At 31.5% G+C, this 72,089-nt stretch overlaps 2 protein-coding genes and 1 pseudogene across 4 annotated transcripts in view; 1 reads left to right on the top strand and 2 right to left on the bottom strand.

Annotated features, from left to right (window-relative positions):
* The window catches only part of BDCG_07484 (SPX domain-containing protein), a 4,957-nt gene extending 3,137 nt beyond the window's left edge, over nt 1-1,820 (top strand). Inside the window, exons 3-5 of the mRNA XM_045423274.1 lie at nt 1-344; nt 429-1,206; nt 1,294-1,820. The exon at nt 1-344 is cut by the window's left edge and continues 1 nt beyond it. Of these exons, the coding sequence (XP_045278702.1) occupies nt 1-344; nt 429-1,206; nt 1,294-1,439 (1,268 nt within the window). The 3' untranslated portion in view covers nt 1,440-1,820. The remainder of the gene's footprint in view (nt 345-428; nt 1,207-1,293) is intronic.
* Nucleotides 1,821-57,701: 55,881 nt separating this feature from the next.
* Nucleotides 57,702-57,790, bottom strand: BDCG_17555 (annotated as a pseudogene). The gene has a single exon. The product of its transcript is annotated as a tRNA-OTHER (tRNA).
* Nucleotides 57,791-62,424: 4,634 nt separating this feature from the next.
* Nucleotides 62,425-64,175, bottom strand: BDCG_07482. 2 transcript variants are annotated; one of them, XM_045423273.1, is made up of 4 exons: nt 63,625-64,147; nt 63,417-63,530; nt 63,216-63,309; nt 62,479-62,921 (listed from the first exon to the last, which is right to left on the bottom strand). In XM_045423273.1, the coding sequence occupies exons 2-4, from the start codon at nt 63,516-63,518 to the stop codon at nt 62,656-62,658; spliced, it is 462 nt and encodes a 153-aa protein (XP_045278701.1). In that variant the 5' UTR covers nt 63,519-63,530; nt 63,625-64,147; the 3' UTR covers nt 62,479-62,655. The 2 variants fall into 2 exon arrangements, with proteins under 2 accessions (XP_045282168.1, XP_045278701.1); XM_045423272.1 differs by having other exon boundaries at nt 62,425-62,921; nt 63,417-64,175.
* Between the last annotated feature and the right edge of the window lie 7,914 nt (nt 64,176-72,089).

Raw genomic sequence — 72,089 nt, 5'->3', positions numbered from 1 at the left:
CGATTCCCCTTTTCGTCACATCATTGCTTGTCCCCTTCCTTGTGGTCACTCTTCGCATTATGCGAACCGAAGAGCAGCCTTATAGGCGCTTGAACACCAAAGAAGCAGCCGGAGCTGCTTTCGCGGCAATGTGGACGCCTGTTATCATGCTCTTGCTTGGTGGCTTTACCATTGCTGCCGCGTTGTCAAAATATGACATTGCCCGCAGGATGGCAACGTTTGTCTTGAGCAAAGCGGGAACGAAACCACGAATTGTTTTGGTCACGAACATGTTTGTCAGTATGATCTTGAGTATGTTCATTAGCAATGTAGCAGCTCCGGTTTTGTGCTTCTCCATCATCCAGGTTAGTTATTTCCCAAGACTTTCTCCTCCAACAAACAATGCTCAATATATCTGATTGACTGATGGCGACTAATAAAACAAACAGCCAATGCTCCGAAACCTCCCCACCGACTCACGTTTCACCAAAGCCCTTATCCTCGGCATCGCCCTAGCTTCCAACATCGGCGGTGCGGCGTCCCCAATTGCTTCCCCACAGAACATCATCGCCCTCCAAAATATGACCCCTGCGATAAGCTGGGGTACCTGGTTCTTCATCGCCCTTCCCGTCTGCATCATCTGCATCATCCTAACCTGGCTTCTCCTCCTCATCACTTTCCGCCCAGGCCGTGGCACGACCATTGTCCCCATCCGGCCCGTCAAGGACAAATTCTCCGGTGTGCAATGGTTCATCACTCTCGTGACTCTCTTCACCATCGTCCTCTGGTGCGTCAGCCACGAGCTCGAAGAGACCTTCGGCGACATGGGCGTCATCGCCATCATCCCCCTGGTGTTATTTTTTGGCACTGGCATCCTCACCAAGGAAGACTTCAATAATTTCCTCTGGACCATCATTATCCTCGCCTCGGGTGGTCTTTGTCTAGGACGCGCCGTCACCTCGTCAGGTCTCTTGCACACCATCGCCAAAGCCATCACGGAACGCGTGGCTAATTTCAGCTTGTATGGTGTCCTCTTGACATTTACAGGCCTCATATTAGTCGTGGCGACATTCATCTCGCATACCGTCGCCGCCCTCATTATGCTCCCACTCGTCAAACAGGTGGGCGCGAGCATGGATCAGCCCCATCCCAATCTGCTTGTTATGGGAAGTGCGCTCATTTGCTCTGTCGCCATGGGCCTGCCGACGAGCGGGTTTCCGAATATGAGTGAGTACCTAGCTACATTTTGAGCCTTGTTTGTGCATATTTGCGTCTTTTATCATCCGCTAACCTCATTTCCTTCCTTACTTATAGCTGCTATTATGATGGAAGTCCCCGAAACCGGCCAAAGATACCTCCGTGTCCGTCACTTTATCACGCGTGGTGTCCCGGCGAGTATCTTCTCATGGGGTGTCGTGGTGACCGTTGGCTATGGGTTGATGGTTGTTGCTGATTTGTAAATTCTGCATGCTCTGATCGCGGACTCTTTTTACTTTTCTTTTTTGTCTCCACCTTCAATTTTCTCTACTACCATTAGATTTTGACTACGTTTCTCACTTGCGTAGTTCAGTTTGTATCTTTATTTTTATTTATTTATTTATTTTTTTTGTCCTCGCATTAAGGGATGGACACGCTGGGTTTAGCAAGCATTCTACTTCCCTCTGTTACTTTTATTTCTTTATTATTTCTAGACGTGCGTTGTGTAAATTGAATGAATTAATGGAGGGAATGTACCCGGCGTTCTTGTGCACTGTTCTGCTGTTCTGTTTGTCGCCTAATATATATATATATATATATATATTCTTCATTTTCATTTTTTCATTTTTTTCATTTTTTTTTTTCATACTTCTCTTAAAGTTTTTTTATGTCCTTTGTTATAAATTGTAACTACCTTGACAAGTGCAGATCAGCATTTCTGCTATTCTTTTATTCCTCTTTCTCTATATAAATATAACTATATAAAATATGAATTTTTAATCTGAAATATCAACTATAATGTAATTCACATGTGAGTTAGTGTAGACTAGCCAGTGAGACTATGAATTTCACATTTAGTCTCATTTAATCTGATCTTATATATTTCTTAGAATGAGTGTCATCAGAACTGAGTATCTAAAAATTCTGAAAATGAATCATTTTTTTCAGAAATGATGTGAAAAATTGTAAGAATAAGTGCTTATAGATAGACTGATCATGTGATCATGTCTGAGATCAGAATCAGAATATTTGATGATTTCATTATTAATTTGATTATTATTTGCAGAGCGAAGCGAAGCAAATATATGATGAAAACTCTGATTATTAAAAGTGAAAAATTTCCTTTTTGAGGTTCTTGATGTGAATACAGCTCACTGATTAATGTATAATTAAGTGAAGTGCAATTCTGTAATATTGCACGATTATATTATATACTCTGTACAGATTCTTGAATAATAGATTATACATCTCATCAATTATATTATCTACTCTGTACAGATTCTTGAATAATAGATTATGTATCTAATTAACTATCTACTCTATACAGATTTTTAAATAATAGATTATATATCTTATTAACTATCTACTTTATACAGATTCTTGAATAGATAATACATCTGATTAATTATCTCTCATAGATTCTCAAGAATGAATAATGTATTAAAAGCCTGTGTTCACTGCTTATAAAATCAGTCTCTTGATCAATTCATTTCTTTACAGTATTTGCAGCATATATCACCTGTAGTGTATGCTGATCACGTATCATACATGTAAAAAGGTAAATCTTGTCTTATTCTTCAAGATGGAGATGGGCGGACGCCCCTATATATATATATATATACATGCTTGTTTGTTTATTGTGATTGACTTTTACAGAAGAAAGAAGTGAAAGTCTTAGAAAGAAGAAGCAGAAGCCTCAGAAAGAAAAAGACAGAAGTCTCAGAAAGAAAGAGATGAAAGTCTCAGAAAGAGATGAAAGTCTCAGAAAGAAAGAGACAGAAGTCTTAGAAAGTAGTAAGAGTGAATGTCATAGAGAAGAAAGAGATAAAAGTCTCAGAAAGAAGTGAAAGTCTCAGAAAGAAAGAGACAGAAGCCTTAGAAAGAAAGAGACAGAAGTCTTAGAAAGTAGTAAAAGTGAATGTCACAGTCTCTCTGTCTGAAAAGAGGCAGACATCTGAAAATGAGATGATAGAAAAAAAGTTAAACCTAATAAGAAATGAGTTAGGCATTTTTCAGATGCAGGTTAATACCCTTCTTGTATAAGAGATGAGTAAAGAAAGAGATTGAAATAATGAGATGATAATGACACAGTGATAAAGAGTGTGAGATAACAAGATGATAGATATTATAGAGAATCTTTATCTGTTATGAATATTATACAGATACAATGAGATGATAATAAAATAATGACTATGAATAAGATAAAGAATCTGAAATAACAAGGTGATAGAAGTCATAAGAATGAATAAATAGATGAAAGATGAAGAACTATAAAATACAGAGTGAATACAGATGAAAGAGAATAAGAGAATTGAGAATAATAAAGAGACAGATCTTCTGTTAAAAGACTGAGAATAATGTAAGTGAATAATCTGTAAGTATATAATATAATCAGTTATCTCTTTCTTCTTATTTTTCTTTTCTCTTTCTTATTATTTTTTCATCATCATTCTCATTATTATAAAAAATTTTTATTGAAATCTAGAGAACTTATGATAATGAGTTCAAGAAAGATATTCAGAATATCAGATGTGAGAGAAGTGATTGATCAGATTAATCACCTTGACAGAGATAACATAAGAAGAGTGTTGAAAAGGTTATTTCAGTTATTGAGTCAGAAAGAGTGTAATGCTCTTCTTGAGACTGTAGAGAAGATAAATGAAATTGAAGAGTTGAGATCTCATTCTTCAATGTCTAAGATAGTTTCAAGAAGTGATGAGAAAAAGACAGTTATATCTTGTTATCAGTTGACTAGATTATATGATCAGAAAGCTGCAGATAAGTCAGTGAAGAAATCTGAGAGTGAAAGCTTAAAAGATTCAGATATAACTATAGAGAGATTTAAATAAAAGTTTATTATATTATTCACTAAGCTGAAGAAGTCATAATCTTCAAATATATGTAAGTTCTCTGATGAAGATACAGATGCAGAGACAGTGACTGAAGATAAGATGAAGTCAGTAGCTCAGATAGAAGTGAAAGTGAAGTCAGTGATAGAAGATATTTATGAGAAGAAAGATGAAGAGAAACTGAAGCTGACTGAAGCAGATAAACAGTAATGAAGAAATAGTTGAAAGCAATATAGCACATTAGAGAATAATATGCTGAGAAGAACAGAGTGAAAGAGAGTTATTAAAGATGATCAGATATCTTGACTGTGAGATATGACTTGTATACACTATCTGTATCATGATGACAAAACTGATCTATACTTTCAGAAGAATGAAAAGCCAGCTCAGCTGAGTGTATTAATAATGTAGAATCTGACTGTAGAAGAACTTGTAAATGTTATATCAATTATTAAAAGACTCATAAGACACAGTGAGAAAATGCTGTTTATAAATTATAAATTTTTTATTCTGCTCAGTCAGCAGTTAATCAAGCAGCTGAGATGAATATCTGTATAATGAAAGTTACAGTGATAGATAATGAATAATGACTTAATTACTCTGAGAATAGTTGATCTCAAAGATTCAGCTAATCAGAATATTATCATTCTTCAAACTCATGAGAAAATAGCTTTCATATCTTATCAGTCTTGTACAGTGAGTCATGAGTGATTCAAAGAGTGTATAATTACTTCTTCAGATGACAACTGAACTTAGCAGAAGTATGATGCTTATATTAACTGTCAGTGAGATAATAAGAATATCTGCTGTTCTTTAAATTATTGTAGCTGATACAGGTTTGAAAAAAATACTGATAATCTGCTGTTTAAGAGAAGTATGCTGAGATTTAAGAAGACTGTGAGTGCAGACAGAGATGATACTATTAAAGATAGTAATACAGATAAAAATGATTTGATCTTTATCTCTGCTGAGAAGATACTCACTCTCTTGAAATGAAAGACCTTGAATCTGATCACTCTGAAACCTATCAAGCATGTCTGAATTAGTGAGAGAGATGCTAGTTCAACTTCTATCAGAGTGATTGAGAATATCAAGATAAGTAGCAGATGATAATCATCAATTTTATCTTTTAAGAGTCAGACTATTGACTGTATGACACAGAATCTGAAGATGTTGAGACAGTTATCTAATCTTGATAAACATAATCTGAACACTGTGCAGACTGCTTGAAAGAAGTTAGATAAGATTGAGAAATTTACTAATATAATCTCAGCTGTAGATGATATCATCAATGATAATTGTCTAGTAAGACATACTTCAGTGATTTCATGAATAACAGTCTATCAGTGAATATTGCATTCTGAGATACATATCTTACTAAACAGGAGATGAAGCTGTAACATGAGCTTGAAAATGATTGATAAGAGACTTGAAATAAATGTAATGAGTGAAAGATCTCTGATTTTACTTTTCTTTATTCTATTTTCTTCTTTTTTTCTTTTCCTTAGCAGTCAGTAGTTAAAAATAGTAATAATGAATTTTCTTCTCTTTTCTTTTTTCTCTCTTTTTTCTTATTACTTCTACTCATGACATCCTCTTTCTTATCTGTTTCTCTTAGGCTTGACATGATCACTCATGAGATCTCTTAGCTATAAAGACTTTGACAAGATCTGAAGTATTCTCTGTGATCATGTTAAGAGATTCTCAGATCAGATCTTCATATTCTCTTCACTTAATCTGAAGATATGTTTTTTCTCTCTCTGTGCATTTGCTGATGATCTTTTTGATTTCAAATTAAGACTGATTAGTTATAATGACTGACTCTGAGAGTGAATATTTGAGATCTGCAGAATGTAGAAGTGTTTTTTCTAAATAAATGACAGAAATAACAGAGTATATGTGTCACTTGAAGAGAAGTAGTAGATGAAAGATAATATTGAAGACTTTTACAATAATCTCAAACAGGTCAGTTCATAGAGATAAGATCTTTGAAGATTCTTAAACAGTATATTCTTTTTCATTCTTACAGATCAGATTAAGAAAGACAAAGTCACTCATCTTAATAACTGATTGAGTGTGAGAGTGATTGAAGAATTCTGTCATTTTAATCTTTGTGAGAGTGTATAAATCTAGAGCATTCTGCTATACAGTGTTACAGATCATGATGAATTCAGCTGTATCTACTAAGACTTCTTCATTTCTCAGCAGCAGTCACCTCAGCTTGACTCTTATAAGTAATTCAAATGAGAAGACTACTGCTGAGTGAGTGACTACTGAGTTCAGAGCTCTTTTCATCTGATTGAGTAGAATTCTTCAAGATGATTTATACTTGTCTATGAGAAGTGCTTACAAGGTGATTTTAATAGTGAGATTGATTCACTTACTCTGATCATTTGAATAAGAATTATAGATGATTGTCATTCAGCTCTTGATTCTTATCTGTTAAAGAATGCTCTTTCAAAATTGCAATGTGAATTTGAAATCTCTATCTGAGATAATGATCATTAAGAGCTGTCAGTAGTAGACTACTTCTCTATAGAACTCTTTCACTCATTGCAGAGTGTCTTATTTCTCTTACTCAGTGATCAGAATAACAGCTTTTAAGAATTTATCTGTAACTGTTAGTATTGTATCACAGCTGTTGCTTATCAGCAATTCTGTAATAAAACTGATTGACAGAATCTCAAATAATTCTTTCAAGAATAAGATAAGATGTGATTTCCTTCACTGAGAGTGATTTGACAGCTTAGATAGTTGATAATTGAGACAATGTGAGATGCAATCAAGAATTCATTTATAAGTGTGAGATAAGAAGAAGAATCAGTGTATAATGTCTTCTATTTAATGAAGACCTGAGTGTCTGACAGTGTTGTGACACATGCAGATGAGATCTCCTGCTAAGGTCTGTGTAATACAGAGACAGTCATTGACAAAGACCAGAAGACTGTCTTGAAGTATGAATAAATGATATTTTCTCTCTCACATCACTTTATAATAGATCTTTTTCAAGATTGAATCAGCTGATAGGTTCTTACACAATTGATCTTTGATAGAATTTAAGAGAGTGATGTCTACATTGAATACTACAGTAATGAACTCATTCTTGATTTCATTGACTTACTGAGTGAGTGCTTGATGTATCTTTTCTTAATTATCTTGAGAAATCTCTTCAGAATTGTCTGTGAGAGTGTGTAATCAGAAGAGAGTATTAATATTGTAATGTAAAGTGTCTTTGCAATAGTGAATTTTCATGTGTGAGATATACATGCTAAGAGTCAGAGCTTAATTCATCAATCAATTGCTCTGATGATCTGTGACAGATGACTGAAGAGTGAATATAAGTGTAATGTAATCAGTCACAATAATGAATTTATCATCAAGATATTGAGAAAGCTTTTTCAGAGCTCATATCAATCTCAAGCACTCTAATTCAGTCATCTAATACTGTCTCTCTGTCAGGTTCAATTATTATGATAGAAATAGAATGAGTCTTTCAATCTCATCAGTGCTTATCTGATGCAGTGTGATTTCTATTCTGCACTGTTTGCTAGAATTCACATACACAATGAATGATTGCTTAAAGTCAGAGTATGCTCTTGTGAGAGTGTTCATTAAGACCTGTTTATTATTATTATTATTATTATTCTTCAATTATAGATGTATGCAGTCAGAGACTATGATATCTACCTGAGAACTTTTAGTTCTCAGGGTTTTTCCTATGTCTGTAAAGTTAACTATTATACATTCATCAATTTCAGATATGTAAAATCAGAAAATTCCAGCTCAGAATACAAAAACTGTTTACAAATTGCAGTGTTTTAACATCTTTTGATACTTTGAAATCATTTGATAATATCATGACAAAGGAAAAGAGAAAAAGAACACAGTCTCAAAGATAGACACATTAAATAGATAGATAGAAAGAAATTGAAAGAAAAAGATAAAGAAAAAGATAAAGTAAAGAGAGACTATAATAAAACAAATTATTAAAAGAGAGTGTATGACTGTTTTAACAGACTATATCTGATTGATTTCCTCCTCTTCATATTCAGATAATTCTGAATTTAGTCATTTTCTTATAGCTGCTTGAGTTTCTGATAGAAAGTCTCTTAAGTATTTAATTCCTGTCTCAGTTGAGAATAAGAATCTCATATTTAATTGATTTAGATCATACTTCTCTTTCAATCTGACTCTGAGACTATTGTATAATGCACAGTGCATTACAATATACTCAGAATTCTCATTTATATTGCAGAATGAGCATTCTACTGAGTCAAATCTATCATCAAATCTTTATATATAAGATTTGAAATAGCCATGTCCTAGTGTCAGCTGTATTATAGATGAGAATATTTTCTTTTTACATTTAATTGAACAAGATTTTCACTTAGGTTTTATTTCAAATCTTGAATAATGTATACTCTTCTTTTGTTTCTGCCAGCTTTCATTTCACTTATCTAAATAAGATTCTTTTATTTTTCTCTTTATAAAAGATCAGAATATAATTTTTTGAATAGATCTGCTTAATTCTGCACTCTTTTTTACAGCTGAATCAGCCAATTCATTGTCATGAATATTCATATGAGCAGGAACTCAGTGCAGATGAATTATCAGCTTTGATATTCTTCTCTTTTGAATTTTCAAAATAGAGTTTAAGATCAGTTCAAGATTCATTTGATTATTATGAATCTAACTATTTCTAAGTCTTTTTAAAGCAGCTTGACTATCAGAGAATATTCATATCTCTTTCAAACAATTTTCTCTTTTATAAGATTTTATTTCAATGAGTTTGAAAGCTTTCACTATTGTAAATAGTTCAGTATCAAAGACTTCACATTCAGAGTCTAGATTTCAGAAATCTAAGATAAAATTGATATTATCTTCAGTATAAGCAATTCCTGTGTCTAATCTATTCAAGTTCTCATTTTTTAAGTCATCTGAATAAATCAAAATAGAGTCTTTTATATTGATTGTAGAAATTCTCTTTGAATGCTGTTCATATTCTTTCTCTTTTGATAGTTCACTTATTTGTAAGTCTATAAGAGATTCAAGCTTTTCTCTTCAGAGAGATAACTTCTCATGATTAACTTTTTCAATATTTAAAGAAGAAAATTGATTTTTAATCAGAGAGCATAGTCTGTACAGTTGAGAAGACATTTTTTTTGAAGAATTATTTTCATTTCAATCAAGAAATCTATTTCAATTCAGTTCATTATCAGAGTTAATTGATGAAAATGAAGAAGAGACTCTTTCTCTGATTATATGATTTGAGCTCATCTTTACAACTCTCAGAGTATAGTTCATACAGGCCTTTTTAAATCTAATAGCAGAAGAAGGAATTAAAGCTTCAATTTTCATTGCTTTAATAGAAGATGATTTGAATGCTCTCAGAATTCTTCTCAAGACTCTGTTTTACAGACTTTGAAAGAGTTCAGTGAAATTCTCTTGATTATTTCATCAAACTTGAACTTCATAATCAGCTACTGATGTAATACAGGCTATATATAACTGTCTCATAGCCTGGAAGAATAGACCTCTCTCTGTATTTGATAGTCTGATTATGTTATTCAATAGTCTTTCTGCCTTGACAGTTCTTTGTTGAATGTGATATTTAAAATTCAACTTGAAGTTTAATTATACTTCTAATCATTTGATATTTACACTGGGTTTAATCTCTCTATTTAAAAGAGTTAGAGATAGTTCTTTCTCATTGAATCTCAGAAAGAAGTGAATTAACTCAGTTTTATTCATATTAAATTGAATTTGATTAATATCTGCTCTAATAAAGATTTTCTTTACAGCTTCTTCAATTACTTTCAAATTCTCTTTGATAGTTTTTGAGCTGTAGACTAGATCAATATCATTCATATAACTCAGAGATCACACTATTCTCATATTTCTATTTTTAAATAGATATACAGTGTATATTGTAAATAAAATGAGTGAGATTAAAGATCTCTGTGATACTTCTATTTTTATCTCAGTCTTGTCTTATTTCATTTCATCAAAGAAGAGTTGTATACTTCTTTTAGATATAAAACAGTTAACTCATTTTATTAGAGAAAGTGACAGTTTTAATATCTTCAATATCTGAATTAACTTTGACTTTGAAACATGATCAAATGCTTTTTTTATATCAATGAAAACTGCAGTTGAGACCAGACTCTCATACTTTGCTATTTAAATATCATGAACAACTGAGAGAACAGTGTCAATTGCAGAACACTGTTTTCTATCTCTTATTTATTCACTGAATAAAAGAGAATCATCTATAGAGCTTATAAAAGATAGTTAAGTAGCTATTATCTTTTCTAAAACCTTTTCTAGACAGTTCAATAGAGATATTACTCTATATGACTTAGAAATTAAAGTTTTTCTATTAGATTTTGCAAGAATCACTTCAGTGACTTCTCTTCAGCATTCAGAATAATATTCATTTTTCAAGAGATTGAAAAAGAGCTCAAAATATTCATTCTTTAAGTAGAAATATGTATTCTGAATAAATAAGTGATTAATTGAATCAGAATCTGCAGCAGTTTTAATAGAACTTGAGAAGATAGCTGACTCTAATTCATCTTATGAAAGATCAGGTCATTCTCAGTCATTTTCATTAATATAGTTGAGAAGTGATATATTCTCTTTCTCTAAATCTGAATCTGAATCTGGTGAGTTCTGAAAGAGAATTCTCATAAAAGCTTGATATTTTTTCTCAAAAGAGTTTGCTGTATATGATTCATTCTGAAACTTATATTCTAAGACTGAAAGTTTTGCTACACTTCTTGTTTTAGTATAGTTAAAAGCTTTAAAAACTTTCTTCTCTTATGTTTCTTTAAGAAATTTATTTCAGCAGTCTGTTTTAGCTCTTTTAATATTTGAAAAATATTTATTTCTGACAGCTTTGAACTCTTTATCAGATATTATATCATTCTTTCAATCTCTTCTAGCAGTAGCTAATTCTTTTCTTTTAGATGAGATATTCTCATTTCATCAAGATTTTGAATACTTAGAAGATTTTCTCTTTGAAATATTATCTCTAACACTTGTTAGAATAATAGATGTAATAAGCTTCACTCTATTCTTAAGCATTTCATTTGAGATATCTTGATCAGAATTTCAATATAGCTCATTCTATCTTTCAGATTTTAACAGTTTTATGCTTTCTTCAACTGCTTTTCAATCAGCTTTTTCAAAGTTATACTGATTAGAGAGAAGAGGATTTTCACTCATTTGTTTTTCACTCAGTTCAATATCAAATTGAATAATCTCATGATCTGATTCTGATGTCTTATTTAAATTAATAAATCAGTTTACAAGTCTTCTTTTCATTAGATTTTGTGATATGAAGATTAGATCTATAATAGACTTCTGTTTCATATCTTTTCTAAAGAATATTTATTGATCAGACTTATTAATCAAATCTATTGAATACTCAAAGATTCATTCAATCAGATTATCAGCTCTCACTGCTCTCTTGCATTCTGAATTTTATCAGAGATAATATGCATTGAAGTCTTCTGCAATTATAGAGTTTCTTGATGAAGTTATATTCAGAAATTCTCTATCAATTATTCAGATATTGTTATATTTCTTCAATGACTTTTCATTATAGATATTTATAAGCTGTATAGTATTAAACTCATTTTCTTTATCTATAATGTCACTCACCAGAATATGAGGATCAGACATGATATCAAATCTTAGATTAAATTAATATCTTAATCTCTTTCTTTCATAGATCACTACTCTTGACTTTATCTCAGACTTTTGAGATAAAAAGCAGTAGTAGCTTGAATAAGAAATAACATATTTTTGCTCAGCATCAAAATTCAGCTTCTGAAGCAGTATAAAATCAACTTTTTATTCAAATATAATTTGAAGATAAGAATAAATACAATTTGAGTTTCTATTCACATTATTTTGAATAAATGTGATTTTTGAAGAGTTTTTAAACTTTTTTTATTGTTTTTATTGTATATTCATACTAAGAGAGAGTAGAGTAGAATCTAATCACTATTATCAGATAGAAGATTATAACTGTTCTGAAAAGTAGAAATCTTAACTGCTTACATTATATCTAGTTTATCATCAGAGTCATTTCTCAATTCTTTAATCTTAATAGAAGTTTGAGAATTCAAATTCTATTTACATTTAGCTGAAGAATTGAAGTTTAAAGATTTAGATAGTTAAGAGTTTCTTCTTTTTAAGCTTACAGTTGTGAGTTTACTGACTTGACTATTCTCTTCAGTTCTAGATTTACTCTGAGCTTCATCTTTTCTTCAGTTCTTCTGAGTTCTTGAAGTAAACATACATTCTTTTGAGCTAGATGCATGTTTGTCTTTACAATTAGAGTATTTAAGCAGAGTATGTTGATATATTTCATCTCTTTTTGAGCATGTTTTATATTTATGCTCACTAGTTTTATAATCTCTGACACAGAATGCACATTTTGAGTCTCTGAAATAGAAGATTGCAAAGTATTCATATCTTTGACAGTTTGAACACTGTATTTAAGCTTTGAGATTCATTCTTGAGTCTTTGTATTCATGAACTCTCATTTTCAAATCTGCTACTCTTACTTCAGAGATCTTTGACTGTTTCATTATCTTTGTATATACTAGAACAGAGACATTTCTTCTGCTTTGTCTGAACTCAATTGACTTTAGTCATACAGGCTTCTTTCTCAGTTGAATAGAGTTGTATTCTTCTAATTCATTTTTGAGAAGTAGCATTCCTTCTTCACAGTTAAAAATTTCAACTGAAATATCATAAAGAATGAATTTGTCTCACTTTTCATCTCTCTCAGATAGAATTGTTGTGTTTAACAAAGATTCTACTGCTGATTTTCAGAGATTCTCATTCTGAATAAGGAATTCAGCACTGAATTCAGACTTATTATTATTATTATTCTTTCATTATACTTATATGCAAGCGGAGCTTATGATGAGTCCTTGCGTGATGTTAAATACAGGCCAAGTGTTGGTTATACAGGAGGAAATACAGATGTTGAGACCACACCAAGATAACAAGAACATAGAAAATACAAAGAAGTGACAATTAGATACATGCAATAATAACTTCCCAGCCCAGGAACATAGAGCGATTTTATTGAAGCGATTTGTACACCTCTGTATTTATTAGAAACCTGAGGTGCTTGAGTTCTGGATTTAATTTATTCTCTGCGGGTTTCGAACCCACACGCCTTGGTTTCCCACGCCAAGGCGCTACTGAGTGGCCGTATTAACCATTCGGCCACCGGGGCACTGAATTCAGACATTGTAGTCAGAATGATGGAGTTTTCAAAGAAGAATGACTCAATTGAAGCTATAACTGATTTTTGAACTTTAATATCAGTCATTAACTGAGAAAAGAACTGCTGATTGATTTCATTTCTAATTCTGAAAATGAGGTTTGAGTTTAGCTTATTTCTCTGCAATATGTTCTGATTTGAGACTTTGAGAATAAGTCTTCTATTTCTGAAGATTTGAAGATTTTTCTCTTTTTACATTTTTTCTTCACTCTTCTATCACTAGAAGTATGAGCAGTATTCTTCTCAGTTTTCTCAGAATTTTGAGCAGGTTTTGAGATAGCAGATTTAGAGACAGCAGGTTTAGAGACAGCAGATTCAGCTGCTTGAGCATATGTTTTCTTCTAATTTAAAGAAGAAGAAGAAGAAGAAGTAGAAAAGAAAGAAGAGTAAACTGAAGAGTCAGTGATTATATTAGAAATTTTCAAAGTTTTTTGAACTGTGTTTGAAATTCTAAGTTTAAACTTGATCACTTTCTGTAGTTATCTAGTCTGAGTATGAAGAATTAACAGAACTTCTTCATTCATCTCACTCAGACACTGCTTTTCAAGAATTTTACTTACTTTTTCAAGTTTCTGTATTTCAAGAACTTGTTGTTTCTCTATTTCTTCTTTCTTTCTTCTCTTCAGAATTTCAATCTCAGGAATAGTATTTGAGAAAGCATCTTTTTCCACATCAACTGAGTGTACTTTTGAACTCATTGTTCTTACTCAATGAAAAGTTAATCAGACTAATTCAATTGAGATATTTATTAAACTCTTTTGAATTGAAAAGTTGATCAGACTGTTTCAATTAAGAGGTTTCTAAGTCTGTTTTCAATTGAAAAGTTGGTCAGACTATTTCAAAAGAAGAATAGCAGACTTTTGTGTATAAAACACCTGATTTTTTTCACTCTAGTTCAGTAACTAGGTTAGATTTTTGAAGAGAATCTAATAAACTAAAATTGATTTTTAAGATAAATCAATAAAATCTTTACAATCTCTGTTTAAGGCCTGTTTAACAGTATTGAAGAAAAGTTAAGTCTCTGTGAGTAGAGCTTGAAATTGTGAGAATGCTTTAAACTTAATCAATTTGATTCTTACTGTATACAATACTCTTTTCTGACCTGTTCAGAGGCTGTTGTACAGTATTCTGATTTTAAGTGTTTTCAGTGCTTCTATCTTATCTGTGTAGAAGTTCATGAAGTCATGATAGTAGTTGAAGAGATCAATGACTCTCTTCAGCTCTCTGAGAGTTATAGAGAAGATCAGGTTTATAATAGTGACTATTTTCTTCTTCTGAGTGAATATTTTCAGTTGATCAACATGATGACTCAGTAAATACATAGAGAAGTAGATAAAATGACATTTAAATAAGAACATTGTCACTCTGAATATCTTGAGAACAGTGAATACTGTCTGCATGTGATAGAGATAATTATTTAGTGAACATGAGAAGATGATGATATTATTGACATAGATCAAGATGAATTATCACAAGAATTATATCAGTATCTCTTTCATATATTACTGAAAGAATTCAGATAAGATTATCAATTTCATTGTAGTAACTGTAAAGTATTCAAGCTCTTAGTACAGTGTAATAAAGGTGATTTTAAAGTGATCAGAATCTTCTATAAGCTGTTAAAAGAAGTCTTGATAGATATTCATTGATAAGAATACTATAAAATCACTTAATAACTGCAGAATATTCTGCTGTATTGATAAAGAATATACATTTAAAAACAATTATAGATTGATCTTCTACAAGTTCATAATTACACACAGTTTCTCAGTAAGAAAATGTCAGGAAAAAGAGGTTATACACTACTGAACGCCATCAACATCGTATTACTACAATATTTCTCATCATTATCAGCTTACTACAACACTTGTCTAATACTCACTTATGCTAGCTCTCTTGGCTCATACATATATTTTACTATAAATAGCTCTATCTTTTGTATGAAATAGATAGATTAGATAGTGCACAGATAATATAACAAGCAGATCTTAATACAGATAAGATTTATATGTCTTCAACATATTTATCTGTGACACTCAATCTGACAGTTATGAGCTCAGTAAGCAGCATCTGAAGAGAAGCGTGATACATCACAATTCCAATTCTCATTCAAATTTGACAACAATCATTCAAACTGAGACAATTGATTCTCATTTGTATACAGTTCAATCTACTCAACCGTTATACCTGATTCTCAGTAAGCAGCATCTGAAGAGAAGCGTGATACACCGATCTCAATCCTCATTTAAACTGATAACTATTATTTGAACTGAGACAATTATACACTGATTCCAATCCTCATTTGAACTGATAACTATTATTTGAACTGAGATGATAGATTCTCACATGTATATGTTCCGAAATTCTTGACTGTTATACACTCTGAATTCTGATCATATCTATCTGAAATACTTGACTGATATGACAGACAAGACAATGTCTAGTGCAACAGTACACCTTAGTGTTTCTGAAGATTGAAAACTTTGATACAAGCATATGCTAGAATATGCAAAGAACAAGAAGATATCAGACTTCATTAATCTTGATAAACTTGATATCTTCTCTGAACTAGAAGAACCTCTGAAACCTGAGTGTTCAGAAGAAGCCACCGCGGAGGCTAAGATAGTATATGATATCAAGGTCACTGCATGAAAAATCAAATATATGAAATATGAGAAATTGAATGAAGGTATGATAAAGATATGAGATGTTATATAAAGAACAGTGAATGTCACAGAGCTATGACATGTATACAGTGAGAATGATGATGTAAAGAACATTATTCATTCATTAAGAGATTGTCTCTCACTCACAACTGCAGACTATCAAGATAATGTGAGAATCTGATATCATAATCTCTACAAAGCACTGAAAAACAGAGGTATAGAAAAGTGATTAAATGACTGATCACTCATTGAAGATGATATCAAAGAGACAGATATAGCTGAACAGTTCAACTTGAAGAAAGACTTCTTAAATGTGAACCTAGCTATTGATGCAGAATATGTACAAGCATGAGTAAAGAATGTCTGATATGATAAAGATATTATATCTTTGATAGAGTTAGTTAAGAACTTTAAGAAATGATATAGAGAAATGAGTATTCTTAAAGAAGATAAATCTATGAACTTCACTATTCTTAATGAAAGATCAGTGACATTCAGAAACTGCATCTACAGAGTCTGTCACTGATACACTCAGTACTACTATCTCAATTCATTAAGAAAGTCATCTGAATAGAAGGAAAATGAGAAGAAGAGAACTCAGATTGATCAAGCTCTTAAAAATCAAGAATTGAAGAGATGTGTTGATTGTGTGATATCTAGAGATTCATTTACAAATACAGATATAATAGATGTCAATGAAGCAGTTCTAGAAGAAATGATTTTGAAGCAATCAGATCATCAATCTATTGATCAACAGATCTGAAAAATATCGATGAACTCATCACATTCTCACTTCTATCTCTGAAACTCCTGAATCTTTGATACTGGTGTGGAACAGCATATATGCAATAATTGAACACATTTCCTATTCTTTACACCTGTGAATGAGAATGTGAAAGTCTATATAGGTGATTTCAGTACTAAAGTTGAAGATTATGAAACTGTTAGAACTATTATGATAAATGAAGCAGAAAAGTAGTTCAATGTCAATCTCATCAATACAGCTTACATTCTGAATTTTCATACAAATATCATTGCATGAAAACCATGTTTCCATATAGAAGGCATCTATTATGATGGAAAAGACTTCAGATTGTGAAAATACACAGATAATACAATCTTTGCACATGTTGAAGTATTTGAAGAGTTGCTAGTTACAGAATATAATAGTGAAACAGCTGTTTTCTCAACTATCTCAGAAAAATCCACTACCGAAGCTGATGCAGCTACCACACCACACACATCTAACATCATTATATCTGAAAAAATGATATCTTCAAATTCTTCAACTTCTTCAAATTCATTCAACCTGCCAATACGCATAAAACCTTCTCAAAAACCTAAGATCTCTATAGCTACTCAGTCTACATGGCATAAGAGATTAGAACATCCATCGAAAATCGCCATTCAAAAGCTTGCAAATGATGCAACTGGTGTTCAAATCACTTATCAAGAAGATGCTGTGAATGAGCTTATCACCGAGCTTTGCAAACCCTGCCATCTATCTAATGTGGAAAATCAAATATCTAGACGTCCTCATGTTAGATCTCATACACTGAAACCAACACCTGGACCTACGCCAGGGCCAGCGGGCCCTAATGTTGATACAGGTTCTAATGTTGATACAGGTTCTAATGTTGATACAGGTTCTAATGTTGATACAGGTCTCAATATTGATATTAATACTCAATCAGCTGCAATAGATGATTGTACATGAAACATTGCACCTAGAGCTCACAATATCAGTGCTAACTTTGATGAAGATAATATCATTGAAGGCTGCAGAACCCGAAATCACAGAGCTGCTCATCTTATGACAGTTTCAAATGTTAAAAACAATCTGTTTCAAATGATCAATGAGGCATTCTCTCAATCACACTCAGACTTCTACAAGTCTCAAAATTTATTTCCTAATACAGTTTTGACTGTTATCAACAATACAGCTACATCAACAGCATTCATACTGACTTCAAGAATTCATAGATCTCAACTATCAGATTCACTGAATCACTGAGCAGATGTTGAAAAACACTCACATTGCGAAGAATCTGAGAACACTAGGCTTCACCTCTATGTCAGAGGATTGCTGCCTCTTCTCAAATGATTGATTAATTATCTTCTTCTATGTGAATGATATTGTCATCCTATCTGAAAGATATCAATCCGAGAATGTGTTCAATCTGGTGATATTACAGTTGATTGAGTGCCTACGGCCCAGATGCCAGCGGATGGCCTCACTAAGGCTTTGCCACGCCAGAAACATACAGAATTCGTCAAGATGCTAGGCCTAGTTGATATATCAGATATCATCAAGATGTAAGCAGAATAATGATATAAATGATCTATCTTGATGTAATCTCTACAGATTCATCTACACTCTTTTAGTTGCAGCTTCATTTACACTTTCATTTACATGTTACATTCGCTGAAGGGGGTGTGTCAGGAAAAAGAGGTTATTGTAGGCTACTGAGGCAAAAGAGCTCAATCACCACCAGCGCACTGCTGGTAGAAGGGCCGACCAACCACGGGACTCTCAACACCCCCCCTCAGACCAGCTATCACAGAGTACAGTACTTCCCCTCAGTGGCTCTCTTCAGTGGCCTCCCCACAATGGCTCCTTTAATAATGGACTGGATCACTCAGTTCTAGAACTCACAGGACTTCTAGGACACACTTCTGAGATGTCTCTTAGCACTGTTAAAATGTCCAGGGTATTTGTTAGGAATTTTTAAGTCCATTCTGGGATTGAACCCATGCATGTTGACCACAGCAGGGCTCACACTTAATGGTCTCATAATCTGTAGACTACTGGGACAAAAGAGCTCAATCACCACCAGCGCACTGCTGGTAGAAGGGCCGATCAACCGCGGGACCCTCAACAGTTATACACTACTGAACGCCACCAACATTGTATTACTACAATATTTCTCATCATCATCAGCTTACTACAACACTCATCTAATACTCGCTTATGCTAGCTCTCTTGGCTCGCACATATATTTTACTATAAATAGCTCTATCTTTTGTATGAAATAGATAGATTAGATAGTGCATGGATAATATAACAAGCAGATCTTGATACAGATAAGATTCATATGTCTTCAACATATTCATCCGTGACACTCAATCCGACAGAAAAGCACACAAGATTTCAACCACTCCACCACGAACTCGCTCGATTTTTCGAATAAGAACCCGCCGATAGATCCATTGAAAAGCCCTCGATCATATGAGCATTTTGACCCCATCGCTGACCGCATACCCCGTGTGGTGGTGGAGTTATCCAGCCAAATGTGAACCAGACATCGTTCAGAACTCCTGCGTGGGATTATCCCCCATTCTCCCCTATCACACCACAACCCCGGGCCAAATTGCCATACAAATTGTAAGGTGAAGAGACCTAGCTGTATGCACCAATCTTCTCGATTTTGGAAGATCTCTGATCTGTAGTTGTGGAGATATCTGAGGAGTGACCTCTGCAAAAACCCTGTCCATCTTTGATGTTTCAAAACACCAACACCAAGTCCCACCCTTGTACTGCCCTTCCCAATCTGGCCCATCCCCGGCAGAAAAATACAAAAAGATATCTCAGTGATAATATCAAGCACATAATCAACAGACAATGAGTTAACAGCACATTAACAACTATAAAATCAGTATATCTCAAGATCTGACTGAGCCTTTGATCTCTGCACAGTGAGATATATTAAATCTAGTTTTAATATCTCAATATTCAATAGATTCTGTAAGAAATTAAGAACAGTAACACTAGATTTCTATTAAAGTTAAGAATTAACTCTATATTGATATAATTATTAACAAAGTCTTCTATTTTGAGATATAAATAACCAGTTTCTCTACATTCTGCTGACAATATTTACATTATTATATAGAAACAGACTTATATTCTCTATAATATTAAGACTCTGAAGAGAGAAAGTCTTGATAGAGAGTATATAGTAGTGTATATCTTAGCAGTTTCTATCTCATTCTTCTGCAGTAGTTAATGCAAAAAAAAAAGATCTTAGAAATAGTTTTTTACTTCTCTTGAAAAAGTAAGATGTTTTTCTCTGAGTTTTATACAATATTCTTACAAAGAATTAAAAACAGAGTTGTTTTCTGTCATAATTTCATATTCTTTTAAGTAAGAATTACTTTTTCAGTGACTGAAGAGCTTTTATTAATACTTAATTCTTTTTTACACTCTTTATTAACTGATTTGAGTTGTATACTTGTTGTGTGAGAAGAATTGAATAATTTAGAATAAAATTGAATTTCTCTGCAAAAAATTGATTTATTTTTTGTCAGTTTTTCTCTCAAAAACTGTCATATTATCTGATTTACTATCAATTGATATCATACTTTTTCTCACTGTATTCTAAGAAAGAGATTGTAAAGATTTTATTGATTTATCTTAAAAATTAATTTTAGTTTATTAGATTCTCTTCAAAAATCTAACCTAGTTACTGAACTAGAGTGAAAAAAATCAGGTGTTTTATACACAAAAGTCTGCTATTCTTCTTTTGAAATAGTCTGATCAACTTTTCAATTGAAAACAGACTTAGAAATCTTTTAATTGAAACAGTCTGATCAACTTTTCAATTCAAAAGAGTTTAATAAATATCTCAATTGAATTAGTCTGATCAACTTTTCATTGAGTAAGAACAATGAGTTCAAAAGTACACTCAGTTAATGTGAAAAAATATACTTTCTCAAGTGCTATTTCTGAGATTGAAATTCTGAAGAGAAGAAAGAAAGAAGAAATAGAGAAATAACAAGTTCTTGAAATACAGAAACTTGAAAAAGTAAGTAAAATTCTTGAAAAGCAGTGTCTGAGTGAGATGAATGAAGAAGTTCTGTTAATTCTTCATACTCAGACTAGACAACTTGTGGTTCAGAAGAACATACGACTGTCAGATAATAACGCGGCCGCTTCCGAACTACTAGTGTACGCGTATGAGTGTAAAAGAGGGCCATAGCGGCCGCTAATTAAATTAGTGTATGATATTACAATATATAAGAAGCCGGCATACACCTGTAATTATACACTGGCTTAAGCAACCTTTGAATCACATCTGATAGCATGTCTAAAAACTGGTGAGAAGTGCAGACTTCTTCAGAGTGTGATAATTCTGTCTACAAAGTGATTTGTAGTTATCATACCAGTGTGGTTCTAGAACATTTCAAAAGATAGTATATAAAGAGTAGTGAGTGAAAGAGCATCTGATTGATACTGCTTCACTTGTTAAGGAAAAACTCCATGCTCAGATAAATGCCATGTATAAGATGCAAATGAATGAGATGTGAGAAAGAGATAAGAGCAGTGAATCAGATTCAAAGAAGATCACTCTTCACTTAAAGAGATAAAAGAGAAGATGATCATCACTGAAGTTGTACAATGATAACAGAAATCATATAATGATACAGTGATATAATAATAGACATTATACAATTAATAAGAAAATCACTGAAATGAATACCTTCTCTAGCTGATATAAACAACACTCTTCTCTGCTATCTGAACTGAACAATATGCAGAACCTCTCAGAGAGTTTACTTAAAGTAGTAAGAAAAGTGACTGAAACTGCTGAACTGAAATCAAAGCTCTGTATATATATGAGAATTCTAAACAAGATTAAGACCTTGTGTATACAGTGATAGACTGAGACAGAAGTTAAATAACAATTAGTATTCACTGCAGATTAAGTATTTACTATGAAGAGCTTCACTGACACAATCATTATCATCAATAAAAATAGAGAAAACCAGATCTTAGACCTGCAGTAGAAGATTGAATATTTACATAGATAGATAACTATACTGAATCTGAAGATCTTATCATGATTATTCACAATCTCTTCAGAAGTATATATATTATTAGAGATCACTGTGCAGAATGAGAATCTGAGTATAAAATATATCAAGTCAGAAGATCTGCTGAAGCTATTAAGCTTTAATAACAATTAAAAAAATAATGCTGTAATCAGCTGACTAAGTCAGATATGATTATATTATTGAATTAAATGTGAACTCACAGACAGACAGTCAATGAAATTTTAATAAGTCTTAAGATCTGTCATATTACTATATAAAAAAGTGAAATCATTATAAATGACTGATGAAAAGATGAATCTTGCAGACTCAGAGTAATATTTATTTTTATAAACATGAAATGAGTTTTTCAAATGAATCTTGTACAACTTTGAGAAAGTGAATATATAAGATAAGTATTATGAACACTTCACTGAGTGTAGACAAGTAAGTGATCTTATATTATACTTCACACACTTCAGCTTACACTATCTTGCATTGAATGAAGAGCTTTTAACATTATTCTGTTTACAGATCTTCATTCATGATCTTACATCTGAGTTAAGAGTGGAATGAAAATGCTTAATCTTATAATCAGACACAGTGAAAGAAGTATATAATATTCTTATTATATAGAAACAAGTGAGTCAATTGTAACAGAAAATACTGCAATCAAGTATATCTCAGTGAAGAATGAGTAATCAGACTTCTATAATACAAGTTACACACTCAGACACAATGAATCTAGATCTGAATATCATCACTAAAGTACTGAATTCTCTGAAAAAGAGATTCTCTGAATGAAAATCTTGATGTTGTAAGCATCAAGCTTGCTTCAACTGTGAATATTAAAATCACAGTGTAAAAGATTACACTCAGCATACATAGTCAAGAGAAGCAAGAGAGTTAAAAAACTAGTAGAATTAGTGAGCTCAGAGACACTCACTAATATTCTATAAAAAGCCTTCAAAGTGAAAGAGATGTCTGTGTTAGATAATTCTCTGAATTCTATGAATGTAAAGAAGAAGCAGACTTCTGAATAAGATATAGATAAGAATGATGAAGTGAACACTCATCTCAATGTCTTAAGACCTGAAATGTTAATGTATAGAGAATACTTGAGTAAGAATTGAGAGATAGCTGTAAAAGTGTTAATAAACATAGAAGCTTCTATATAATATATTAGTGATTATATAATCTGAAGATTGAAAGAGGTCTGTCAAGTGAAGAATCTTTAATGTATAAGATTATCTGATAACTGATATTTGATATTATCTGCAAGAGTAAGAGTTCTCTTGCACTTCAGAGAATGATCTTATTATATTTGAGTGTGAGAGCTGCAGAATGTGAAATACAATCTTATTCTTGAACTTGATTAGTTTCAAAGATTCAATTCACAGATTCAATGATGTACATATTATATGTAATTGACTGATAGAAAGAAAATGATTCATACAATTCTATCAACTGATATGAGAAGAACATTTCATGTCTCTGATATAGAAGAGTTAAATCTGCTTATATATTAACAAGTAAAGAGAATAATTTGCAAGACCTTATTCAAAAGTATTCTGTATATCAAATAGAATCTGAAAGTGAAGAAAATCAAGATAAAGAATATATAGAAGAATAAGCATATGAAGAAGCTTCTGAAGAAGCATGAGAAGATCTTTTAAACAGATCTTTCACTGAAATTGCCACTGAAATGAGAATTCATACATGAGATTGACACAGAGAATGCAAAACCAGTCAATCAGAATGCATACTCTCTGTCACAAACATATCTTGAAGAACAGAAGTATCAGATCACAGACCTTCTAGAACATGATTTCATATAATTCTCATCAAGTGTGTGAGGCTTTCCAGTTCTATTCATGAAAAAGGTGAATGAGAAGTGACAGATATATATCAATTATCAAGCACTTAACAAGCTTATAATCAAGAATGAATATTCACTGCTATGAATTCAACAACAGTTGAATACAGTCAGAAATACCTGATATCTATCAAAGATCAATCTTCTCTCAGAATACTGATAGATCTGTATAGATGAACTGTCAGTTCTGCAAACTGTATTTAATACACAATGAGAGAAGTTCAAATTCCTGACAATGTCATTCAGTCTGATAAATGCATCTGTCATCTTCTAAATAATGATGAATACAATTCTTCATAAACAGAATGAAATCTCATGCCTTGTATATCTTGATAACATTCTAGTCTTTTCAAACTTATACAATAAACATCTGAAGTATCTTGATAAAATGCTTATAACTCTGACAGAGTATAAGCTCTATATCAAATCAATCAAGTGTGTGTTTGAAACAGAAGAGTTGAAGTTTATAGAATATGTAGTAAGTGATGACTGTATACATCTCATCTCAGAGAAATTGAATGTTATAGTAAATTGACTGCAGCTGAGAAATGTACATTATATATAACAGTTTCTTGAGTTGATCTCATACTACTGCAGGTTTATCAAGAATTTTGTATAAATATCTGCATCACTCTCAGATCTCTTAAGAGAAATACATACAAATCTGTGAAAGAAGAAGTTTTATTCAATCATCTGAAATACTGTATGTGAAGAGGCTTTTCTCACACTGAGAGAATGTATAATAACATTCTCAGTGCTTATTCAATCAGATTATGATAAATCTTTCTACATTAAGACAGATGCATTTAAATGAGCTATCAAAGACATTCTTCTACAGATAAGTAAGAACAGCAAGCTGCACTCAATGATGTATAATGATAGAAAACTATCAGACACTGAGCTTAATTACTCAGTGTATGAAAAGAAATTGCTAGTAATTAAACATACACTGATATTATGAGATAGATATATTAACAACAAGTATATAATAACAGTGATCACAGATTATAAAAGTCTTATCTATCTACAATTAATAATAAAATCTTTCAAATGCTTAGTATGTTAAATCTCAGAGTTTCAAGCATACAATCTTCATATCAAATATTAAAAGAAATTAAACACTGTGATGTCTGATACAATCAGTCACAGATTCAATTTCATAAGTGAGAGTTCTGTAAATCAGATATAAGAAATATTTACATTAAACACACTGAGAGAATGCAAGAAATCAGAATGAGTGAATATTATAATCTCTCACTTGAAGAATGACAAGATGTCAGATAATAAGTGTCTTATGAAAGTAGTAGAAGAGATACTTTCAAACTTCAAGCTGAGAAAATTAAAAAATGACATTGTGCTTTACTGCAATCTAGAATATACAGAAGCTCTCTATCTAGAATCTTCATTTCAACATGACTTAGTAGCTCAGATGCACAAGGAATTCAGTCACTTAGAAAGTCTTGAACTCATAAGTATACTCAAATCAAGAGTATACTGATCAAGCATGACTAAGAATATTCAGATATACACTCACAAGTGTCTGAATTGTCAGATTGTGAAAGAATCTAAGAAAGGATTAGAACATGAGAAAGCATAATATCAGATGAAGTGTATGATACAATCATTTAAATGATGAGAGATGAACCTCATAGACATATTACTGTGAACATTAAATGAAAATTGATGAATAATCACTGCTATTAATTACACTACTGGCTGGTCAGTCATGAAAGCAGTTTCAGAGATGACAGAGAAGATGATGATGAAGTTTCTATATAATGAGATCTATATCAACTATGAAATGCCACATGAGATTCTAACTGATAACAGTGTGAATCTCATAGAAGAAGCAGTGAGACATTTCATGAGCCAGTTACAGACAAGATATCATAGAACAACATCATATCATCCGCGGATAAACAGAAAGATGAAACACTTGAATGAAATCTTGAGTAACATACTGATGAAATATCTAGTGAGCAAGCCTACAAGACTATGAGATGAATATCTCAGACAGGCACTATTGATCATATGAATTCAACAGTATACAGTCTTCAAGCATTTACTATTCTATCTGTTGTATGGATTGCATCCATGCATTCTGAAGAATGCTTCAGAAAAGGTGAGAAAGAAAGCAGTTGCAGACACAGCAGAAACAGCAGTTGCAGACATAGCAGGAACAGCAGTTACAGACACAGCAGTAGCAGTTGCAGACACAACAGTTGTGAATACAGAATCAAGATTGAAAGAGATCAGCCATGCACATATAAAAGCTAATGAGTTACTTCTGAACTGAGCAATTCAATTGAAAAGAATATGAGACTCACTTGTTAAGAAATTAAGTCTCAAGATGAGAATGTGAATTCTTATATACAATGAGAGTTCTGAGAAGTTTCAATCTAGATGATTTGAGTCATATAAGATACTTAAATCACATTCTCTGAAAATATACACATTGAAAGAATCAGAGAGACAGGTCTTACACAACTTAATTAATAGTTCACAACTTATGAAAGTAAAGATGTAAGACTTAAGCAGATTATAATTATTCACAGCACTATCATCAGCATTGAAAAAGAAGAGACTTATAATTGAAAAGTCTCACAAAGTAAGAGAAATCATAGACACTTATAAATCAGATAATCTCACTTATTTCAACCTTTTCATGATTATAAGGAAAGAATGAAAAGAAATGAAGAAATCAGATAAATATCACACTTTAATAAGTGATGAAACTGTAGCTAGTTGTATAATAACACACTGTAGACAGTGAGTGTAACATAGTAAAGAGCAGTCTCAAAGCAGCAGACTTGTACATGAGTCAGATTACAGAAGAAAAAGAAATTCAGAGTTGAATTTAACTGTTTACATCAGTTCAATCACAGAGATCACAGAGAATGAACTATCTGAAACATTTACAGATATATGAGATCAAGTCATCTCAATCTCTGAAGACACTCAGAGATCAGATGAGATTAGTTTCAATGAGCTGTTCACTGTAGTAATCTAAGCAGATGAAGAGAGATAGTATAATATATAAGACAGAATTATAAAAGATGAAAGCTGTCAAACCTAGTCACTGAATACTGTATTATATAGAGATCATATAAGAGTAGTGACTAGCAGATAAAGAAAAAGTGTAAGAAAAGAAATAATGAATTGATCACTAACTGTAAGAGTTAATTATAAAAGACAAATATTATCATACACATCTCATTCATTTTCATACATCACATATTTAATCTATTTCCAACATCATGTCATCTGAAAAACATCAAAAATAAAGAAAATCTCAAAACTTGAGATCTACAAGGAATTTGAGAGCTGCAAGCTGCTCTTACAACAATATTATACATGTCTCTGATTTCTCTATCACTCTGCATACAACATTAATGTCATTTATCACAAGATTGACTGAAATACTAATATAGAAATGTATACATGTACATGTAGAGAAATTGAAGAAGAGCATGAAACTCACAGAATCAGAAGCCAGAGCAGAAGAAGCAGAGGTGAAAGAGACAGAAGAAGAAGAAGACACAGAACTGAATGAATAACAGTGAGAGTCACTCAGTGCTGAATACTTACAACTCAGTGTGTACACAATCTTCTCTGCAGAGAAGAGAGAGAAAGCAATGAAAGAAGCTTGTGAACAGAAGAAGATAGTCTTAACAGTGTGATTATCTTTGATTAAAATGACCTCTGGCATCAGAGCAACTAAGAACTATTGTTAGCATATAAAATCATAAAAGCAGAGATAATAATTACTGAATGAATACTCACTGATCTTAGAATTGTACATATAATTACAACACACACAAGGCTTCTCAGAAAGAGAAAGAGAGACACAGAGAAATGTAGAAAGCAGAACACAGTATATGAACAGCTCATTCTCACAATGACATTTCAGACAAGACATATAAGTCTCACATCTGCAGATATAAAAGAGTACAATATCTGTGTTTCTATTTCTGAAAACACAGATATCTTTCATCTGTATCATGAAGTTGAATGATAGATATCAGAGAATAGACTGATACAGATCTATTATTCTGAAGAAATTCATTAGAGTAGATATTCTCATAATATTAAACTTTACAGTTGTGAAAAGCTTCTTGATATCTGTGAATATCATAACTTTATACACAGTAAAACTCATAACAATTTCTTCTAAGAACAGAAAAATCAGTGTTAGAAAGAAAAGATGAAAAAGAAAAAGACTTATAATCTCAACACTGTTGAAGAAAGAGATGATTCTCTGATATGAATGAATAATTATCTCATCATAAATATTTAAAATGAACATAATAATCAGTGTCTGTGACTGAGCTTCAGATAGTTATATTATACACAGTCTTTATATAATAAATCATTCTGAGAGTCAGTAAGAAGAGCAGAAGTATATATACTGAAAGAGATAATTCATTAAGTCTATGCAACATCTTCTTGAAATGAGAAGAGCTGATAATAAAAGCAGAGACAGTAAAACCAGAAGTAGCAGAAGTGAGAGTCACAGGAACAGAAGTAGCAGGAGAGGAATCAGACACAGAGACAGATGTAGAAGATTGAGAGAGAGTGACAGAGAAAGAAACAGAGAGAGCAGAGAGAGACACAAGAGACTCAGTCATGCATGATATAAGCAATTCCTTCATTATCACATTCTCTAAGTTCTTAATCAATGATTCAACACTGAGTTCACTATCATCAGTGAACACAGATCTGTCAACACATGAAGATTCTATATAAATAAAAACAAACATATCAACATCTGTATTCATATAAAATTATGCTAGAAAACACAATCAGAAACCCGCTGAGAAGAAAATGATCAGAGATGTATAAGAAGATAAAGAAGATATGTTCTCATTTATAATAATACATTGTTCTGATAATCATTAGAAGATAAACAAGTTCTGATCACATTTCATAACATATTACACTTACTGCTAATGAACTGTCTGATATAAGCACTATAATGATGCTTATTATGAGAACAGAAGATCATTGCCAGAAACACATACAATGTAATAGATGAACAGATAGAAAGAGTTGAATAGAAGAAGAAGTAGAAATCTTGAATAATAATGACATTTAATAATGATGAAATGAAGAAGATGATTAAAGAATGAGAAAAGTTAGTGAATGAGTAATATAATATAGTGAAAGTTTCTTTATAAGAGTGTATACAGAATACTAGCTGAATCAGAAATAGGTCATATAATCATGAAACACTAGTGATGAGCTAATTCACATGAAGCTAGAATATACAACATGGTCATGTGAGCATGACTGAATCTGGTGAGAGAGAATGTGATTCAGAAGAACATACAACTGTCAGATAATAACACAGCCACTTCCAAACTACTAGCGTACACATACAAGTGTAAAAGGGGGTCATAGCGGCCGCTAATTAAATTAGCGTACGATATTACAATATATAAGAAGCCGGCATACGCCTGTAATCGTACGCTGGCTTAAGCAACCTTTGAATCACAAACTACAGAAAGTGATTAAGTTCAAACTTGGAATTTCAAACACAGTTCAAAAAACTTTGAAAATTTCTAATATAATCACTGACTCTTCAGTTTACTCTTCTTTCTTTTCTACTTCTTCTTCTTCTTCTTCTTCTTTAAATCAGAAGAAAATATATGCTTAAGCAGCTGAATCTACTGTCTTTAAATCTACTATCTCTAAACCTGCTATCTCAAAACATGCTCAAAATTCTGAGAAAACTGAGAAGAATACTGCTCATACTTCTAGTAATAGAAGAGTGAAGAAAAAAATGTAAAAAGAGAAAAATCTTCAAATCTTCAGAAATAGAAGACTTATTCTCAAAGTCTTAAATCAGAACATATTGCAGAGAAATAAGCTAAACTCAAACCTCATTTTCAGAATTAGAAATGAAATCAATCAGCAGTTTTTTTCTCAGTTAATGACTGATATTGAAGTTCAAAAACCAGTTATAGCTTTAATTGAGTCATTCTTCTTTGAAAACTTCATCATTCTGACTACAATGCCTGAATTCAGTGCTGAATTTCTTATTCAGAATGAGAATCTCTGAAAATCAGCAGTAGAATCCTTGTTAAACACAATAATTCTATCTGAGAGAGATGAAAAGTGAGACAAATTCATTCTTCATAATATTTCAGTTGAAATTTTTGACTGTGAAGAAGAAATGCTACTTCTCAAAAATGAATTAGAAGAATACAACTCTATTCAACTGAGAAAGAAGCCTGTATGACTAAATTCAATTGAGTTCAGATAAAGCAGAAGAAATGCCTCTATTCTAGTATATATAAAGACAATGAAATAGTCAAAGATCTCTGAAGTAAGAGTAGCAGGTTTGAAAATGAGAGTTTATGAATACAAAGACTTAAGAATGAATCTCAAAGCTCAAACACAGTGTTCAAACTGTCAAAGATATGAATACTTTGTAATCTTCTGTTTCAGAGACTCAAAATGTGTATTCTGTATCAGAGATCATAAAACTAGTGAGTATAAATATGAAACATGCTCAAAAAGAGATGAAATATATTAATACACTCTGCTTAAATGCTCTAATTGCAAAGAAAAACATGCATCTAGCTTAAAAGAATGTATGTTTACTTCAAGAACTCAAAAGAACTGAAGAAAAGATAAAGCTCAGAGTAAATCTAGAACTGAAGAGAATAGTCAAGTCAGTAAACTTACAACTGTAAACTTAAAAAGAAGAAACTCTTAACTGTCTAAGTCTTCAAACTCTAATTCTTCAGTTAAATGTAAACAGAATTTGAATTCTCAAACTTCTGTTAAGATTAGAGAATTGAGAAATAACTCTGATGATAAACTAGATATAATATAAGCAGTTGAGATTTCTACTTTTCAGAATAGTTATAATCTACTATCTGATAATAGTGATTAGATTCTACTCTACTCTCTTTTAGTATGAATATACAATAAAAATAATAAAAAAAGTTTAAAAACTCTTTAAAAATCACATTTATTTAAAATAAGGTGAATAGAAACTTAAATTGTATTTATTCTTGTCTTTAAATTGCATTTGAATAAAAAGTTGATTTTATACTGCTTCAGAAGCGGAATTTTGATACTGAGCAAAAATATGTTATTTCTCATTCAAGCTACTACTGCTTTTTATCTCAAAAGTCTGAGATAAAGTTAAGAGTAGTAATCTATGAAAGAAAGAGATCAAGATATCAATTTAATCTAAGATTTGATATTATGTCTGACCCTGATATTCTGGTGAGTGATATTATAGATAAAGAAAATGAGTTTGATACTATACAGCTCATAAATATCTATAATGAAAAGTCATTGAAGAAATATAATAATATCTGAATAATTAATAGAGAATTTCTGAACATAACTTTATTAAGAAACTCTATAATTGCAGAAGACTTCAATACACATCATCTCTGATAAAATTCAGAATGTAAGAGAGTAGTGAGAGCTGATAATCTGATGAAATGAATCTTTGAGTATTTAATAGATTTGATTAATAAGTCTGATCAACAAACATTCTTTAGAAAAGATATAAAACAGAAGTCTATTATAGATCTAATCTTCATATTATAAAATCTAATGAAAAGAAGACTTATAAACTGATTTATTAATTCAAATAAGACATCAGAATCAGATTATGAGATTATTCAATTTGATATTGAACTGAGTGAAAAATAAATGAGTGAAAATTCTCTTCTCTCTAATCAGTATAACTTTGAAAAAGCTGATTGAAAAGCAGTTTAAGAAAGTATAAAACTGTTAAAATCTGAAAGATAGAATGAGCTATATTGAAATTCTGATCAAGATATCTCAAATGAAATGCTTGAGAATAGAGTGAAGCTTATTACATCTATTATTCTAACAAGTGTTAGAGATAATATTTCAAAGAGAAAATCTTCTGAGTATTTAAAATCTTGATGAAATGAGAATATCTCATCTAAAAGAAAAGAATTAGCTACTGCTAGAAGAGATTGAAAGAATGATGTAATATCTCATGAAGAGTTTAAAGCTGTCAGAAATGAATATTTTTCAGATATTAAAAGAGCTAAAACAGACTGCTGAAATAAATTTTTTAAAGAAGCATAAGAGAAGAAAGTTTTTAAAGCTTTTAACTATACTAAAATAAGAAGTGTAGCAAAACTTTCAGTCTTAGAATATGAGTTTCAGAATGAATCATATACAGTAAACTCTTTTAAGAAAAAATGTCAAGCTTTCATGAGAATTCTCTTTCAGAACTCACCAGATTCAGATTCAGATTCAGAGAAAGAGAATATATTACTTCTCAACTACATTGATGAAAATGACTGAGAATGATCTGATCTTACACAAGATGAATTAGAGTCAGCTATCTTCTCAAGTTCTGTTAAAACTGCTGCAGATTCTGATTCAATTAATCACTTGTTTATTCAGAATACATATTTCTACTTAAAGAATGAATATTTTGAGCTCTTTTTCAATCTCTTGAAAAATGAATATTATTCTGAATGCTGAAGAGAAGTCACTGAAGTGATTCTTGCAAAATCTAATAGAAAAACTTCAATTTCTAAGTCATATAGAGTAATATCTCTATTGAACTGTCTAGAAAAGGTTTTAGAAAAGATAATAGCTACTTAACTATCTTTTATAAGCTCTATAGATGATTCTCTTTTATTCAGTGAATAAATAAGAGATAGAAAACAGTGTTCTGCAATTGACACTGTTCTCTCAGTTGTTCATGATATTTAAATAGCAAAGTATGAGAGTCTGGTCTCAACTGTAGTTTTCATTGATATAAAAGAAGCATTTGATCATGTTTCAAAGTCAAAGTTAATTCAGATATTGAAGATATTAAAACTGTCACTTTCTCTAATAAAATGAGTTAACTGTTTTATATCTAAAAGAAGTATACAACTCTTCTTTGATGAAATGAAATAAGACAAGACTGAGATAAAAATAGAAGTATCACAGAGATCTTTAATCTCACTCATTTTATTTACAATATACACTGTATATCTATTTAAAAATAGAAATATAAGAATAGTGTGATCTCTGAGTTATATAAATGATATTGATCTAGTCTACAGCTCAAAAACTATCAAAGAGAATTTGAAAGTAATTGAAGAAGCTGTAAAGAAAATCTTTATTAGAGCAGATATTAATCAAATTCAATTTGATATGAATAAAACTGAGTTAATTCACTTCTTTCTGAGATTCAATGAGAAAGGACTATCTCTAACTCTTTTAAATAGAGAGATTAAACCCAGTGTAAATATCAAATGATTAGAAGTATAATTAAACTTCAAGTTGAATTTTAAATATCACATTCAACAAAGAACTGTCAAGGCAGAAAGACTATTGAACAACATAATCAGACTATCAAATACAGAGAGAGGTCTATTCTTCCAGGCTATGAGACAGTTATATATAGCCTGTATTACATCAGTAGCTGATTATGAAGTTCAAGTTTGATGAAATAATCAAGGGAATTTCACTGAACTCTTTTGAAGTCTGTAAAACAGAGTCTTGAGAAGAATTCTGAGAGCATTCAAATCATCTTCTATTAAAGCAATGAAAATTGAAGCTTTAATTCCTTCTTCTGCTATTAGATTTGAAAAGGCCTGTATAAACTTGTAAGAATAAGTGCTTGCAGACGATTATTCGGGTGTTTGCAGCTTGGCGTGATATGTACTGTTAACTACTAGAAGTATTCACAGTAGAAAGATAAAATGTAGAGATCAAATGTATAATAGCATTCAAGCTGAGTTATGAATAGTATTCACAAACTCCAGTCTATATAGTTGTATGTAGCCAAGGGCCGCTAGCCCTATTGATTACATGAGAGATAGAAATAGAGATAAAGAATTCACAAGAAGTAGAATTTCTTACATATCTCTCTCTCTCTAAGGCTTTGTCTGTGAAGCCTTTCACTGAGTGACTTCATAGTCAGCTCAGCACTGCAGTGATACTCACTAAAAATTCTTTATATCTATAAAAAACCTCAGTGAGGAAAAATCCCTTGTCATTACAAAGAAAAAAGAGTCTGTTACTCAGTTTCTTATTCTGTGAGATTCTTTGTAATCTACAGATTCTTCTCTGACTATCATGCAGATTCATCTCACATCTTTCATATAGAAGAGTTTCAGTTGACTCTCAATCATTTTCATGAGATTCTTGTGTGATTATCACACAGATTCATCTCACAGATAAATCACTCTTTATGAGATCACTCTTATTAAAGAGAAACATTTATGAGTTGATCTTTCACTCATTCTTACAAATCATTGTTCTTTAACACTGTAGAATTGTGAGGAATTTTTCATTCTTTTATTAACTCTGTAGAATTATAGAATCAAGATGTTCACAGTCTGCAATCACTCTTTATAGCTATATAGAAAGATTCAGATCTGTGATTCATAATCACTTTTATTTACTAGAGTGATCTGACTGTTCTGCAGAATTACTCACAGTGTAAATAAACCTCTCTAGAGTAGTATAAATATCTCAGATCTGTCTGTGAAATCTTATCTTCTTTTCTCTTTTTTTATAACAGCTCTTATTTTCATAAACTGTGAGTATTCTCATTCATTCATGAAGTATTTCTACTCAGATAACAGAGAGAGAGTGTTTCTGATAATATCTATATATTGATTCAAGAACTTCTCAAGAATAAAAATTTTCAATTTTAATATCTTTATAAATGATGTCTGACTGCTGCTGAGCTTCTTGTAAATGTTCTTATAACTTCTCTGATCACTTTTTATCAGCTGATGAAGTAGAGACACTGTCACTCATGACTGCATCTTCACTTCTCTCAGTCTCATCACTGCATCTGATCTTCAGGCCAGCAGCTCATCTCATTTCTTTCTCAGATCAGTCTCTGACTTTAAGCAGTGTAGTCTCTCTCTTTGCTGTAAGTCTTCTCATAAGTAATTTCTTACAGACTCTAGCTGATAGTTCTTATAAAGCTCTCAGTGTTATCAGTGTCTTCTGCAGCTCTGCAGATCTATAATCATTCCTCTTCTACTCACATAATCTCTGATCAGGCATATGCAAATATGTCTAGATTCTCTATCAATGATCCTCACACTGCAGTGCATTTCTGCAATCTTATTATCAATGAGAGATGAGTCTCTGAGTACCTGTAAAATCCAGATAATCAAGGCAATGCAAATATTATGAATTTGTAATAAGAGTTAATCTGAGCAGATGAGTCTTCTCTTCATATCTTAATTATTTCTGAGCTGAATACTTCAGTACAACTGAGAGAGTGAACTCAGCTTTGTAAGAGATATCTAGTCATATATGTAGATAGTCAGCTCTCAAGATTCTGCTGTAACTGTACACACTCTGATGTCTGATTTCTCTGAAGTCTGTGCATTTCTGATGATCTTCATATCAAATGTAACAATTATCTATATTATAAGTATGATACTCTCTACTTCTTTGAAGAAGAAAATTGATAGTTATGAGAGATTTAAGTGTCACAGATATTGATAATATGAATATGAGTTTTCTTTATTTTTTCTTTGTTAATCTCTAAATTGTATTCACAGCCCTGTTTATTTTCTTGTTTTTTAGTTTTAATAAGAATATGATTTCTTCTTTTCTTGTATACACTGCAGACTGTTCATCTCAGTAGAAACTTATTATCTTATAGACTAGAGTTTACAAATAACAGTGTTAATATCTTTATCTCAATCAGATTCTTAGTGAAGACTGCATTATTCTGACTTATCAGAATTTATAGTATGAAAGTCATGTCTCAGCTTCTGCAGATGTCTTATCTACTCAGATAATTCTCAAGTGAATTTATTCATCTTATTAGAATACTCTTGTCACTGAATCTTGAATCAGAGCTCATGATCTCACTTCTCTGAGTTAATAATCTCTTTGATCTGATATTCTCTTTCACTCTCTAATACTTTGTAAACAGAGTGATGAGTCACAGGATTCTCTTCTGAGAATTTCTTATATTTATAGAGTAAAGAGATATGAAAAATATTATATATCTACAACTCAGATAACAGTTTCAATCTGTAGAATTGTAAGCTAACTTTCTTTATAATCTTACAAGACTCTGTCTGTAAGAGATCTAGCTTCTTACTAGATCTTTATATAATAATGTTTTCTAGACTCAGTCAGACTCTATTATCTTTCTTGAAACTCTTCATAATATGCTTGAAGTCATAGTATCTCTTCTGATACTCTTAAGTCTTTCTTAAGAATTCACAGACTTTCTCTCAGATCTTCTGAATTCTCTCAGCTTATTCACAGGCATCATCACACTCTATAGTATACTCTTGCAGGTTTATCAAGATCATCTGTGAATGAGTCTCAGTGAGCATCTCAAAGAAGGTTTTATCTGTGCTGATATGCTTTGAGTTGTTATATATAAACTCTGTAAGTAATAATCAATGCACTCAGTCATTCTGATTGTAATTGACAAAGTATCATAGATACTGTTTTAATATACTTATCAGATATTCTGTCTGATCATCTGTCTGTTGATGAAAAGCTGTGCTTAGATCTTATGAGATCTTCAGTATAGTTATCAGATCAGATCAGAACTCTTCTACAAAGATTAATTCTCTGTCTGAGATAATATTCACAGATAACTCATGTAATCAGATCACATTATGAACAAAGATATGAGTCAAATCCTTTGACTTTAAGTTCTTATAGATGAATATAAAGTGTGTTATCTTGATAAAGCAATTCACTATCATCAGCACACTGTCAAAGCAGGCATTATATATGTCCTTGCTTTCAGAGAGGCTTATAAAAGTATTCATTTCTAGCTGTTCTCAAGATTTCTGTGAGATGAATAGAGAAGTAAGTTCTTCATATAATCTGAACTGTACTATCTGTGAACTCTGATAAACAGCACAAGAATTCACTATCTTCTTCATAAGTTCTTACATCTTCAGTCAGAAGTATTTTCTTATGAGCAACTCATGAGTTCTAGTATCTGTAAAATGACCTGCTAGAGAAGAGTCATAATATCTTTTAATAAGTTCTACACATAGAAACTCATTCACAGGCACATAAATCCAGCTCTCTCTTTACAAGAGATCATTTAAGTCTCTTCAATTCTTTATTTCTGCAGAGTTGATCTCTGCTGTGAGCAGTTTTTAAATATACTGAGTATATTCATTCTTTAGTTGCAGTTCAGACAATCTGAATAGAAGATCTTATGAAGACTTATACTCTGTTTCTTCTTACATCAGATCTTCTATGATGCTTCTCAAAGCCTGTAAACTCTTCAGATTATAGATACTCTCTTCAAGAATTCTTATAAAGATTCTCAGAGTGTTAACTCTCAGTGTTATAGAGAGTAGTTATACAGACTTCTTCCCTCTCTTCTCTCTCTTCTCTTACAGAGAATTGAGAGACTCTTCAGTCAATCTCTTTACAACACTCAGTCTGAGCATCTTATAAAGCTTTTCTGTCTTCTCTAGTCTCTCTGTGTCTGTCACTCTGATCTTCTTAATATAGTCTGATCTGTGAGAGAATTCATTCACTAAGTTCTTAGTTCTCTTGATATATTCTATCTTGAATCAGAACTTACTCAGTCTCTGAGCTCAGTGAATCTGCTGCTGTAAGAGTTTCTTAATTGAAGTAAACTATTGTAAGCTGTTATGATCAGTTTTAATAGTAATTACTGTCATAAGACTCTTGAAGTAGTGATATCAGTGATGAAAGAATTTCACTATTATAAGAAGCTTCTGATTATAAATGTTATAGTTGATCTCTGTGAGTTGCATCTTTCATGAGAAAAAGATCACTGAAACTCAGTTCTTATTTGACTGTAGTTATAAGACTATTTCTGAAATTGTAAAGAAGAAGATATCTGTCTTCAATCTGATTAAGAGTAAGAGATTAAAGTGAAACAGTATCACTGTATTCATGAATATCTGTTTCAATCTTGTAAAGGCTCTGTAAGCTTCTAAGATAAGAAAGTTCTTACAGTTCTCTCTTCTTAACAATCTTTTCATCCTCTATTTATAAGATGACTTCTTCTTATTTTCATTCTTCAGCATGTCTGTAAGAGTCAAGAAGATTCTCATAAATACAAAGATAAATCATCTATAGAAATTCACAAAGCTCAGAAAGATCTGAATCTTATAAATACTAGTTAACTTCAGTCATGATAGAATAGTCTCAATTCATGAAGATTTCATCTAAATATCATTCACAGTGATTATATATTCTAGAAAATTAATTCAGTGAGTACTGAAGTTGCACTTTATAAGCTTAATATACAGTTCTGCCTCATTTAAGGCCTTCAACACACTTCATACATGCTCAGTGTGTTCTTTCTTCTTTGTGAAGTACATTATTACATTATTCAGATATATTATTATAAAGATATTCAGATATGCATGAAGTGTTTTATTAATGAAAGACTGAAATATCACAGGGATATTAGTCAGATCAAAAGACATCACTAGATATTCAAACAATCTCAGTGCAGTTCTAAAGACAGTCTTTTATTCATTCTCAGACTGTATTCACAGCTGTGTATATATATTGATCACATTCAGTTATATGAATATGACAGCTTCTATGAGATGATTGATCACATTCTCAATCAGAGATAGAAAATAGTGACTCTTTATTATCTTAAAGTTCAGATCATAGTAATCTACACATAATCTGAGATCTTTATTCTTCTTCTTTATAAATATCACAGAGGCTTCTGTGAAGATCTGTGAAGATCAGATGAAGTCATTCTTCAGATTCTTCTTTACATAGATCTGCAAGATCTCTGTCTTATAATGAAAGAGCTTATAGATTGATTCTCAGAAGGATTTCTGCTCTTCTATTAAATCTATTATTAGATTCTTCTCACAGTGAGAAGAAAGCTCAGCTGCCTTAGCTGAGCTGAATATCTCTGTAAGATCTCAGTATTTCTCTAATATCTGAAGCTCAGTTTTCATGACTGCAAGATTCTCAGACACTTACAAAGTCATTATATAGATAAGCTTATCTTCTCTAATCAACTCTGCAGTATTAACTGCTTCTATCTCTGTAAGTGAGTCTGTCAACACTGATCAGAAGTATAAACCTGACTCACAGACAGCTATGTATGAATTGTGTTTTTAAAGTTATATAAGTCTTAAATACATGTTATCTGTGATGTTCATGATAATCACAGTTTCTGTAAATCTTCTTCAGATTTTAGAGAGATCTTGTAATTCAAAGATAACTCTCACAAGTCTCTCAGCTCTCAGGTCTGAGTTCTCATACTCTGCTTATTATAAGAGCAGATTTCCAGTCTTCATCTTTCAGCTTATTCACTCTGTGAGCTTTAGAAACATCACAGTGATCTGAGATTCTGAGTTCATCAATGCTTTCTATGCTTATAGAGTAGTAGTATCACAGTACAGTCTCTCTCTGTGAGTAAGCATTTTCATTAAGAGAGTAACAGATTCAGATATCAGCTTCAAGACTCTTAAGAAGGCTGTTGCTGACTCTGTCTGTGACTCTTCAAATTTCTATTTTAATTTATTCAGACAGTTTGTATAGAGATGTTCTGATTTAAAATAGATGAAGCAGAGTCTCTTTTTCTTGATCTCTCTATTATACACTCTATTTATAAGAGCTTGTGAAGCTCTCTCTCTCTGCTCAGCAGTCAGATATAAATCTCTCTGTATCTTATCATCTTTTCTCAGTAAATCTGTTCTCTGTTATTCTGATTCTTGTAGAACTGATCAGTGATCTACTCTCTGTAGATCTATGACTCTCACAGTAATCTGTAAGTGATGAATGAGAGTCATCAGTTTCTTCAGAGTTAAGAACTTAGAGTCTTACTCAATGAGCTTGTTCTACATATCTTTATTCAGTCTCTTCATAAATATCATTATTCAGGTCTTGTTTCAGAGTTCTATTTTCACAGATCTTAATTCATATCATAATTTCATGAAGCATTATAAGTAGTCTTCATCAGATTTCTCACCTCTTTTTCTAATATTAATGATTACAGTTCAGATGTTCTCTGTCTAGCTTGCAGAGTCTCTTAACTTATTCTCTAGATAGATCTTGAGAACAGATTATCAGAATCTCTCATAATCATTCTCTAGATAATTCAGCCAGTTCTTGACTTCAGTGTAATAGAGATCTGTCATCACATAGATAACAGCTTCTTCATCTTTCATGTCACACAGCCGGGCTTGTGAGTCAATTTCAAATACAAACTCACAAAAGCTTTTATAGATTATGGTTTAATAAGTGGCCTTAAGTGATCATGACTTAAGAAAGTTTCTTTTTGATTTGCAGGTGTCTCTGAAGATCATGTCTAGAGACTTAGTTTGAGAGTGTTTGCAGACAGTAAGCATTTCTTGTAGAAAAATAGCTTAGTTCTGTGAAAGATGCTCAAGAATATTCTTCACTGAGATTGATTCATTCATGAATTCAGAGAGTTTCTCTGTCTGAAATGTAGAGAATAATGTTCTATAAGTAGTTGATAAGTTCTCTGAAACTTCTTTTATAAAGATTATTCATGATTCAGATGACTGCTTCTGAGTGTCTGTAGTAGAGTTCACAGGGATTGAAGTATACAAGTTTCTAGTTTTTTCAGTCATAACAGGTGATTGCTGACTGACTGAGCTTGAAATATAAGAATAAGTGCTCACAGACAATTATTCAGGTATTTACAGCTTGACATGATATGTACTGTTAACTACTAGAAGTATTCACAGTAGAAAGATAAAATGTAGAGATTAAATATATAATAGCATTCAAGCTGAGTTGTGAATAGTATTCATGAACTCCAGTCTATATAGTTGTGTGTAGTCAAGGGCCGCTAGCTCTATTGATTACGCGAGAGATAGAAATAGAGGTAAAGAATCCGCGAGAAGCGGGATTTCTTACAGAACTATACTCTGAGAGTTGTAAAGATAAGCTCAAATCATATAATCAGAGAAAGAGTCTCTTCTTCATTTTCATCAATTAACTCTGATAATGAACTGAATTGAAATAGATTTCTTGATTGAAATGAAAATAATTCTTCAAAAAAAATGCCTTCTCAACTGTACAGACTATGCTCTCTGATTAAAAATCAATTTTCTTCTTTAAATATTGAAAAAGTTAATCATGAGAAGTTATCTCTCTGAAGAGAAAAGCTTGAATCTCTTATAGACTTACAAATAAGTGAACTATCAAAAGAGAAAGAATATGAACAGCATTCAAAGAGAATTTCTACAATTAATATAAAAGACTCTATTCTGATTTATTCAGATGACTCAAAAAATGAGAACTTGAATAGATTAGACACAGGAATTGCTTATACTGAAGATAATATCAATTTTATCTCAGATTTCTGAAATCTAGGCTCTGAATGTGAAGTCTTTGATGCTGAACTATTTGCAATAGTGAAAGCTTTCAAACTCATTGAAATAAAATCTTATAAAAGAGGAAATTGTTTGAAAGAGACATGAATATTCTCTAATAGTCTATCTGAATATGAAGAGAAGGAAATCAATCAGATATAGTCTGTTAAAACAGCTATACACTCTCTTTTAATAATTTGTTTTGTTATAGTCTCTCTTTACTTTATCTTTTTCTTTATCTTTTTCTTTCAATTTCTTTCTATCTATCTATTTAATGTGTCTATCTTTGAGACTGTGTTCTTTTTTCTCTTTTCCTTTGTCATGATATTATCAAATGGTTTCAAAGTATCAAAAGATGTTAAAACACTGCAATTTGTAAACAGTTTTTGTATTCTGAGCTGGAATTTTTTGATTTTGCATATCTGAAATTGATGAATGTATAATAGTTAACTTTACAGACATAGGAAAAACCCTGAGAACTAAAAGTTCTCAGGTAGATGTCATAGTCTCTGACTGCATACATCTATAATTGAAGAGTAATAATAATAATAATAATACACACAGTTTCTCTTTATATCAGATTACAAACACAGAAAAAGTGATAGAGTTCTTAATCTCAAGGAAAACTCTCTCAATTCTCTTATTTTAAATAAGTGAGTTTAAGATTTGATTAACTGCTTTCTGATCTCTCTGTGAGAGAGAGTATGATTACTGCTTCAGTCTGAAAAAATTATCTTTATTAATGAACTGTAGTGACATCTTCATATTATCTGAAAATAATCTCAGATTAAGATCAAAAAGTTTGTGATATCAGTCAATGATCTTCTGAATTATTTTATAATTATCTACTGCTCAGTGATCTGATATCTGTGTTTTGACTCACTCAGTAAGAGTGTTCACTGTGAAAATTTGAAGAGAATTGTCATGATCTTCTATGTCTGTCAATAGAAATAATTCTGTGTGTGAGATAGAAAACAGAGATAACTTCTTAATTGAATTATTATTGATAACATTGATATCTGCAGAGCAGATGATGATTCTTTTTTACTTTTATAACAGAGAAGAATTTCTATTCACATAGATAGTGTCTCTGATGATCTTGATATTTATAGCATATTTCTCATGAAATATAATACACTTATCATGAATATTGATGATGACTCTTGCTGATGATAATATATTATTTACTATAATTATATTGCATCTGAGATATTACATCAGATGAAATTCACTCTTCAGATAAAAAAGAGTCTTATCATTCATCTTTAAAGTGAGAGCTGTTAATATGAATAGATTTGATTCATTTGTATTCAAATCAACTTCTCAAATACATATATATCAGTTATGTGACAGAGCAGCTGACTGACATTGAGAAAAGAATAAGCTTGCTATCACTGCATTAATAAGTAATATACTCACATCTGTATTAATACAAACTAAGAGATTGTCTTGAAGAGTATTAATAAGAATGATAAGAAAGATGTAGAGTAAGTACTGCAGTCTGTTAACATATTCTCAATCACTTGTGAGAATATCATACACTGTGATAGTGTATATATCAGTGTTAAATATACTCAGATAATTATCTGAGAGAGTATCTATGAATAAGACAGATCTCTCAGTATCTGACTTATTATCTATTTTTCTGACTCACTGTCAGAATCTAGACTAAGATCTAGTTATAATAAATTATTATTCTCTTCTCTATCATTCTCTCATTCAACTTGATTTGCTAGATTCTCTTTTCTAAGATAGTAATTAATGTAATAAAGACCTCTGCATATATAGCACTCTACTGCAAGTGCTGGTAGTTTACTCTCTGTATATCTAATCAGCAGTCTGCTTACTGTAGAGACACTTATGAGAGAAGTTGTTATAGAATCTGCAGCAGGCACAGATAACTTGATAGTTTTTATATATAATCTAGTTAAGAGAGTCTGATAAGAGTAGCAGTCATTATTTTAGTCAAATCATCTGAAGTCTTGTATATATTCAGTAAATTGAGTTCTTCAATTAGTTTAAGCATGTCAGACAGCTGACTCATTGTCTCTAATTCTTCTTCAGAAGTTATTCAGATACTTAGTGAGAATAAGAGATATGATCAGAGATAGATTTAACTTCAATTCTTTTCATAGAAGTCTCTTCATTATTGTGAAGTCAGAGATTAAGATAACTCATAGCAAGTTAATCTTTCATGAGATATACAATGTCAATGACAGCTTATTCAACTTCTTAAAGAAGAAATGCAGTTCTTGAGCTTTCACTCAGACTTCTCTCTCAGATAGCTGAAATTCTCATCTCAGCTCACTGATTATAATGAGAAGAGAAGTACTTATATTCTCTCTCATTTCTATAAACAGGCTATTATATCATTTTAATATCTGTCTCTTTAAGTATAATGAAAAGACTCAGAGTACTGCATCTTCTCTCTTCTATATAATAATAAACTCTAGATAACTGATGAATATCATTACATTTGCTTTCACTGAATTGAATAGTATAACATTGTCTGCTCTCAGTCATATTGAATATTCTTATTTATCATCTTCAGTGTAGTGAGCTGTATCACTGATTCACTATAAGAATGAATAGAATCTATTATCTAGCAGAAAGTCATTATAATCACAGATGAGATAGATCTTCTTCTTCAAGAGTACTGCAGACACTTGCTCTCTGCAGACTTGATTCTCTTCTATATTATAGATGAAGTACAGAATATCTGTCTCTTATATAAAATTAAATCTATTTCTTATCATGTTTAAGTGATAAGTTCTGCTTCTAAACATATCTCATTCAGCATTATACAGCTCTCTTGAGATTACAGATATCTGCAGAACTCTAAAGAGTAATTTGAAGCCTTTATTAAATAAGATATTCAGTTACTGAGAGAATTCAGTGAGAGAATTATTATTTTTAACTTAAGTCAGTTGTTTCTGCTGCTATTGATTTTTATACTACTACTCTTATCTCTGAGCAGTAAGCACTGCTTTCTCTGTATAGAAGTTACTTTATATCTCTATCAGTCAGCTTCTTTCATCTATCAAATACTGAAGATTGTTCTGAAGCTTGTTAATATGCTTATTAATAAGAGTGATATACTTATTCAGCTGATTCTACTGCTGATTGAGCTGATGCTCATACTCATCTAGCTCACTTTCTTACTGAATCAGCTAAGACTTCAGTTACTTCAACTCTTTAATTATATCTAATACAGTGACTTCATCAGAAGAGATATAACTCTGATTATTAAACTTAATATAGTTTAGAGCTATTAATTCTCTTTCTTTTATATACTTTATAGCCTCTGTACAGAAAGCCTGTAGTCAAGAATTAATAGCATTCTTTCATTCTATGATAGAAACTGAGTCAAGAATTATCTTAATATTATTATAATATCTGACAGATACTCTTATAAGAATACTCTCTATCTTAATACAGTTATATAATGTGACTTAGTTCTTGACATTATTATATCATTTATTTGCATTCTGTCAGATCTTTATAATTATAACAGTGTATTTCTCTGCTGCTGTTTGTGAGTAGATATACTCAGTGTCAGATCTCTGAGTGAGTTTGCAGAAAGCTCACTTCTCAGCAGACTTATTCAGCTCAGTGAAGCAGAGTGACTGACAGAAGCTACTTCTAGTGAGATATCTATTCTGCTTCATTGCAGTGTATAACAGATGTATATAGAGTAAGTCTATTATAACTGAACTAATTATCAGCTGCAGTGATGAAAAAGATAGAGTAGTTAATCAGACTGATTATTAGTTAGCTGAACTTTATCATCTACAACTCAGATTAATCATCAGTATTATATCTTCTCAAAGACAGAAAGAATGTAGAGAAATTAATCAGATTAATTATCAGTTAACTGAACTTTGTTATCTATAACTCAGATTAATTATCAGTGTTGTATCTTTTGAAGATGAAGTGAAATCTAAGAGAACTGAGAATCTTATTCTTAATGAGATATACTATTCAATTGCAGTATACATCATCTGTAGTGTATGCTGATCACATATTATACATATAAAAAGGTAAATCTTATCTTATTCTTCAAGATGAAGATGAGCAGATGTCTCTATATATATATATATACATACTTGTTTGTTTATTGTGATTGACTTTTACAGAAGAAAGGAGTGAAAGCCTCAGAAAGAAGAAGCAGAAGTCTTAGAAAGAAAGAGATGAAAGTCTCAGAAAGAAAGAGATGAAAGTCTTAGAAAGAAATGAAAGTCTCAGGAAGAAAGAGACAGAAGTCTCAGAAAGAAAGAGACAGAAGTCTCAGAAAGTAGCAAGAGTGAATGTCACAGGGAAGGAAGAGATGAAAGCCTCAGAAAGAAGTGAAAGCCTCAGAAAGAAAGAGATGGAAGCCTCAGAAAGGAAGAGATGAAAGCCTCAGAAAGTAGCAAGAGTGGACGCCACAGTATTCTACTACTTCTACAGCTGTCTGTCTTCAATGTCACACTCAGAGAACTTAGATATTGTAATCTTCTCTTATTATATCTTTCCTATCACTGATTATCTCTTTATACTGTTGTAACGTGGCGGAACCGAAGCGGTGGCTAGTCGGCGGCGTCACGTAGGGGTAGTTGTTTGAGAAGCTGTATGAGTGAGCTTGACTATCTTGCTTGAATAGCGAGCTTGTAGGCTACAGGGTTATTGCGAGGATATCACAGATATGATACTTAGTATACTAAGAAGATTGTATGAGGCACGCAGTAACTCTTGTATATATTCCAGTAGGAGAAAAACGAATCACTGGCTCCTTTGATGGGGAGCCAGCATCTAGCTATTCTATATAGACAATGGGCGGATACCCTCCTCCCATTCCACGAGCGAGGATAGCCGGAGTGATACCTCAGCAGCGCCTCATTGCCAAGGAAGAGTAATCTGCTGACCTCGTATAGAAGCGGGGTTCTCATATCCATCAATCGGATCTTCCTATGATATATCCGAATGATGTCATAGGGTGGTTGGAAACCGGTTCGGATGGAATGGAATCATCCGCATGGAAGCGATGGGCCGTGTGGAACCGCAACGGGGCCTTGGCGCGGCCGGGAGCGTGACAACTGTGTAGAACTGTAAATGAATATATACAGTGAAATTAGATTCTTCTATAGTCATAGATTCTATAATAAATGAGTCTGAACTCTCTCTATTATTCTAGATATATTAACACTTTATATAATCAATAGTAGTCTTTTAAGTCTGTGAATAGTCTATTGAAATAGATATATTATCTGAGATTAAGTTTTATCACTGTGAGATTCATAGTTCTAATATATCTTTATTAATAGCAGTCTGTAAAAAGAAAACTGTTATTTAAAGAGTTTACTATATTATCAGATATTATAGAGAACATCTCTTATTAACTTTATTCTTAACTTAATTAAGAAAACAGCTGCAGTTATTATCTTTGATAATTAATTATCTCTCAGTTCTACAGATCTCTCTTCAGTCTTTTATCAATTATCTATATTATTATTCAACTTATTTTCAAGTCAATCTTATTTTACTTTACTAATATACTTTTACTATAGTTACAGTTCTATCTCTTCTATTAATAAGCTGTAAAATCAATCTTGCAGAGTCTTCTGTTTTAAGCTTAGCTCTGTAATATCTTTATACATAGAGACGCATGTGTATTAAGATATTTTTATTATTATTATTATTATTCTTTCATTATACTCATATACAAGTGAAGCTTATGATAAGTTCTTGCATAATGTTAAATACAGATTAAGTGTTGATTATACAGAAGGAAATACAGGTGTTGAGATCATGTCAAGATAACAAGAACATAGAAAATACAAAGGAGTGACAATTAAATACATGCGATAATAACTTCTTATTCCAGGAACATAGAGCAATTTGTTGGAGTGATTTGTACACCTCTGTATTTATTAGAAACCTGAGGTGCTTGAGTTCTGGATTTAATGTATTCCCTGCGGGTTTTGAACCCACACACCTTGGTTTCCCATGCCAAGGCACTAACGTGATCAACCACCCAACGCCCGCTTACACTCAACGCCCGCCATTTCACTATCATGATGATGAAATATTTTCATCAATATCTCAACAACGTAATTAGATTTTAAGATGATATATTATATAATGAAAATATATATAGAAAATTACATATAAAAATATACAGCTAATTCTGTAGATATTTATTAAGCTTAATAACTCATCTGAAATATGAAATCTTGAATGAAGACAGATTGTGGCGGGCTGCGCCTGATCAATCATATAGACTATTTCATTACACTTCATAGATTCCCATTCTCTCACCCCGAAGCTCCGATTCTCGGCTGCTGATTCTCAGCCGATCATAGATTCTTATTCTTCCGCCCCGAAGCTCTGATTCTCAGTCACTGATTCTCAGCTGAAAAACTCATGAAATTTCTATTCTTTCACTCTGAAGCTTCACTGTGTACACATATAAATATTCACTTCAATTACTGATTTCAACACTTTCTCTTTTTTTCTTCTCTAATGTTTTTCACTTTATTATATAAGATCTATAAATATTATACTGATCTATTTAGTGTAGATCTCTTACACTTGAAAAATATTTATCATCTTTTCATTAGAAATGATTATCTACTGAGATATCTGAATATGTAATAATGTATAAGAAATAGAGAAATAATTAAATAGTTAAGCAGATACTAAGTCTTAATTAGTTAAGTGAATACTGAGTCTTTAAATAGAAGCTTACTTATCAGTCACTCTGACTCTGTAATAAGATTTTATAAAGAGAATATCAGTGAAAGATCTAAGAGTTCTGATATCTTAGATATATAAGATATTTATACAATTACATTTCTTTCAATTTCACAGATATTATTAGACTGACTGTCAGAATTATGAATTTCACATTTAATCTCATTTAATCTGATCTCATACATTTCTTGGCATGAATTCTGCTGGGACTAGCTATTAAAAAAACAGATAAAGTGACTATATATCAGATCTTAAAATGAAATCATAACTTGAAAAAAATGAGAAAGTGATCTCATTTAATTTCATTTAGTCTCATTCTTGACATAAAGTTACTATTTTTAGACATTTTAAGGTTTTTTTTAGACTATTTTTAATTTTTTAAAAAGTAATGCTTTTTGATAACACTTAAATAAGATTTAAAGTCATTTAAAGCAATAAAAATAATTTAAATTGAGAAGTGAAAATCATGATCTCATTTGAAAAATGTGATAAAAGTAGACAGTAAGTCTCACTGAGACAGTATAAGACTACTATCTAATGTTAAAATCATGTAATGAGATCAGTCAAATTGGTAATGAGACTATTAAAAAATCTGGTCCTGGTTTCAGACATGATTACATAATCAGTCTAGATATTATATATCTGATAAATAATATAATCATGTCTAATAATAATATAAGAGAATTCTTGAATATGAGTATAGATATAGTATTATAGTGACTCTGAGTAATATTAAAATTACAATAATAATAAATAGCTGATATACATATAAATTAATAACATTAATATGAGAAAATTCAATGATTAACTTAACAAGGAATTTCTGCAATTTTAACACTGACAGAATTGAATATAAATATAATATAAATACTGAAGAAATGCTTAGATGCTTCTATATATTTTAATACTTTCAATCTCACTCTCTATTCATTATGAAGATTGAAAATGCTTGTAAAACTAAGTGTAGATAAAGATATTATCTGTGATAGACTGTGTCTGATCAATTATATAGACTATTCTGTTACACTTCATAGATTCTTCTGTTTCACTCTTGAACATGTACACTCTGATTCTCAGCCATTCTCAATTACTGATTCTCAGCCGCTATAAACATGTATAGATTCTTCCACTCTGAAGCTTCACTGTGTATATTACTATATATATGTATAAATATTCACTCTGATTGTCAATTTCTACACTTTCTCTTTCTTTCCTTCTCTAATGTTTTTCTCTTTGTTATATAAGACCTATATATTATATCAATCTATTCAGTGTAGGTCTTTTACACTATAAAAATATTCATTATCTTCTTATTAGAAATGATTATTCATGCATTATCTTCTCATTAGAAATGATTTTCCATTGAGATATCTAAACATGTAAATGACATGTAAGAAATAGAGAAACAGTTAAACAGTTAAGCAGACACTGAGTTCTCAAATAGTTCTCAGATAGAAGCTTGCTTATCAGTCACTCTGACTCTGTAACAAGATCTTACAAAGAGAGTAAGATCTTATAAGAGAATATCAGTGAAAGACCTGAGAGTTCTGACACTCAGATATATGAGAATATGATTATACTTCTTCAGATTTCACAGATATCATACATTCAATAAAATGATATAATTATGTCTAATAATAATATGAGAGAACTCTTGAGCGTGAGCATAGAGATAATATTACAGTAACTCTGAACAATGTTGAAATTACAATAATAACAGATAGCAGACATGTACAGAACTCAACAACTTCAATATAAAGAGATTCAATGATTAACTCATGTAATTTCAACATCTACAGAATTAAATATAAAAGTGTTGAAAGAATGCTTAGATACTTCTGTATATTTTAATACTTCTGATCTCACTCTCTACTCATTATAAAGAATGAAAATGCTTATGAAACTGAGTATAGATAAAGATGTCATCAGTTTATTAATTAATCAAGATTGATATATTCATGAACAATTGAAGAATCATATAAAACAGAAATTTCACTCATGAATAAAAGTATGTGAATCAGTGTTGTGAATACCTGATAATATCATGAGATATCTTGATATTCTGTTTCAAGACACTGTCATACAACAGAAAGTATTAGATTGATTACAGAGTACTTAACAGAGAAACACTTCTCTTATAATATTTATTCCTGACTTCAACACTAAGATTCTAGAAATAGATGATCAATCTTGAGAGAATTGAATGAAGATTAACATGCTTAAGAAGATATTAACTTTTAAACTCTTACAGATTGTTGTAAGTGTAGATAAAGATCAGACTTATAAAGACTTCTGCACACAGCTCTGAATATTAAATGACTGTTTTATCAAGCTCAAGAGTATACAGAACAGTGATAGAAGATATTACATTTCAGTGACTCATACACCTGCACTGAAGAACAGCAATGACACAGATATTATGAACTAAATAGATTCAAATGTCTATATATAAGCAAGAGTCTCTGCTATCTGAACAGACTTTCAAGTTTCTGAGATCACTTCTGAAGAAGTCACTGATTGATGTTAATGAGAAGTGTGTATTAACTGTAACTAATCAGAGTACATTGCTTTCAACTGCTGATTAATCTATGTGTCTTCACACTTGAGAGAAAGATCAGTGTCTTCTCATTCAAAGAATGAATCAGCATCTGTTCATGTCAATCACATTATATTAAAGAAAGATTCAGAAGATAATTATAAGAATACTCTGATGAAACAGGAAAAAGATTAGCTTCTATTCAAATTTATAAACAGAAGCTTGAAGAGGTCAGATGATAATAATTTAAAGAGAAAATGATAATGAATATAATTCTTATATCTACTGTGATTGATAATATGTATAATATGAAAGTCATAATAGACAGTGATCTATATTACTATGTAATGATAAAATCTTCAGTATATTTCTTTATCAAAACTCTGACTTCTTGCAGAATTTAATGATCTGAAAGATGTTTGTATCTGTTATATAATAAAACTAAACATAGATGTAAAAGAATATTAATATAAAGATATCTATATATATAAAATTAATAATCTCAATTATAATCTTATGTTAGAACTTATCTGACTATCTGAACAAGGCATCTTACTGAATGCTTAAAACAGAAGCTTGATATGATCTAATGATGATAGAATTCACAAAGATAATATTCACAAGACTATGAATCATACACAGAGCTCTGTCAATACTTATAAAATACTCTGAAAAAGAAGTTATCATTAAAATCACTGACAGAGTCACTGACAAGTTCACTGATAGTAGAATTATATATCAATCTATTCTGTCAGTCTGACTGATATCAAAACAGCTCTAGAAAAGTTATTCTGTGTTATAATAACAGATTCTTGTATAAAACTCTCTTAATAATATTATGAATATCTAGATATCTTTTAACAAGATAATATTATAAATATACCTCTCTTACAAGGTTCTGAAGTGAATCACAGTATTAAGTTAGAGAAAAAGAATGATAAGAACTCTGAACTGTTATAAGACTAGACTGGCCGCCGGGACCATGAATTTCACATTTGATCCCATTTGGTCTGGTCTCATACATTTCTTGGCGTGAATCCCGCTGGGACTGGCTATCAAAAAAACATGCAAAGTGACTATATATCAGATTTTAAAATGGGACCATGACTTGAAAAAAATGAGAAAGTGGTCCCATTTGATTCCATTTAGTCCCATTCTTGGCATAAAGTTACTATTTTTAGACATTTTAAGGTTTTTTTTAGACTATTTTTAATTTTTTAAAAAGTAACACTTTTTGATAACACTCAAATGAGATTTAAAGTCATTTAAAGCAATAAAAATAATTTAAATTGAGAAGTGGAAATCATGATCTCATTTGGAAAATGTGACAAGAGTAGACAGTAAGTCCCACTGAGACAGTATGAAACTACTATCTAATGTTAAAACCGTGTAATGGGATCAGTCAAATTGATAATGGGACTATCAAAAAATCTGGTCCTGGTCCCAGACACGGTCACACGGTCAGTTTATATAAGACTCTCTTTATAACATGTTCTGAGATGAACTTCTTCTTCTTTGAAAGACACTCAATGATCTGTTGAATAAAGAATTCATATATATTAGTAACTCTTTCATCACAGTCTCTATTCTCTTTGCAAAGAAATCAGATGAAGAACTTCAGTTCTGTGTGAATTATTGAGAATTGAACAGATTAATAAAGAAAGACTATTATTCTTTATCTCTTATCAATGAAACTCTAGCTCACATTGAACAAGCTCAATAATTTATAAAGTTAAATATTATCACTGTGTTTTATAAAATCTGTGTTACTGAAGAAGATAAGTGACTTACAGCATTCTGAACACAATATAATCTCTTTGAATAAGTAGTCACACTCTTTGAACTGATCAATGCTCTCAGTACATTTCAGAAGTATATCAACTGAGTACTCTGAGATTTTCTTAATGAGTTTGTATCTACTTATCTAGATAATATTCTCATCTTCACTGATGAATTCAGAAAAGAGTATCAAGAGTATGTATAAAGAGTATTATAATAACTATAAGAAGCAGAACTATCAATTGATATTGATAAATACGATTTCAAAGTTAAGAGTATTAAATACTTAGATTTCATCATAGAAGCTGATAAGAGAATTTGAATGAATTCTGAGAAGATCTCTGTCATTCTTGAATGAGAAGCTTCATATACTGTGAAAGATGTATAAAGCTTCATTGAATTCACTAACTTCTATTGACAATTTCTATAAAACTTCTCAGATATCATAAGATCACTTACAGAACTCACTAAGAAAAACTCAGTATTTCAATGATCAATGAATGCTGAAGCTGCATTTATATAGATAAAGAAGATGTTTATTAATACCTCTCTACTAATAATATTTAATTCTGATTATAAGATAGTTATTAAAGCTGATTTCTCTGACTATGTGATAGACAAAGTGATATTATAATATAATGATAAAGATATTCTATAATCATGTATTTTCATGTCTAAGAAACTGAGTACTGCTGAATGCAATTATAAGATCTATGATAAGAAACTTCTTACAATTGTACACTGTTTAGAAGAATAGAACTCTGAACTCTGAAGTATCTTCAAATTTAAAATAGTCACAGATTATAAGAATCTCAAATACTTCATAACTACTTATAAACTCACTGAATAACAGATGTAATGATCTGAGTTCTTAAGTCACTTTCATTTTATAATACACTACTGTTATGACAGCTAGAACTCAATGACAGATACCCTCTCATGACAAGAGTAAGATATGTTATTTAATGTAACAGATACTCACTGAATAAACTGAGAGCATCAGCTCTTGAATCTGAAGATACTAGTTAATCAAGATAAAACAGCTCATGACACTATATACTTCTCTGATTAGAACTGTTACTGATATCTCAACTTCTTCTGAATCTACATTAGATGAGCTATGACATACAGCAGCTTAAACTGATGAACTTCTTTAAACACTCATTAAAGCAGTATAATAAGAAGCACTCTGATTTCTCTCAGAATTATGTGTAAGAATCAACATCTCAGAATGTTCAATTGATGATAATAATACTCTATAATTTCATGAATGATACTGAGTCTCTCACTCTGAACTCTTACATATCTGAATAATGTAAGAGATGTATGATTCATATATCACTGATTATTCAGACTGTGAATAACTGTATAGAATGATCTTCTAAGAGTTCTATTAATCTAAGATATTAAACAGTATCAGATGCTTTTTCTGAAACTGTAATTACTATTCTTCTATTATCTTATGAAAGAATCATAGAAGAGATCTACTGAAATTACTTAATATTTCTGATAGAATCTGATAAGATGTAGTAATTGACTTCACTATTAATTTATCTGAGAGTAAGAATTGTAGAAACATTCTGATCATTATTAACTGACTAAGTGAAGATGTAATATTGAAATCTTGTAATAAGATGAATACTGAACAAGTTACTGAAGTCTTCTTACAGAGTTCATTCTATCAGATATATAAGTTACTGAGATTAATAGTATCAGATCAGAGTCATTAATTTATAAGTACTCTCTGAATAAGAATCTGTCAAGTTCTCAAGATTATATACTATCTGTTAACTATCTATCATTCTGAGATTGGTAATACATTAGAACAGATAATTCAGACTGTAAAGAACTATCTTTATAAGTTCTATAATTATCTATAAGATGATTGATATAATCTGCTTCTACATGCAGAATCACTATCAATAAACGAGATGTTATTTTAACAGATATAAGTCTGTTCTTTCTTACATATAATTATCATATGAAAGTGTTAAATCTTCTAGAGATCACACAGTTCATATTAAATCTCTGCAGTTTAATTTAAATCACTGATAATATAGTAATAAAGCTCTGAGATATCTATAACTGAGCAGAGATCTTCATGATAATTATAAAACAAGATTAAGAAGATTAAATTAATATCTGATGAGATTTCACAGAGCAGTAAAAGATAGAAGATCTTGTATGATTGAATCTTAAGAATATATGAATTATATATTCATCTCATATACTAGATTATCATCATATCAGATATAAAGTGATAGAAGTTCTAGATAGTCATAACTACTATCTTAACATATTATCAGAAATTCATAATGTATTTCATACAAGCTTGCTCTGCTGTACTGCTACTAATCTATTCTCTTCTTAACTGACTTCTGACTGACAGTTATCAGACATCATAGAAGAAGATAATAAACTTGAGTAAGAGATTAAGAATATTCTTGATAAGAGATTCTATAGCTATAATCAGTAATATCTTATGAAATGAGTCAGCTATGATTAACTGATCTAAACTCTGAGTTCTGTGTTATTTAAAACAGCAGTTCTTGACTGATGAGAACTGCTTCTGAAAGAGAGAGACTAATATGACAGACTGTGTCTGATCAATTATATAGACTATTCTGTTACACTTCATAGATTCTTCTGTTTCACTCTTGAACATGTACACTCTGATTCTCAGCCATTCTCAATTACTGATCCTCGGCCGCTATGAACATGTATAGATTCTTTCACTCTGAAGGTCCACTGCGTACATTATTACATACATGTATAAATATTCACTTTGATCACTGATTTCTACACTTTCTCTTTCTTTTCTTCTCTAACGTTTTTCTCTTTGTTATATAAGACCTATATATTATACCGATCTATTCGGCGTAGGCCTCTTACATTATCAGTTTAGTAACTAATTAAGATTGATATATCAATAATCAATTAAAAGATCATATGAGACAGAAGTTTTATTTATAAATGAAAGTATGTAAATCAGTGTTATAAATGTCTGATAATATCATCAAATATCTTGATATTCTGTTTCAAGACACTGCTATGCAACAGAAAGTATTAAATTGATTACAGAGTGCTTAACAGAGAAACACTTCTCTTATAACATTTATTTCTAACTTTAACACTAAGATTCTAGAAGCAGATAATCAATCTTGAGAGAATTGAATAAAGATTAGCATGCTCAAGAAGATATTAACTCTCAAACTCTTACAGATTCTCATAAGTATAGATAAAGACCTGACTTATAAAGACTTCTGCATACAACTCTGAATATTAAATAATCATCTTATCAAGCTTAAGAGTATACAGAATAGTAATAGAAGATATTACACTTCAGTCACTTATATATCTGTACTGAAGAATGACAATGCAGATATTATGAATTGAGTGAACTTAAATATCTATATATAAACAAGAGTTTTCACTGTCTGAACAGACTTCTGAGTTTCTGAGATCACTTCTAAAGAAGTCATTAACTGATATTAATATGAGATGTATATCAACTGTAACAGATCAGAATACATCACTTTCAACTACTAATCAGTCTTTATATCTTCTTACTCAAGAGAAAGATCAGTGTCTTCTCACTTAAAGAATGAATCAGTATCTGTTCACATCAATCACATTACATTGAGGAAAGATTCAGAAGATAACTATGAGAATACTCTGATAAAATAGAGAAAAAATTAGCTTCTGTTCAAATTTATAAACAGAAGCTTGAAAAGATTAGATAATAATAATTTAAAGAGAAAATAATAATAAATACAATTCTTATATCTACTGTAATTGATAATATGTATAATATGAAAGCCATGATAGATAGCAGTCTATGTTATTATATAATGATTAAATCTTCAGTTATAAGATATTATAATCTTCAGTGTATCTTCTTATTAAAACTCTGACTTCTTACAGAATTTAATGACTTAAAACATGTTTGTATCTATTACATAATGAAGTTAAATATAGATATTGAAGATTATTAACATGAAGATATCTATGTATATAAAGTTGATAATCTTAATTATAATTTTATATTAGAACTTGCCTGACTATCTGAACAAGGCATCTTATTGAATACTTGAAACAGAAGCTTGATATTCTCTAATCATAATAGAATTTATGAAGATGACATTCACAAAATCATGAATCTGACACAGATTTCTGTTAATACTTATGAAATACTCTGAAAAAGAAGTCACTGATAGTAAAACTATATCTCTTATCTCTCATTAATAAAACTCTAGCATGAATCAGATGAGCTCAATGATTTACAAAGCTAGATATTATTACTGTGTTTTATAAGATTTGTATCACTGAAGAAGATAAATGACTTACAGTATTCTGAACATATTATAGTCTCTTTGAATAAATAGTCACACTTTTTGAACTGACTAACATCTTCAGTATATTTCAGAAGTATATCAACTGAGCACTCTGAAATTTTCTTAATAAGTTTGTATCTACTTATCTAGATAACATTCTCATCTTCACTGATAAATTCAGAAAAGAGTATCAAGAGTATGTATGAAGAGTATTATAACAACTATAAGAAGCAGAACTATTAATTGATATTAATAAGTGTGATTTTAAAGTTAAGAGTACTAAATACTTAGATTTCATTATAGAAGCTAATAAGAGAATTTGAATAAATTCTGAGAAGATCTCTGTTATTCTCAAATAAAAAGCTTCACATACTGTGAAAGATGTACAAAGCTTTATTGAATTCACTAACTTCTATCAGTGATTTATATAAAACTTCTCAGATATTGTAAGATTACTTACAGAACTCACTAAGAAAGACTCAGTATTTCAATAATCAGTGAATACTGAAGCTGTATTTATAGAGATAAAGAAGATGTTTATTAATACTTCTCTACTGATAATATTTAATTCTGATCATGAGATAGTTATTGAAGCTAATTTCTCTAACTATGTGATAAAAGAAGTGATATTGTAATATAATAATGAAGATATTCTAAAATCATATATCTTCATATCTAAGAAACTGAGTTCTGCTACTGAATGCAATTATGAGATCTATGATAAGAAACTTCTTACAATTATACACTGTCTAGAAGAATGAGACTCTGAACTTCAAAGTGTCTTCAAAGTTGAGATAATCATAGATTATAAGAACTTTAAATACTTTATAATGATTTATAAACTTGTTGAATAATAGATACAATGATTAAAGTTTCTAAGCTGTTTTCATTTTATAATACACTACTGCTCTGATAGTCAGAACTTGATAACAGATACTCTCTTATAATGAGAATAAGATATATTATCTGATGTGACAGATACACACTGAATGAATTAAGAACATCAACTCTTGAATCTGAAGATATTAGTTAATTATAATGATTATTATTATTATTATTATTCTTCCATTATACTCATATGCAAGCGGAGCTTATGATGAGTCCTTGCGTGATGTTAAATACAGGCCAAGTGTTGGTTATACAGGAGGAAATACAGGTGTTGAGACCACGCCAAGATAACAAGAACATAGGAAAATACAAAGGAGTGACAATTAGATACATGCGATAATAACTTCCCAGCCCAGGAACATAGAGCGATTCATTGGAGCGATTTGTACACCTCTGTATTTATTAGGAACCTGAGGTGCTTGAGTTCCGGATTTAATGTATCCCCTGCGGGTTTCGAACCCACGCGCCTTGGTTTCCCACGCCAAGGCGCTACCAGGTGGCCGCATTAACCATTCGGCCACCGGGGCGTTAATTATAATGAGATCAATTATAACACTATATATACTTCACTGATCAGAACATTCTCTGAATCTACACTGAATGAATTGTAGTATATAACAGCTTAAACTGATAAACTTCTTCAAGTACTCACTGAAGCAGTATATTAAGAAGTAATCTGATTTTTCTCAGAACTATATATAAGAATTGATATCTCAGAATATTCAATTGATAACAATAATACTCTACAATTCTATGAATAATACTGAGTCTCTCACTCTGAACTCTTACACATCTGAATAATATAAGAGATGTATGATTTGTATATAACTGATTATTCAGACTGTGAATAACTGTATAGAATAATCTCTCAAGAGTTCTACTGATCTGAGATATTAAACAGTATCAGATGCTTTGTCTGAAACTGTAATCATTATTCTTTCATCATCTTATGAAAGAACTGTAGAAAAGATCTGCTGAAATCACTTAATATTTCTAATAGAATTTAATAAGATGTAGTAATTAACTTCACTGTTAATCTCTCTGAGAGTAAAGATTATAGAAATATTCTGATCATCATGAATTAATTAAGTAAAGATATAATATTGAAATCTTGTAATAAAATGAATACTGAACAAGTCACTGAAGCTTTTCTACAGAGCTTATTCTATCAGATATATGAGTTACTGAGATCTATAGTATCAGATAAGAACTGTTAATTTATAAGCACTCTCTGAATAAGAATCTGTCAAGTTCTTAAGATTATATATTATCTATTAACTGTCTATCACTCTGAGATTGATGATACATCAGAATAGATAATTCAGACTGTAAAGAATTATCTTTATAAGTTCTGTAATTACTTATAAGATGATTGATATAATCTTCTTCTATATACAGAGATTACTATTAATGATTAAGACACTGTTTTAATAGATATAAGTCTGTTCTTTCTTATATACAGTTATTACATGAAGATGTTAGATCTTCTAAAGATTATACAGTTCACACTGAATCTCTACAGTTCAATTCAGATCACTGATAATATAGTAATAAAACTCTGAGATACTCATGATTAAGCAGAAGTCTTCATAATAAGTGTTAAACAGAATTAAGAAGATTAAATCAATGTTCACTAAGACTCTGCTGAATAATATAAGATAGAAGATCTAGTATAATTGAATCTTAAGAATATATGAATCATATATTTATCTCATACACTAGATTATCATTATATCAGATATAAAGTGATAGAAGTTCTAGATAGTTATAACTACTGTCTTAACACATTATCAGAGATTTATAATATCTTTTATACAAGCTTACTTCACTGCACTATCACTGATCTGTTCTCTTTTCAACTGACTTTCAACTGACAACTGCCAGGAATCATAGAAGAAGATAATGAGCTTGAGTGAGAGATTGAAGATATTGTCAATGAGAGATTACACAGCTGCAGTTAATAATATCTCATGAAATAAGTCAGTTATAATTAACTGATTTAGACTTTAAGTTTCATATTATCTGAAACAGCAGCTCTTGACTGATAAGAACTGCTTCTGAAAGAAATAAACTAATATGACAGACTGTGTCTGATCAATTATATAGACTATTCTATTACACTTCACAGATTTCAACTACTTCATTCTTAAATATATACACTCTGATTCTCAGTTATTCTTAATTGTCAATTCTTAGCTGCTATAAATATATACACTCTGATTCTCAGTCATTCTCAATCACTGATTCTCAGTTATTATAAACATGTATAGATTCTTTCACTCTGAAGCCTTATCATATATGTTATTACATACATATATAAATATTCACTTTAATTGCTAATTCTTATACTTTCTCTTTCTTTTCTTCTCTAATGTTTTTCTCTTTATTATATAAGATCTATCAATATTATACTGATCTATTCAGTGTAGACCTTTTATAAATATAATCAGTCAAATTAATAATGAGATTATTAAATATTCTAATTCTGATCTCAGATATAATTACACAGTCAGTCTAATCTCTATAATACTGTGATAATATATATTAACTGATTTCATATTTTTTAGCAGTTTCAGTGTAATTAGAGATTAATTTCATATTTAAATTATTAATTACTGCTTATATAACTGCTTCATAGTATATATTGTAAGTATTTGAAGATGAATGAAAAAATAAAGATTGAGTAAATATTAAGTATAAGTAGACTGATTATATAACTGTGTCTGAAACTAGAATCAGAATATTTAATAGTCTTATTATTAATTTAACTGATTTTATTACACAGTTTTAACATTAGATAGTAATTTCATACTGTCTTAGACTCTCAGTAAGACTTACTATCTACTCTTATTACATTTTTTAAACAAGATCATGATTTTCACTTCTTAATTTAAATTATTTTTATTACTTTAAATGACTTTAAATCTTATTTAAGTATTATTAAAAAGCATTACTTTTTAAAAAATTAAAAATAGTTTAAAAGAAATCTTAAAATGTCTAAAAATAGTCACTTTATATCAAGAATGAGACTAAATGAAACTAAATGAAACTACTTTCTTATTTTTTCTAAGTCATAGTCTTATTTTGAGATCTGATATATAGTTACTTTTCATGTTTTTTTAATGATTAGTCTCAGCAGGATTCACATCAAGAAATGTATGAGACCAGACCAAATGGGACCAAACATGAAATTCATGGTCCCGGCGGCCAGTCTAGGTGTAAGCTGGCATTGGGTGGTTGATCACGTTACAAAGCATTAATAAATGAAAAAGAGAGATATTTAAGATCACTGACTCTCAATCACAAAAACATGCAGTATCATAGTGTAGTGTATGTAATATCATTTAATATACTGCTCATACATGCTCTAAGCATATACAAAATAATTGATAATACAAATTTGTTAATTTTTTTATGGTAATTGAGACTTTGAAGACTTCTCACTGTATGATAGGTGAGAACTGTCCAGCTTGCTTGTGTGTCTGACTCGCTTGTGGATTGCATTACTGTCTCCTTCTATCATTGCTTTAGAATATCCGTTTATGATGCCTTCGCCTGCAAATTGAATATCTCACCTAGCCTGGCACCGCAGATGTCCTTGACTCAGCAATCGCGGACTTCTATGGTAGCATTCTTTCCCGCAAGTATCTATGCGATGGCATCTCAGCTAACATTCTCCTTCCTTGTAGATATAATTCGTCTGTCATTGGGGAATTCGCATGTGAACGGAGATCTTGAACACGAGATGCCATGCGGATATAGAGATTTAATATTATCGGATGGCCTTCTTCATGAAACACAGGCCATGATTCGTGAAATTGAATAACAGCAAGGGCCACTCATTGATGGAAGAAAACAGAAAGCAAATCAACCCGGGCTATTTGCTGTAATTGGGAGGGAATGCTGCGATCACGAACGAAAAACCTTGAAAAGGCCATGGTTGAAACCAGATATACACTCCACGAACTCCACGATCCCATCATCCGCGCCATGGCAAGGCTGGTACAAGGGCGTCATCATTTCCTGCATGATGATCTGTAGCAACAGCACCGAATCAGCACCGCAGGAGCTGGAAGACCGCACATGTCAACCGTCCACACCAGAATCGCGCCAGCAGAGGCACTGCAACCCGTTGTGTTCAGATTGGCCATCGCGGAGAGGAGCAGCATCGGCCCTCGCCGTAGGGTATTTCTTCTCGTTCGATGCGGCTCTCCGTTTCTAGGGCGCCAGATGCCATGGCTCCATTTGTCGCTAGCGCATCTAGGGAACCAGCGGGGTCAACAAGGTGGTGTGGGCTTCTGTACATAACTGAGAACTTTCCGTCCATACAACTCCCAAATCTATATTAATCCCCAAGGGGCTCCCCCAATATGCCAATCGCTGTTTTGTACCAGGCAAAGATCCCTTGTCCAACGAACCCGAGTTGTATAATACATACTACAGGTTGAAATAAATAAACGCGGTCTCCGGAGAGCAGCAGAAGTTACTACACCGCATCACGAAGCAACCATGCCGTCAACACCTACAGTTCGCTCCTCCGCAATCGCATTTTTATTCTCCCAGCTCCTCTTGTCGGGACGTATTGGCAACTCCGACTGCATGTCCTAAGATCACTTTCGACCTGTTTAATCAGGTTGATACATATCAGGGATGGAGATACCAGAGCCTTTTCCCTCGACGCACACTCGCCGTATTGTGACTACTATAACTACTATTTTTCAATCTTTCAAGTTCTTCTTTTTTTCGCATTTGCTGGCATCGTCCCGGATTCTTCCAAGGGCTAGGACCTCAACTCAAATGTGAGAGTGGCGAATGGGTTTCCACTAGTCCAGGTATGCTGGCATTAAATTCCCTTTTCTCGCACTGCATTACAAATAACTATGATAGAGCTCATATCCTTCTTCTTTTTCTTCCCTCCATAAATTTGTTACTAACTTCGTTGTGTTACTTGTTGCATAGCTGGCTCTGGATCCTCATGCCCAAAAACCGGTATCAAGTCCTTGCCTAAGCTGTAACTGTACAGCGTGCCTCTAAGAGATCTTGATGGAGAAGGCAGGTGAAGGGTGGAATTTCTACCAATGGCATTTTGTATTTATTTGATGGTATACAGTTTCTTGATTAAGCAACTCACCAAAGGTATGGTTTCAACAATGTGATGAGGGGCTAGAAATCATACTCTGAAGTAATGAGAGGGAAGTAATCAAGCAGCCTACGGAATCTACCTAAAAATGTCATCCATTGTTAATGACTCCAAAAAATAATTAGAGATATATATTAAACAACTAAACCAGTTTGCAGAACAAGAACTGAACCAAGAATACATCAGACATCAGCGACTCGGCCAGCCGGTTTATAAGGAATAAATGAAGCGCTGTGTGAAGAGACACCATAATCAGTGAACCATCAACGGTGTAGTTAGAATAAATAGCCCTCCAATGAAGAGTAGCGGAGCTTTTAGGCCAGTGGGAGCCATTGACTGGACAACCACAGCCCCCCCTCCTCCCTTACCCTTACCATCGCTCTTCTTGGGACTCTTGAATTTGAACTTTTTCTTGGACAACGTCTTGCTCTCCGTTAACTCCTTTTCATCCTTCTTCTTGTCTTCGCTCTTCTTTTTTTCGGGTTTGTCTTTAGGTTTTTTGTCTTTAGACTTTTTGTCTAGGAAGATATAAAACGTCAGCTTTGGAATGATACTAATATAGACAGCTTGAAAGGCGAGAAGGAGCTGTGATCTGTGGAGAAGCGGAAATGAAAACTGAAAATAAAAAAGTAAAAGTGCTGTCTAAAATATGTACATATCATAGGGAGCACAAATGCAGTTTATATGAGAAACTGATGTGATACGAAAGACAGCGAATCAAAGGATTAAGGAGCGGAGCATCGTCCAAGCTCATCCGAAGAACTTAGACAGCTAAAAGAGCCCAGTCTATAACTTTTACTAAGCTGAATTACCTTTATCACCACCCTTCTTTACTTTATCAAAGATGTTCTTGAACTTCCCAAAGCCCCGAGCAGAAATATTCGGGAGTGCTTCATCGACCGTAACCTAGATTGTCATCAGCACCAATACGGTGGTACAGGAATATAAAGCTGATAGAGATGATATGTATGCCGTATGTGAACAGTACAAGAGGTGAGAAGAAGTGGACAAACCTCTTGGGTTGTTGGGGACAGATTAGCTTGAGTGGGTGGAGAGATAGACTGCCCTACAGCAGAGGCTGTGAGAAAGGCAAAGAGTACAGGGAGGATCTTCATTTTGACTGTCTGCTGCAAAGAATAGATGAGTCTATGAAATGATTGCCGCTCGACTCTCAGTGGAGAATTAGTTGGTGTTGGCTTCAGCAGGGAGAGAAAAGCGCACAGATAAGATTTTGAAGCCCGAGGGGGAGGGTAGAAAAAATGATGAGAGCAAGACAAAAAATCACAATCATGATGTCCCTTTTTTATAAGGCAACATGGTTGGAGACTCTAATACTGAACAACCATCCATCTCCTTTGGTTGGCATCATTCGGGTTTCTTCCTGTCAGCGTAGCGGACAAAGAATCCCAACATGAGGATGTCAGATCAAGTTGGGTAAAACCCAACGTGCAACTTGCGGCTCTGCTGGGGGTAAAAGTCTCTCAAACCTGGCTGAATCTGTTCCCGCATAGCCTGGTGGAAGAAAATATAACAATGATAAAAAATAATCACGCATATAGCCTGGTGGAAAGTGGAAAGTCGCGACAATGTCAGCCGCAGAACGTCTTTGTCTCCCGATTTCTGGGAAGTAGAAGTATGTGAATATTAGTTGGATAACTAGCGACCAGTGGGATGAATCAGCTTGGAAAATACCCCAGAACTTCAGAAGACATACTATCCGCCAAAGTCATGGCACGGTTTGTTCTTCAGAAGACATAATAGTTGAAGCCAGCATGCGCGTTAGTTCAGGCAAACTTGTAACATAACCAACCACCCAACACCCGCCCAATGTTCATTATTTCATCCATCTTCAAACATTCACAATATGCATCATGAAGCAGTTATACAAGCAGCAATTGATAATTTGAACATACAATTGATTTTTAATTACACTGAGACTGCTAAAAAAATGTGAAATCAGTTAATATATATTATCACAGTGTTATTGAGATATTCAAATATCAAGAAAACAAGCTCTACTCTCTATAAAAATCTCATAAATTAGAAAAAGATCAAGATATTAATTCAATTAAAGATTTGATATAATATCTGATTCTGATATTCTGATAAATGATATTATAAATAAATAAAATAAGTTTTATACTATAATATTGTAAGAGGCCTATGCTGAACAGATCAGTATAATATTGATAGATCTTATATAATAAAGAGAAAAATATTAGAGAAGGAAAGAAAGAGAAAGTGTGAGAATAAGTGATTGAAGTGAATATTTATATACATATATAATAGTGTACACAGTGAAGCTTCAGAGCAGAAGAATCTATATATATTTATAGCAGCTGAGAATCAGTAATTGAAAATAACTGAGAATTAGAGTATAGTGTATATATTTGAGAATGAAGCAGTTGAAATATGTGAAGTGTAATAAAATAGTCTATATAATTGATTAGACACAGTCTGTTACATTAGTTCTCTCTTTTCAGAAGCAGTTCTCATTAGTCAAGAGCTGCTGTTTTAGATAATACAGAACTCAGAGTTTAGATCAGATAATTATATCTGATTTATTTTATAAGATATTATAAGCTGCAGCTGTGAGATCTCTTATCAAGAATATTTTTAATCTCTTACTTAAGCTTATTATCTTCTTCTATAATGTCTAGCAGCTGTCAGTTAAAAGTCAGTTAAGAAGAGAACAGATCAGTGATAGTATAGCAGAGTAAGCTTATATAAAAGATATTATAAATCTCTGATAATATATTAAAATAGTAGTTATAACTATCTAGAACTTCTATCACTTTATACTTAATATAACAGTAATTCAGTATATGAGATAAATATATGATTTATATATTCTTAAGATTTAATTATATCAGATCTTTTATTTTATATTATTCAGCAGAGTCTCAGTGAATATTAATTTAATCTTCTTAATTCTGTTTAGTATTTATTATAAAGACTTCTACTTAATTATAGATATCTCAGAGTTTTATTACTATATTATCAGTGATCTAAATTAAACTGTAGAAGTTCAGTATAAAATATATAATCTCTAAAAGATTCAGTACTTTTATATAATATCTGTATATAAGAAAGAACAGGCTTATATCTATTAAAACAGTATCTTAATCATTGATAGTAATCTCTATATATAGAAAAAGATTATATTAATTATCTTATAAGTAATTATAGAATTTATAAAGATAATTCTTCACAGTCTGAATTATTTATTCTGATATATTATCAGTCTCAGAGTAATAGATAGTTAATATATAGTATATAATCTTAAGATCTTAACAGATTCTTATTTAAAGAGTACTCATGAATTAACAGCTCTGATTTAATATTATAGATCTCAGTAATTTTATGATTCGGAAGAACGTACGACTGTCGGATAATACCGCGGCCGCTTCCGAACTACTAGCGTACGCGTACGAGTGTAAAGGGGCCATAGCAGCCGCTAATTAAATTAGTGTATGATATTACAATATATAAGAAGCCGGTGTACACCTGTAATCATATACTGACTTAAGCAATCTTTGAATCACATCTGATAGCATGTCTAAAAATCAGTGAGAAGTGCAGGCTTCTTCAGAATGTGATAATTCTGTCTACAAAGTGATTTGTAATTATCATGCCAGTGTGATTCTAGAATGTCTCAAAAGATAGTGTATAAATAGCAGTGAGCAGAAGAGCATTCAATTGATACTGCTTTGCTTATTAAGAAAAAACTTCATGCTCAGATAAATGCCATATATGAAATGCAAATGAATGAGATATGAGAAAGAAATGAGAGTGATGAATCAGATTCAAAGAAGATCACTCTTCACTTAAAGAAATAAAAGAAGAGATGATCATCACCAGAGTTATACAATGATAACAGAAATCATATAACAATATAGTGATAGAATGATATAGTGATATAATAATACAGTAATATAGTGATATAATAATACAAGTAATATAATAATAGACATTATATAATCAATCAGAAATCACTGAAATGAATATCTTCTCTAGTTAATATAAACAACATTCTTCTCTGCTACCTGAATCAGAAGATATGTAGAACCTCTCAGAGAGTTTACTCAAAGTAGTAAGAAAAGTGACTGAGATTATCAAACTGAAATCAAAGCTTTATACACATACAAGAATTCTAAACAAGATTGAGACCTTGTGTATGCAGTGACAGACTGAGACAGAAGTCAAATAACAATTGATATTCACTGCAGATCAAGTATTCACTATGAAGAGCTTCACTGACACAATCATCATTATTAATAAGAATAGAGAAAATCAGATCTTAGGCCTGCAGTAGAAGATTGAACATTTACACAGATAGATAACTATATCAAATCTGAAGATTTCATCATAATTATTCACAATCTCTTCAGAAGCATATATATCATTGAAGATCACTGTGCAGAATGAGAATCTGAGTATGAAATACATCAAGCTAAGAGATCTGCTGAAGCTATCAAGTTTCAATGATGACTGAAAAAATGATACTGCAATCAGCTGGCTAAGTCAGATATAATTATATTATCAGATTGAACATGAACTCACAGACAGACAGTCAATGAAATTTTAACAAGTTTTAAGATCTGTTATATTTCTACATGAAAAAGTGAAGTCATTATAAATGACTGATGAAAAGATGAATCTCATAGACTCAGAGCAATATTCATTCTCATGAATATGAAATGAGTTTTTCAAATGAATCTTGCACAAGTTTGAGAAAGTGAATATATAAGATAAGTATTATGAATGCTTCACTGAGTGTAGATAAGTGAGTAATCTTATATTATACTTCACACACTTCAGCTTACACTATCTTGTGTTGAATGAAGAGCTTTTAACATCTTTCTATTTATAGATCTTCATTCATGATCTTATATCTGAGTTGAGAGCAGAATGAAAATGCTTAATCTCATAGCCAGGCACAGTGAAGAAAGTATACAATATTCTCATTATACAGAAATAAATAAGTCAACTGTAACAGAAAATACTGTAATCAAGTATATCTCAGTGAAGAACAGATAATCAGACTTCTATAACACAAGTTATATATCTGAATGTGATGAATCTAGATCTGAATGCTATTACTAAAGCACTGAATTCTCTGAAAAAGAGATTCTCTGAGTGAAAATCTTGATATTATGAGCATCAAGCTTGCTTCAACTGTAGATGTCAAAATCATGATACAAAAGATTACACTCAGTGTGCACAGTCAAGAGAAGCAAGAGAGTTAAAAAACTAACAGAATCAGTGAGCTCAGAGACACTCACTAATATTCTATGAAAAGTCTTCAAAGTGAAAGAGATGCTCATATTAGATGACTCTCTGAATTCTATAAATATCAAGAGAAAGCAGGCTTCTGACTGAGATACAGATGAGAATGAAGTGAATACTCATCTTAATACCTTGAGACCTGAAATGTTAATGTATAAGAGACACTTGAGTAAGAATTAAGAGATGACTGTAAAAGTGTTAGTAGATATAGAAGCTTCTACACAATATATTAATAATTATATGATTCAAAGATTAAAAGAGATTCACTGAGTGAAGAATCTCTGATATATAAGATTATCTGATAACTGATATCTGATATCACCTGCAAAAGTAAGAGTTCTCTTACACTTCAGAGAATGATCTTGCTATATTTGAGTGTGAGAGCTGCAGAACATAAAATATAATCTTTTTCTCAGACTTAATTAATTTTAAAGATTCAATCTGCAGATTCAATGATGTACATGTCATATGCAGTTAACTAATAGAAAGAAAATGATTCATATAATTCTATCAACTGATATGAGAAGAACATTTCATATCTCTGATATAGAAGAATTAAATCTGCTTATATATTAATAAGCAAAGAGAATAATTTACAAGACCTCATCTGAAAGCATTCTGTATGTCATACAGAATCTGAAAGTGAAGAAAACCAAGATAAAGAATATATAAGAGAATAAGTATATGAAGAAGCTTCTGAAGAAGTATAGAAAGGTCTTCTGAACAGATCTTTTATCAGAATTGCTGCCAGAATAAGGATTTGTATATAAGATTGACACAGGGAATGTAAAACCAGTCAATCAGAATATGTATTCTCTGTCACAAATGCATCTCAAAGAACAGAAGTGTCAGATCACAGACCTTCTAGAATGTAGTCTTATACAACTCTTATCAAGTGTATGAGGCTTTTCAGTTCTATTTGTGAAAAAGATAGATAAAGAGTGATGAATGTGTATCAATTATCAAGCACTTAATAAGCTTATGATCAAGAATGAATATTCACTGTCACAGATTCAATAACAGTTGAATACAGTCAGAAACATCTGATATCTATCAAAGATCAATCTTCTCTCAGAATACTGACAGATCTGTGTAGATAAACTGTCAGTCTCACAAACCATGTTTAATATATAATGAGAGAAGTTTGAATTTCTGATAATATCATTCAGTCTGACAAATGCACCTATCATCTTTCAAATGATGATGAATATAATTCTTCATAAACAGAATAAAACCTCATATCTTATATATCTCAATGACATTCTAGTCTTTTCAAACTCATATAATGAACATCTGAAGCATCTCAATGAAGTGCTTATAACTCTGACAGAGTATAAGCTCTACATCAAATTAATCAAGTGTGTGTTTGAAACAGAAGAGTTGAAGTTTATAGAATATGTAGTAAGTGATGACTGTATACACCTCATTTCAGAGAAATTGAATGTCATAGTGAATTAACTGTGACTGAGAAATATACATTATATACAACAGTTTCTTGAGTTGGTCTCATATTACTGCAGATTTATCAAGGATTTTACATAAATATCTATATCACTCTCAGATCTCTTAAGAGAAATGAATGTGAATCTGTGAAAGAAGAAGTTTTATTCAATCATCTGAAATGCTATGTGTGAAGAGGCTTTTCTCACACTGAGAGAATGTGTAACAATATTCTCAATGCTTATTCAATCAGATTATGATAAACCTTTCTACATTGAGACAGACATATTCAAATGAGCTATCAGAGGCACTCTTCTACAGATGAGTAAGAACAGCAAGCTACACTCAGTGATATATGATGATAGAAAACTATCAGATACTGAGCTCAATTACTCAGTGCATGAAAAGAAATTGCTAGCAATTAAGCACACACTGATGTTATGAAATAGATATATCAATAACAGATATACAACAACAGTGATCACAGATCACAAAAGCCTTATCTATCTATAATTAATAATAAAATCTTTCAAATACTTAGCATGTTGAATCTCAGAGTTTCAAGTGTACAATCTTTATATTAAATATCAGAAGAAATTGAATGCAGTGATACTGAATGCAATCAGTCACAGATATGATTTCATGAATAAGAGTTCTGTGAATCAGATACAAGAGATGTTCACATTAAATGTGCTGAGAAAATGCAAGAAATCAGAATAAGTGAACATTATGATCTCTCACTTGAAAAATGACAAGATGTTGAATGATAAGTATCTCATGAAAGTAGTAGAAGAGATGCTTCTGAACTTCAAGCTGAGAAAATTGAAAAACAATATTATGCTTTACTGTGATCTAGAATACATAGAAGCTCTCTATCTAGAATCTTTATTTAGACATGACTTAGTGACTTATATGCACAAGAAATTCAGTCACTTAGAAAGTTCTGCACTCATGAGTGTACTCAAATCAAGAGTATACTGATCAAGCATGGCTGAGAACATTCAGACATACACTCACAAGTGCCTGAATTACCAGGTTGTGAAAGAATCTAAGAAAGAATTGAAATGTGAGAAAGTGCAATATCAGATGAAATGTATGATACAATTATTTAAATAATGAAGAGTGAACCTCATAGATATATTACTGTGAATATCAAATGAAAATCAATGAATAATCACTGCTATTGATTACACTACTGACTGGTCAGTTATGAAAGCAGTTTCAGAGATAACAGAGAAGATGATGATGAAGTTTCTACATAATGAGATCTATGTCAACTATGAAATGCTGTATGAGATTCTAACTGATAACAGTACAAATCTCATAGAAGAAGCAGTGAGGCATTTCATGAGTCAGTTACAGACAAGACATCATAGAATAACATCATATTATTCATGAATAAATGAGAAGATAAAACACTTGAATGAAATCTTGAACAATATGCTGATGAAATATCTAGTGAGCAAGTCTATGAGATTATAAGATAAATATCTTGATCAGGCACTATTAGTCACATGAATTCAGCAGCATGCAGTTATCAAGTATTCATCATTCTACCTGTTGTATGAATTGCATTCATGCATCTCAGAGAATGCTTTGAAAAAGGTGAGAAAGAGAACAGCAGTTGTGAACACAGTAGAAACAGTAGTTATGAACATAACAGTTACAGACACAGAATCAAGATTGAAAGAGATCAGTCACACATGCACAAAAGCTAATAAGTTACTCCTGAACTGAGCAATTCAATTGAAAAGAATACAAGACTCACTTGTTAAGAAATCAAGTCTCAAGATAAGAACATGAGTTCTCATATACAATGAGAGTTCTGAGAAGTTTCAATCTAGATAATTTAAGCTATATAAAATACTCAAATCACATTCTCTGAGAATGTACACATTGAAAGAATCAGAGAGACAGATCTTATACAACTTAATCAATAATTCATGACTTATAAAAGCAAAAGTACAAGATCTGAGTGAATTATGATTATTTACAGCACTATCATCAGTATTGAAAAAGAAGAGACTTACAATTGAAAAGTCTCACAAAGTAAGAGAAATCATAGACACTTATGAACTAGATGATCTCACTTATTCTAATCTTTTCACAATTATAAGAAAAGAATGAGAAGAAATGAAGAAATCAGATGAACATCACACTTCAATAAATGATAAGACTGTAGTCAGTCATATAATAACACACTGCAGATAGTGAATACAATATGACAAAGAGCAGTCTCAAAACAGCAGACTTGCACATGAGTCAGATTACAGAAGAAAAAGAAATTCAGAGTTGAATTTAACTGTTTACATCAGTTCAATTGTGAAGATCACAGAGAATGAACTATCTGAAACATCTGTGAATGTGTGAGACTAAGTCATCTCAATCTCTGAGAATGCTCAGAGATCAGATGAGATTAGTTTCAATGAGCTATTCACTGTAGTGATCTGAGTGAGTGAAGAGAGACAGTATAATGTATAAGACAGAATCACAAAGATGAAAGCTGTTAAATCTAGTTATCAAACACTGTATTATATAGAGATTGTATAAGAGTAGTGACTAACAGATAAAGAAAAAGTGTAAGAAAAAGAAAAAGAATAATGAATTAATCATCAACTGTAAGAGTCAGTTATAAAAAGATAAATATTATTATACTCATCTCATTCATTTTCATATGTTATATATTTAATCTATTTTCAACACCACACCATCTGAAAAATGTCAAAAATAAAGGAAATCTCAAAACTTGAGATCTGTGAGGAATTTGAGAGCTGTAAGCTACTCTCATAATAATATCATATACATCTCTGATTCCTCTATCACTCTGCATATGACATTAATGTCATTTATCACAAGATTGACTGGAATGCCAATATAGAAATGTGCATGTATATGTGTAGAGAAATTGAAGAAGAGTGCAGGACTCACAGAATCAGAAGTCAGAGCAGGAAGAGCAG

This window comes from Blastomyces dermatitidis (genome assembly GCF_000003525.1).
Source record: "Blastomyces dermatitidis ER-3 genomic scaffold supercont1.9, whole genome shotgun sequence".
Taxonomy (NCBI): domain Eukaryota; kingdom Fungi; phylum Ascomycota; class Eurotiomycetes; order Onygenales; family Ajellomycetaceae; genus Blastomyces; species Blastomyces dermatitidis.
The sequence above is the reverse complement of the archived record's forward strand: the minus strand, read 5'-3'. Positions and strand labels throughout refer to the sequence as shown.

Coding starts and splice junctions, on each gene's coding strand:
- BDCG_07482 (XM_045423272.1), bottom strand. CDS start 63,518: ATGAAGATCCTCCCTGTACTCTTTGCCTTTCTCACAGCCTCTGCTGTA. Junction 63,310..63,416: donor TGTCCCCAACAACCCAAGAG/GTTTGTCCACTT, acceptor ATGACAATCTAG/GTTACGGTCGATGAAGCACT. Junction 62,922..63,215: donor AAAGAAGGGTGGTGATAAAG/GTAATTCAGCTT, acceptor ATATCTTCCTAG/ACAAAAAGTCTAAAGACAAA.